The sequence below is a fragment of the Camelina sativa genome, chromosome 16 (genome assembly GCF_030686135.1).
Source record: "Camelina sativa cultivar CO46 ecotype springtype chromosome 16, ASM3068613v1".
Classification (NCBI taxonomy): Eukaryota; Viridiplantae; Streptophyta; class Magnoliopsida; order Brassicales; family Brassicaceae; genus Camelina; species Camelina sativa.
The window spans coordinates 23700597-23753768 of NC_141895.1; the positions used below are offsets into that span (position 1 = coordinate 23700597).

Here is a 53172-nt window from a genome sequence, read left to right on the forward strand (position 1 = left end):
AGATGCGTATCCATACATACCACTTAAGTTTGGGGGATTCATATTTAGTTCATAATCATTTTGTAATAAACTCGTTGAAGTTGTTAGCCAAACTTAAAATTAGAAAAATAAATCCAACTCTCGATTTATAACATCGAATATCGATTGCAAAATAGTATCTGAATGTAATTAACCTGGCCATATAACTTAGTGCGATTTGCTATTTTTTTCTTTTGTATTTAACAAAATTAATAAACCAAAAATCAAACAAACAATAAGTGCTGATGATGCTCCACATATTGTCTCCACCAAACCAAAAAGTAAACCCCAAAATCTCCATAAATAGAACTCAGCCTAGGCGTGTGTTCTCCACACTTACTCGATTCTCTACTCAACAAAACAAAACATAAACAAAAAAAAAAACACAAAGAGATATCGTCAAAACATGGATCAATTAGGTCATAACACGAACATGGACATAGAGAAGGAATCAACAACCTTCGACTACTCAAAACGTTCTCAATGGCTACGCGCCGCCGTGCTCGGAGCTAACGACGGTCTTGTCTCCACCGCGTCGTTGATGATGGGAGTCGGCGCCGTGAAGCATGACGTCAAGGCCATGATTCTATCCGGATTCGCCGGAATGGTCGCCGGAGCTTGTAGTATGGCTATCGGAGAGTTTGTCTCCGTTTACTCTCAGTACGACATAGAGTTGGCTCAGATGGAGAGAGACAATGGAGAGATAGAGAAAGAGAAGCTTCCTAGTCCGATACAAGCGGCGGCTGCGTCCGCACTTGCGTTTTCCGCGGGTGCGATTGTGCCGCTTTTGGCGGCTGCGTTTGTGAAGGAGTATAAAATGAGGATCGTTGCGGTTGTGGTGGCGGTTACGGTGGCGCTTATGGTTTTTGGGTGGTTAGGAGCAGCACTTGGGAAGGCACCAGCGGTTAGGTCATCGGCTAGGGTTTTGTTTGGAGGTTGGTTAGCTATGGCGGTTACGTTCGGGTTGACTAAGCTTATTGGGTTGCATGGACTCTAAATTGTTGTTTTGTGATAAAATCTTTGATATAAGATTTTAAAGGTAAGGATTGTTAATCCTGTAACGGATTTTAGTTCGAAACTCGTGAAACTTACTTGTATGTTTTAAACAAATCTAAACTCTTCTACTTTAAAATGATCTTCATAGGTAATCAGATTATGAAAATTAAGTGGTCATATGTTTCAATTTTATTAAAGATGTAATTTTGAAGATTTGGTGACAATATTGAGAAGCTTGTTTGTTTGACGGTGGATATCGTAAATATGTGTACGAATTACGATGACGGTTTGCTTATTTCACAGATCTATGATATATAGGATGTTTCTGTAATTTTTTTTTTCTAAGACGTTTTACAACAAATGCAATTATAATTAGCAAGATTTAAAGGAATTTCAATTTGAATAACTATAATCAAAATTTGTGTTATCGTGAAGCAACCATTGCTCCATGCTCGATCATATCTTATGTCTCCCATATTTTTATCGAAGACAAACGTCCGAGTTTGCTTGTCAATAATTTGAATTTGTCTCTGCTCTGATCTAACATCAAATCATTATCATTAATGTAAATTTATAAGCAAAATGCCTTATAAAAGAAACCAACTTAAATTGGACGTTTTGTGTCTTTGTGGATATATACAAAAATGCGCTATAAAAGAAACCAATTTAGACCCCTAATCATCATGGTGCATCTCCCACATGTGTATCCAAAAATCGTTATATGCGAGAGAGGGTGTTTCAACTCATTTGTGTTGGTTAGTTTGTCTCTACTACCTATGTGTAAGGTTTGTAACAGCCCCTATGGAGAATGTTGTTAATCTCACGATGGACTAAACGTCTAAACCTATAGATTGTAGAGAAATATATTGCCGACCAAAAAATTGTCTTTTGAAAAACGGGAAAATGATGTTTTGAAAGAGTAAAAGGATCATATTACGTACACAGTAAAGCAATGGACCAGAGTTTCAATACATCACTGATAACATTGAACATAACATATCAATTATCTCTACAACGTAACATCCATAAAGTGAAAAAGAGAGAGCTACTTTAAAACTGTTGTCGTCTACTAATAATCGTATGTACTAGTATTATTTCTCCGTTCATGCTTTCACATCTCCATAAAAGGAGGAGCAGCTTGCTTTTAGTTACACGAATCCCATATCATTATTACGAATATAAAGAAATTTCTCAACAAAAAAAAAAACTTCTGTTATGATGAGAAAAAAATAATGTTATATAAGTGTAATGTATATTTTGATAACCAAAGCTGAGTTTTTAAAGCCTTTGACTAGAAACCTCCATTCAGTATTTGATATAAGATGTGATTTTTCATTTTTGTAACCATTTTTCTAAAACCAAAACTCAAGCTTCAACACCACATAGAGAACATAATTAGACACACAAAAAAAAAATTTATCGGAGTACTTTTCCTTAGTCAACAAAAATAGAAATAAGTCAAAAAGGCATATAAGGATGATGATGATATGTGTATATCTCAAAGACTCAAAAGGCTCTTCTTTCCCTGCAATTTTGCTAGCAGGAAGGTTCATGAACCAATTATTCAGCACTTTTTCAGGGAGAAGGAAACCAAAAAAAAAAAGAAGCAAACACAAAACACGCTTTTGTCTCTCTTTATTCTCTCAAATCTTCTGTGAATGCTTCGGTTAGAAGCAGGAAGATGAATTTGTTTGTTCTGCATCGACGCAGACAGGGCATAACATGGCTCAGAATTAAGTCCTTGCTCCTTGAATTGGGTAATAATCTGGAATACCAATGAAAGAATATAATTTGAACAATATGTCCACCAACTTATAGCTCAACTCAAAACATACATAGGAACTCTAAACTATAACATCATGTTAAATTTTTTTTATAACATCTTCGGTTTGCTGTCTAATTTCCCTCACGATAGGAGCAATTTTGCATGTTTTCCATCCATATAGCATATCCACCTGGAAGTTTAAGATTTTATTTTTCATACGCAGATAACGAAAATCCCATCCTAGCAGAATGACCAATCAGTCTCACCCTATTCAATGCAATAATGAACTCTGTATTCCTCATCCTCAAAAGATCTAGAGACTCTATTGTCTGTGGCTCTAACCCATGCGTTATGTCAACCACCAAAATGGCAAGGTCACACAAACTTGAACCTATTGACCGCAGATTCGTAAGGGACTCCTGGCCAGGTGAAGCAATAACCAATAGACCTGGCACTTTGAGTTTTGCATCAGCTTTCAGTTCCCTGGTCCTCTCTCGGATGTTTTCCGCAGGGAGATATGTTGAGTCCGGTGTTAGCTAGCTACATGAATGAATATACATACTTGGTCTAGTTTGGGATCCATTGTAGTCTGTTTGCTTATTGAGTTTATTCGTTTTTGACATATTGATTTTGAAAAGCTAGTAATTCAGAATATAATGTTCGTTTTACAGGTGTGGTCCTTGCCAGTTCATGGTTCCAATACTCGATGAAGTGAGCTCAACCCTGAAAGACAAGATCCAGGTGGTGAAGATCGATACCGAAAAGTACCCGAGTATTGCCAATAAGTACAAGATTGAAGCCCTTCCTACATTTATCTTGTTCAAAGATGGAGAGCCTTGTGATCGCTTTGTATGATGAGTTCTATCGTATTTTTAGATCTCTGTGGTTTACTTTGGTGTTTATACTCTTAAAAGTTGTTGATCTTACTCACAAACGTTTTCTTTCCTTGTGACTTCTAGTAGGGTGCTTTGACGGCCAAACAACTCATCCAACGGATTGAGGATTTTCTGCAAGTGAAGGCTTAGTTATGGATCAGTTGTACTCTTCTGATTGTTGGTATGTTTTTCCACTGTTCCTGACCTAATCAGGGCTTAAGGATAGGGATGTTTTTCGGTTGATAACAAAGAGAATTTGAGGAGAAAGAATATTATGTATGCCAGATTTGTAAAACCTTGTTGTGTGTAATGATCTTTTATTCTCAAAGTGTTAACAGAGTAGCTATTTTTTCAACATTCCTCTCCAATTACATAAATACTAAATTTCCCTTAGCAAAAGAAAACATAGCAGGCGTGTAACCTGATTAAATACTATGATTCAAGGGTTAGAAAAGGATGTAACAACCGTAGGCTTGTAGTTCACGGACAGAGGCAGTGGTGAGGAGGCAAGAGCATGGTCTTCACCATTGTTGTCCGAGTCATGGCTAGTGCCGGCCTAATATTCATGAGGGCCCTACACAAAAATAAAAAAATGTATCTTTTTCACCTATGAAAAAAGTTATAGGTTTTTTATATAAGGCCACAACTTGATATTTTTAGGCCTTTTACATATCCTACAAAAGAAAAAAATTCTTTTACATATAAATAAAAAAATCATTATACATATCCTTAAAAAAAAAGCTTTTTATTTAACAGATTTTTAAGTGAAAAAGGCTTTTAAAATTTTAGGCTCGAATTTTTGACTTTACTTACTTACCCTGTGGGCCGGACCTGGGATGGCCATCACAGTAACCTTGGAGCATGTCACCTTCTTAATAACCAAATATTAAGAAAACTCTGAATAATAATACTTAACATTAAAATTACAGAATCATTATATAATCTTAACCAAAATATAAAGCTTTGTTTCCTTTCTTTCATTTACTACTACATCTGTAAATTGTAATTTTTAAGTTTGCTTAATCAATATAAAACTATATACTTGATGTTATTAAAATTCTAAATTCTCACATAACAAAGCATACAACCTTTAAATTTTAAACCTCCCTTACAACAATTTTTACAAAGAATTAAAGTGAAAACTGAAAAAGTTAAAACTATATAAATTGATTTTGTAATAAACGATTAGATGTGGACGATGAAAAATAAAACCTTTCGACTCACGCTTAGGCCCTTAACATTAAATCTCTCTGCTAAATTAGTTATCAAACCATGAGTAAGTTTTATCGTGTAAAGGACCCAATTTTTCTTCTTGCAATTCTGTTACAAAGTGGTAATGTGAAAACATTCGACCAAAGAAGTTAAATCCATATTTTGACGAAATGTCACCTACTAATTACATCGTTGGTAATAAACTCTGAGATATGTTTATGTAAATTCCACGTCTTTGTTATAGTCTCAGAATGCACATTGTTCTAATAATGTATCATTTATCAAATATATAGCTAGGTACTTACAGTCCAAAATGAATATTTTTTTTTGAAAACAAATTGTTGTGAATTGTAAATATATATAAGTTAGGTTTTACTCTTACTTTTAATATGACAATATGACCTCATCAAGATTTTTACTTTTTAGTCAACTTGACATTGATTTTTTTCAAAAGTTAACAAACAGAAAAAAAGAACCTAATGTCTTGATGAGTCAATATTTTATCTCCTCTATATTCAAAGAGAAGCATTTTTAAAAAAAACTGATGTGTCGTCGCTAGAAAGCTCTTTACCCAATTTATTATTTACCTTTAATATTTCATAATATTCCATAAAACTGTCACTCCTATTTTTTTTTCAACTGCCACTGCTATTCAATTTATTTATATAGACAATATTTTGCTTCTATAAATTCTAAAATGGGTAAATATTATTCAAAAAATTAATAAATATTATCTCTACATATTTTCAAAATTAAATTAATTTCACTATGTATTGTAATATAATAATATAACTATACTAGGAGATGTAAAATATATATATATATATAATCATATCTTCAGAGATATAAATAATGTTATCTTTCTAAGAATTTTATAAAGCTCTAATGGTGAAAGAATCGAAGATCAATTGAAACTGGCTCCACGTTTATTCTTTTGCTAAAAATAATACCTATAGTTGCTCAAAAACGTATGATCACAAATTGAAATGACATTAATATATATTTTAATTTGGATAACTATGTAGTTAAACATTATATATAAATATGTAGTTATAGTATTGTTACAGAACTCTTAAAATTTAGAAAATCCAGTCCAATAAAAATGAAAAAATAATAATATTATATCAGTAGCTGAGACACATTTAGTTATTTAACCTCATTTTGATTTATTATTTACAGCTATATACCATTGTGTTTTTAACAAAAAAAAACAAATGTGTTATTCTTAAAAACTTTATCACATCACTTTATTAATAGAAATTAAGTTTAAGCTTTAAATATATTTTATATATTAGAGAAAATAAAATTTCAAAATGCATGTGGGTTAGCCGCGGATCTCACAAATTCAAGCGGAACAGATGCAAAGACATTTTGTGGCTCAAAATATTTAAATCCGTTGTGGGATGGTTTAGCGGACAGGTTTGACCGGGTTAACAATTTTATTTAATCATTTGGTTCATGAAATTTAGTTTTTTTTTGTGGTTTTTATCTGATTTGATAATTCAAAATTTTGATAAAAATCTAACCGATCACTAATTTGGTTCACATTCGATCCAGATCCGCCAACATATCAATCTAAATTTTATGGTGAAACAATTAATATTTTAAACTTTCATAAACTTGATGAATTCAAACCAATATAAGTTTGTATTATAAATGTTATAATAAATAAATATATTTACAAATGTAATGTTATTACCTAGTTTAACTACATTAAAATACCACTTCTAATTACCCTTAATATTCTACATATTCAGATTTCATTTTCAATAATCTATTAGTAGAAAATTCCATAATAAGTATTTTGACGTGACAAAAACTTATTAGAGCAAGTAAATCAGGATTTGCTCAATCGTCACGCCAGCTGCTGCTATACATTAAAAAGCTTAACGCCATTTCTCTATCTAGTACCGATTAATTCCTCTCCGAGGTAAGCTAAAAAAGCTTCTTCGATTTCTCCTGTGGTTTCGTTTACTAAAAAGTCTAAAGGATTGCGCCGATCTATCTAGGGAAGAAAAAAAACCTAAAAATTGTGTTTGCGTTCGATTGTTGCAGCTAGGAAAATCTTGACCTGGATTTGATTATTCCGAAGCCAACCCTAAAGACCGAAGCTCTTAAGAGGGAGGCTTTTAGGAACCAGCTTCTGGCTGCTGCTGGAGGAGGCCTTCCTGTTGTAGACAATGAATCGATGATGATGAGGCTACTTCGTCAAAGCGTGTTAACGAATAGATTCTTTAAGATTCCCTGAACATTCCAAATGTCTACACTGGAGGCTGGAGCTTCACAGGCCTCTTGTTATGTCGTGTCTGCTGCAGAACAAAGCTATTCGTCTTCCTTATATATATTTTGTTAATTGTGTTAGGCTGAAATTTGTATCCCTCATAATTAATTTAACTAATATTAAGAAATCTCTGAATAATAGTTAATACTGATTATATAATCTTATTGAAAATTCTAAAGTCTCACATAAAGCATAAAATCTTCAATGAAATTACCAAGAAATAATATAAAAGAGTACTAGTGATGAAAATTTTGAATATTGATGTCTAAGAAGATCTAACGTGACTCATGTGGCTACGAAGAACTAAAACACATAGGAGGACATAAAAACGCGTCATTTCCATGCTTTACATCCATATGCTAATTGGCCAACATTTTTAGTAAGCTTAACTCACTTTCCCAGAAGGCCACAACTTAATTAGCTGCACCGTTAAGCCAGCTAGTATATGTGCATATTTAGTAGTAAGTTTTTAACGTCTGGAACCATGAAATTTCTCCTTTTGGTTTCAGATGTAATTAACCTGAAATTACATTAATACAACAATGCGTTATAAGACAACAAGTTAATCGCATGTCACCTTATTAATTGATATCACAACGTTGGTAACGAACTCTGAGATTTTTCTAAATACATTTTATGGTTACTCCATCGGACCACGTAAAGATTCCAATGCAATGAGTAGCTAGATGATTATAAAAAAAAAAAAAAAAAAAAAAAAAAAAAAAAAAAAAAAAAACTTATAATTAATTATAACCATGCCCTAACTAATTTGACCAAGAAATATTAAGAAAAATCACATTTGGCACCAATATATAAGAGTCCACTTGGCACGGATGAGGATATTAAAGCTGTCCACAATCAGCTTTGACGTGTGATTTCAATCCTCTTCTCTGTACAAAGAGAGGCAAAACTAAAACCTTCTACAAATATCAACATTTTCACGTGGGATCGACTGCATTCGAAGAACTGAAAATATATAGAGGAACTAAATTAAAATCTGTCAATTTTAAACGTGGGAAACCATTTCTTCTTCTTGCAACTGTGTGTACAAAGAGGTTAAGTGGAAATAAACTTAATCTGTCAATTTAACATATATATTAAATGATTGGCGTCTAATCTCTGCACCAGCGAATTTCTTCTTTTGGTTTTAGGTGTAAATATGTAATTAGCATGAAATTTAAATTAAAAGATGGAGTCGTTTAAACTTTAAAGGCTCTCTAATTAAGATTTTCTATAAATTCCTCAACTCTCTCACTCAACTCTCTCACAACATACATACAGTATACGAAAAGATCATAATTGAAGAAAAAAAAAATGGAGGGAATAACTTTCGAAAGTCTTCCTCAAGACATCAAAAGGAAGATTCTGATACGGATGTCTCCCAACTCCCTGGTGAAATGCATCAGCGTCTCGAAGAGATTGGCAACTACGATCCGTACGAAAAGCTTCAAAGAACTCTACTTGAGGCGATCCATGGCAAGGCCCCGAATGTTGTTCGTCACCATCGACGCCAAGGACGCGACAACACCTAGCGCATATCAAGTGTTGTTTCGTTCTTTGCATCAAGACCAGAAATCTGGTGGACAACGTCACATCATCAGCATCTCACTACAAGGAGACTTTATGTTTTCTCCACCGGTCCGAGGTTTGATATGTCTTCAAGAACGAGGTAAAAATAGGGTTGTGATTTGCAATCCGGGCACGATGAAGTTCCGGAATTTACCAATGGTCGAAGCGGATAAAACAACAAAGATAATAACTCAGTTCGGATACGATGAAGGAGAGGATGAATTTAAGGTGTTATGTACAAAGACAAAGCCCAAAACTCCTTGGGAGAATGAATTTCAGGTTTTGACGGTGGGAGTGGGACCGGGTGATCAAGAACCTCGGAGAAGAATCGTATGCAATGTTCCTCATACTCCCGTTCGTGATGGAGTATATGACAGAGGAGTTTTGTATTATCGTGCTACTAAATCTGATAAGTCGAATATCATAATGAGCTTCGACGTCAGTAATGAAACCTTTCGTCTCATTCCATCACCTCAAGATGTCGATCTGAATAAAGGTTTCTGGAACTTTGTCAATTACGACGGGAAACCTGCACTAGTGGATGAAACAAATGATTTCGTTTACGAACCCAGCGGCGGCGATGCTTATCTTGAAATGTGGGAATTCCATGGCTATTCAAGATGGTCCAAAAACCGCATACTGATTCGTAACTGGAGAGGCTACGCTGAGGATGAAATAAAGCATGTATATCGTTTCCGGGGTACCACAAGAACAAAGCAACATGTTTTCGCAACAATAATGGTTAACGAAGAGGGACCACTCGTTGTGATCTATTACGATACACCTACAGAAACATTCACAAGATCTACGGTTCAACTTTTGGGTGGAGGTGATGATGAGTTCCGTTTTGTGGAAACCTTCGTGCATCATGTCGATAGTCCTATGCTTATATGAAGATCAAGAGTTGGTCAGTACTCATCATTATCAGAAACTGGTTGGTTGCTTAAATATATTTAATTCTCTAAGTATTACTATTATAGTACTAAGTTTATTTTTATTATTGGGATCAGTGTTCGTTTTCATTTCTATTATCGTTGATATGCTATATGATAATTTTTCTTTTTCCCAGCTGGTATTATATATTGGGATTAATGTTCGTTTTCAACTCTATTGTCGTTCATCTTCTTTCTTTATAATTAAATAATAAATGTTTATGATTGCATTTATGTTTATTCAGTTCTTTTCACCTAACACGAAATCACATTTAACTCGTACAACAAACATTACCGATGTGGTTTAATATATCGGAATATATATACATGGTGACTGTAAGGGAGAAAAGAAAAAATAATAACCGGAAAAAACGAAAGAAATAAGAGAAATAAAGGAAAGCCTTTGCCTCCCATTTATGTTTAACTATAAGGGTGATGCAGTGTGTGATTCGGAAGTGAAGAGACTCCATAAAAGGAGGAGCAGCTTGCTTTTAGTTACTACACGAGTCCCATATAAATTATTACGAATACCGTATAAAGATTAAAGAAATTTCTCAACAAAAATAATATCTTCTGTTACGATGAGTATTAACTTTTACGCCTTGGCTAAAAACCCTCATTCTGTATTGATATCGGATGTGATTTTTCATTTTTGCAACCATTTTTCTAAAACCAAAACTCAAGTTTTAACACCACATAGACAACACAATTAGACACAAATTTTTTTATTGGATTACTTTTCCTTTAGTCAACAAAAATGGAAAGAAGTCAAAAAGGCATATAAGGATGATGATATTTGTATATCACGAAGACTCAAAAGGCTCTTCTTTCCCTGCAATTTTGCCAGCATGAAGGTTGATGAACCAATTATTCAGCACTTTTCAGGGAGAAGACAAAAAAAAAAAAAAAAAAAAAAAGCAAAAACAAAACACGCTTTTGTCTCTCTTTAATCTCATATCTTCTGTGAATGCTTCGGTTAGAAGCAGGAAGATGAATTTGTTTGTTCTGCATCGACGCAGACACGGCATAACAAGGCGTGTGAGTGTTTGAAGCTCAAGAGTATACATTTGAATGTTCAGGGAATCTACTGTATCTTGAAGATGTTCTTTAGTTTCACAACTAGCTTCCACTCATCCAACTCTAATTCATCCTGCAATTAATTTGGGTTTGATTTTCAGATCAAATTTTGTTGTTAAAATGATGATGATATGCTGGAAAACACAGGGAGGGGAAACAACTTCTTCTCCACTTACCCGGAAATCCTTTTTGAGTATGTCAATAGATCTCCTCGAAATGTGACTCACAAGTTCATCTTCCATGTCAAAGTGCCTTCCAAACATCTTCTGCTCTTCAGCATTCGAACCAACAATCTGTATACCAAAGAAAGCATCGATAGAAGGTGAATGCATGATGAAGCTGAACCAGCAGCAAACGATACCTCTTTTCTCTCTGTAAACAAAAGATTTGCAAGCTTGTTGAAAAGAATGATCCCATTACCTTTATCGCCACCTTGTCGCCCTTCTTTGCATAGTCAACAGGCTTGTGGTTGTTCTCAATAGATGCAATGCGGCCAATATCTATGAACTCTCTGCCTGGGACACAAATGGGGGTCCCAATCTAAAAACAAACAAGACAGATAAGAAAGTGTGAACCCTAGGACTTGCGTCAACATGTGCGAGAGTTACAGAGAATGTTGGAAATAAAAAATATGATACCTTAAGTATACCCTCGACGACATCAACTCCAAGGACTATTGGGTCTTTCTTATTGAACACACAGTTAGGTAAAATCTTAAGGACACAAGGGAAGACTGCTTCCTCGGCTGATTCCTTCTTTTTCTCCTCTTTGATATTTTCAATGTAACCCTTAAATAGATCGAAAAGATGATAGATGATATCAGCGCAGAAAATTTTAACTCCCATATCCTCAGCAAGCTCACTAGCCTCTGTAGTCACTTTAACGTCAAAAGCCAAAATCGTAGCATATTCCTTTTTCCTCTCCAGCATAACTCCCGCCTTCATTATATCCTTCTTATGCACAGGCCCTATGCCAATACCACTGACTGGTATCTTTACAGCTGGGGACTTCAGGTACTCAAGCAATGCTTCTAATGACCCTAATGTAGACGCTTGGACATAGACTCCTTCACCACCTTTGTCAATCCTACTCAAAACTGACTCCATATCTTCCATAGCCGACTCCTTAATTGTCTCGATGTCATCATCAGGTCCAACCACATGCAGGGCAGTACCAGCAATTGCGTGTTCAAGGCCCTTTAAAACACAACCCAACATTAGGAAACAATATCCAGGATGTCATCTAACATCCGTATATATGAAACCAGAGGCTAGCAACTAAGATTATTCTAGTGTCAGTCCAATCACCTGGGCAGTAATCTTGATACCCTGTGCAGCCTTTATTTCTTTGTAATGCAGATAAGTACCCTGAAACATCAGACCATGAATTCTCATAGTGTATAAAAGCGGAACATAGGAAGCTATTTGCATGAACCATATTTCTGGACGAATATTCAGTAACAAACAAGCCACATGAAGTGGAAACCGAAAGTACCTTCACCCGTAACTCCTTCATTGGATGAGGAGTCAGTAATGCTCTAATCGTTGTGACAATAGGTCCCTACAATATGAGGAAGAAAATAATATTACTTTCCAAGTTCTATATATATGTATACCCAATAGGTGCCATCGCTTGTTTGAGTTTGGATCGTAAGTTTTTACTTGCCTGTAGCCCACAAACGACGATTTTATCACCTTCATGGAGCTCACCGTTTACCAACACAACATCAATCGTTGTTCCATGGCCTTCAATAACTTTGACCTCCAGGACAGTACACTGTTCGACAATTTCAAGAAAGGATCAGAATTCTCAATGCTGAAGCATTGCAGAAACAAGTGTTACCTAAAAGACAGAGGAGAGAGACCTGCACTTCGTCGACATATGTAAGTTTCTCAACCATTGTTTTCTGAGCCCATTGAACCAACAACAGCAAGAGATCTGGGACCCCTTCCCCACTAAAATATCAAGAACCAAAGTTACCCAACTATTTAGGATGAATAACTTGTCTGCTATGCTGTGATTTACAAACAGTAAACAAAGATTCATACCTAACAGCACTAGTAGGAACAATACTGAAAGTTTCTCCCATTTCTTTATTCTTGTAATAAAGCTCAGTGTTGAGTCCTTGCTCCTGGAACTGGTTTTTAACCTGGAATACCAATGGAACAACATAATTTGAACAACATGTACACAAAGTGATATACATAAGATACTCATGTTAAATTCATTTGTAACATGTACGTATAACTTACCTTTTTCAGTTCCACGTTAAATTCACTTATAACATCTTTAGGTTGTTGCTTCAGTGATTTCACGATGGGAGCATTCTTGCATGTTTGCCATCCATACAGCCTATCCACCTGTATAAGTTGAAAATTTTATTTTCTATAGAAGTATTTACAGCAGAGAACAAAAATCCCATCCTAGCAGAATGAAAAGCAGTCTCACCTTATTCAATGCAATAATGAACTCTGTATTCCTCATTCTCAAAAGATTTAGCGATTCTATGGTCTGTGGCTGTAACCCAGCCTTTATATCAACCACCAAAATTGCAAGGTCACACAAACTTGAACCTCTTGACCGCAGATTCGTGAAGGACTCGTGGCCAGGTGTATCAATAACCAATAGACCTGGCACTTTGAGTCTTGCATCAGCTTTCAGTTCCCTGGTCCTCTCTCGGATGTTTTCCGCAGGGAAATATGTTGCACCAATCTGCTGAGTAATACCTCCAGCCTCGCCTTCCTGTACATTTGTTCCTCTGATGCAATCCAACAGCTTTGTTTTACCACTATCGACATGACCCATGATGCAGCAAATGGGAGACCGCAGATTTTCCTCACCCTCTATAGATTCACTCGGAGCTACACCTTTACCCTTCTTAGAGGCCTCTTTTGCTCGGGGAGCTCGTTTTTTCTGTGTATCATCTTCCACTTCATGCACAGCTTTTACAGCAGCTGTTGTTGGCTTGCCCATACCTGCTGGTTTAGCTGTTGGTTTTTCAGCTTCAGGGTCTGTGTAGAAATTCAAAAGATTAGATTAAAGAAGACATTGGATGCAACAAAGGAAGACCAACAAATAACTACATTTCATACTAACCTGAATCATGTGCCTTTGATACAGCATCTTGTAATTCTTTCTTAACCACAGGCTGAGCTTCTTCATCTTCATCATCAAAATCACCTTTAAGGTTAAGATCAACAGTATCCCAGCTTTTTGCATCCCACTCATCTTCTTCATCATCTTCCTCAACCCCATTCTCATTCTCCTGAGCTACATCAGCAGGTTGTGATTTCTCATCTGTGTTTGCTGACTCTATTAAATCAACCTTTTCAGTGTCTGCTGAACCCACTTCACCTAAAGGAACTGGTTCACCTGCATGATTCTCTTTTGGCTCTACCTCATCTTCCACCTGAATAGAAGTGTCATTGCCTTTCTGGCGAGATGATTTTTTCTTGTTGGCATAAATGGGACGCTTTGAAGAAGTAGCCTCACCATCATTATCTGCAACAGGAAGACCTCCACCAGCAGCCAGGATCTGATTCTTAAAAGCCTCCCTCTTCTGAGCTTCAGTCTTTTGTTTTGCAGTTAGAAGCTTGCCCTCTTGCTTCTTCCTCAACACTTTCTCCTTTTCCTTTTCCTTTCTCTTACGCTTAGCCTCCTCAGCTTTCGCCTCAAGCTCTTCCTGCCTGCGGCGCTCCTCTTCCTCCTTTCTCAATTTTTCTTCTTCTTCCTTCTTTTTTCGCTCTTCGGCTTCTTGCCGCCGTGCAAGAGCCTCTTGCATCTCTCTAACATGTTTGGGAATTTTCTTCTCTGCTGCTTTACCCTTTGCATCCTTCTTCTTCGGCTGTTGTTCCTCAGTTACTGATTCTTCTGGTCTTTCCTCCTTAGCCTCTACAGAAGAGGTTGCAGCGGCAGCAGCTGCTGCTTTTTTTTCCTTCTCTTTCTCCTTCTTCTTTTTCTTCTTCTTTGCTGCAGCACTCTCAACAGTCTCTTCTTCTCCTTCCTTCTCAGCAGCATTATCTACCGGTGCAACTGGCTCAGGCTGAGCTTGAACTTTCTCTTCTTTGGATGAAGCAGCAGCAGGGGCTTCTCCAAGTTCTGCAAGAAGTTTGTCCAAATCATCCTCTTCCTGTACTGTCCTTCTACTCTTATTATTCTTCTTCTTTTTCTTACTCTCTCCAGTTTCAACAACCTCCACACTCTTAGTATCAGAAGTTTTAGCTTGGCTAGTTTCGTCAGCAATTGAGTCATCACCTAGTGAGGGCAAAACACTGCTACCCTTCTTTTTAGAAGATTTCTTCTTACCTGAAAACGTGATTTCAGGGCTCTCTTCGTCTTCCACTGTCTCATCTTCTTCTTCGTTGTCATCAAGCAAAGCGGCGCTAAATGAATTAGTGGTCGTCTTAGAAGATTTGGAGGATTTCTTTTTCTTACCAGTAAAACTTATAACTGGCTCATCATCTTTGTCACCATCAGAATCATTATCCTCCTTATCATCTTCATCATCAAGCAAAGCAAAGCTAACAGCGCCGCCACCACCACCACCCTTCTTACCTTTGGACTTCTTCTTCCCTACAAAAGCAATCTCAGGAACATCGTCTTCCTCGGCAACAGTAAACTCATCATCGTCGTCCTGCTGCTTCTTATTACCTTTCTTACCCTTCTTCTTCCCTACAAAAGAAATCTCAGGAACATCGTCTACCTCGGCAACAGGAAACTCATCGTCGTCGTCCTGCTGCTTCTTATTACCTTTCTTACCCTTCTTCTTACCAGTGATAACAACAACCTTATCTTCTTCCTCAACTCTTGGCTCCTCAGTACCTATGGAGTACTCATCGTCATCGATTTTAACAGCCTTCTTCTTAGATTTAGTAGCACCAACGAGAGATGACGCAGCAGCGGGTGGCTGCTCATCTTCTCCACCACGAGTACTCGGCTTCTTCCGACCCATTGACAAATTACAGGGTCGGTTTCAAAAATCCTTCCGAATAAATCAAATCCAGGTCAAGATATTTTCTACAAATCGAACGGAAAACAAAATTAGGTTTTCAGATCGGCATAACGCAACAATCCTATTTAGTAAACGAAACCACAGGAGGGAGAGACTGTGGCTAAGAAGAAAGATGAGAGAATCGAAGAAGCTTTACCTTATCTCGGAGAGGAATCAATCGAGAGTTCTAGAGAAAGCGCGCGGCGTCGTAGAGAAGGAGAGAGTGAGAACACAACAAGGGAGAGCGTGTTATAACAAAAGACCGGCGTGAGAGCTTTCCTTAGGGTTTGATTAGAATCAGAGCTTCCTTTTAGGGTTTGATTACCGATTCTAAATAAGTCTGTATATGTATTTTTTTTGTAACGATTGTAAAATGTTTTTTCCGTTTTTTTTTTCTCTCGACAATATCAGTCTCTAATTTGTTTTTTCTTTCCTTTTTTCCTTTGTATAGACTATAGAGATTTCTCATCTTTTTGAGTTAAAACAAAAAAAAGAGATCTCTCATCTTTTTGTTTCTTTTGTCCTTTTTTTTTTTTTTTTAGTTGTTCAAAAAAAAAGTTTTTTTTTTGTCAAAGATTTCATTGAATCATTGATTGAATTTGGAAGAACAAAGACATCTCTCATCTTTTTGTTAGTCAATTGAAAAAATAAACTTTTATATAATTAAAATTTAATTAGGTACATCTCTTATTATATAAAGTTGGGTTTTCAAAATTAGTCATTATGTCAAATACACTGATGAAATGTTGACACATGTCAAAAATTATTATTTTCCAAAATAGCTAATTAAAAAAATAACATAAAATTTACATGTTTATATCTTAACAAATTTCTAAATCAAAAAGGAAAATTAACAAAATTAATTTTTTAATTAGATTTGGACATGTATAAACAAAAAAGTAATTCATTTAAGATTCATAACTTATTTTCTTCAACAATTTTTAAACTCGCACATAGTGCGGGCCTTATCTAGTAATTTATAAACTGGAATGATATTAGGTAAATTATCTTAACTATTTATATTATTAAAATTAATTTATCGATGTAATGACAAAAAAAAATATTCTCGAACATGAAAATTTGTAATAACTTTTGTACCGAGAAAAAATAATAACCTCTATAAAATGATAATTTGTCAAAAAAAAACTATAAAATGATAAATAAAATTCTCTTTAGTCAAAGGTTTTGTTTTTTTTGATAATATACAAATATAAGTTGGTAGGTGTAAATATTCTCTTTTAGCGCAAAATTGCAAATGATATAAACGTTCAAGAGATTGTGCTTTTAGTTTTTTTAGAAGTACATGCAAAGATAAGACGGACCAAAAAAAACTTAAAGCACATGCATACTCACGAGTCACGACTAAACAAATTATACCACGATGCGCCAAACTTTTAGGCTGGTCCAAACATCAGAACAATTTACTTGTACTTATAAACATCATATCCACCAAACCACTCAGTCAAGTAAAGACCAATGACCCAAAAACCAAAACATGTAAAAATCCCTTGAAGTAATTCCATTTCACATTAAAGATCTTTAATTTCACTTCCCATAAATGAAATGATCATCTTGTTCTTATGTGTGAATCCTCGAAATTGGCTGGAGTTTTGCGGCTAAAACATCCTGTTTATCTGACTAACCCATAAAACAAAATGTAATATCTTTTGGAAACTCTTATATTTGATGGCTCGAGTATCATGTTCCTATGAATATTTATAACCAGCTCATAAAAGAACATTACAGACTATTTATCGTTCCTCATATACCTTACACCAATTTATAATCTATAGTATAATTTTGATTTTCGGGCCAACTGTATAATCTTATTCAGTTTTGAACGTTACAACTTTCTTTTTGTATATTACATACGGTTTACAATCACTAGAATTTCAATCAGTTCCAAGCTCTTGATTGTTGTCAACTACCACCAAAACATGTCGAGCGATAGCAACGATCATCTGATAAAGTGGTTGTGTACCACATACAAATTTTTACATGTCAAAATCAGATAAAGTGGTCTCTATGAGTTTCGACTTTCGTCGTAGCATCCGTTCCATATGTAAGCTAGAACTAGGTTGACTCCCGAATGGTTGGGTACCACATCTATACTATTAATTGGGGAGTACAAAACAAGATTTTGGAAAAAAAAAACATATCATATATTCATGTTGCCAAACATGTCCAATTGTCAATATAATTAAAAATAAATAAAATAAACAACATATGGTAAACAAAAACTGTTAGTCGAAAATCTAATATTTATGGAAACAATATTTATGAAATTAATTATAAAATAAAAATTACCCGATATTTAAAGATATTTATTTTGGTTCTAGATTTTGAGATATTTCTAGAAATCAAATTAAATATTTGAATATTATCTTTTATTTTAGATTTTTAAAGTTTTGTAAGAAAAATATGATAATTAATTCGGCTTAATACATATGGAAAAAAATAAAAGTTTATTGTTTGTTAACTAATATGAAAACCTTAATATTCCAGTTCTTTAAATTGAGATTACTTTAAAGTTAAGCATATTCCAGTTCTTTAAATTGAGATTTTTACTTATTTTATTTTTGTAATAATTCTTTAATTACTGTTTGGTTTTAAATTTTGATTGAAAATATATCAATGTTGCAAGAAAATCGTATTCTGAATTTAAAATAAAATTACCTAACCTATATTTTAGGGAATATTTTTAATTTATTATCTTAATAATGAAGCATATAAACTTCAAATCAGAATCAAATTTAGTTTGTTACCTTAATAATAGTTTTAAATTTTACTTTAATAAAGAAATCAGATTCCAATATAGGATCCTAATTATTTGGACTTGCCATAACTACTCAAAGTAAAAAATTAAAAAAAATGAATTTTAAATTCATATCTCATAAGTTAAGCAATTCCAAAACTATATTTTACTGTGATTGGTCGAAAATATAATTTAATAACAATACGCCTTTTTTTTTGAACTCGGGGAGTACACTTAGAAAAAAGGCAAATCGGAAATTAACATATACTAAACGTGCGGATCTGTTTGTTAGCCAATATGTCTGAGCTAGGATCATGTGTTGCTATTCGGATCTGGAATGGTATACGCTGATCGAAACAGATTCCAAATCTGCAAAACAAGTTAAACCAAAAAAATTATTAATATAAACGTTTAAGTATGTCAAAACCATATTAGTATCTCTAACTATTATTGGATGGGAGCATTAATCGCAAATCATTCATACCAAATAATGCATTTGAAAAAAAACTAACCATATATAAATTTGATTTACACCAAAAAAACTATTAATATAAAACATTTAAGGAAACCAAAAATAAATCATTATCCCTAACTATCTAGGAGCAGTAATCGGAAATCAAATAATTACTTTGGATGGTATTTAAATTATTGAATATATTAAACAACTAGGCGTATTAAGAAATTCCAAAAAATATTCTGAAATCGACTAAGCTATCATATAAATATAGTCATCATGTGAATTGAAATTAGGATCTGTATCATTCAGAATTTACCAAAAACTATCGAACTCCAATATCTCCAGAACCAAAACGTATTGTCAATAGAGATTTCTTTTTAAAATAAAAAATGAAGCATGTTTTTGTGGTTTGTTGTTCCTCAAAATTTTTTTTCGGTGGTTTGGTTTTCTTTATAAACCAAGAGATATCACAAGAAAAACACTCAAACTAATGGTGTTGTGTCAGATTCTCTTTTGGGAATATTTTCCAATTTGAATTTGGACCCGTGGCTGAATAAATATCAGTCTTTTGACTGATATTGGGAAACATAACTCTTTGGTTGGATTTGTTTTAGTACCCGGCTAACAATTTGGTTGGATGTTAAAGTCTTTTAGACAAAGAAGCATAACACTTTGGTTGGATTGGTTTTGGTATTGGAAAAAAACATAGAAACAAGTATGTTTTGGTACCTTTAATATTGGCTATTTTAGAATCATATGGTGAACATATTGCCAAATTCTTCTTTAACATGCTCTTGAGATTAACCCAAATACAAAGTATTTTTTTTCTTTGAATTTATTTTTAAATAATTTAAGTCTCACAACCTTTTACTTTCATCTGAAGATTAAACAAACATAGAGCAACCTCAGATCTACAAATTAAATTAAATTGTATACATGATATAATAGCATGTGCAAATAACGATACATGAGTTTGTGATCACATAAATATAATTCAAAAAATAGCAACCACATATCTACAAAACCTTAAAATCGAAACCCAAAACTGAGACTGGAATACGTTTGAGTGAAAGTTCACTGAGCTCTTCTTGCAAAATAGAAAAATAATTGATGGATTAATGCCAAATTATGTAAACTAAAACCTTAAATATGTGCAAATCAAAAAACTCAAATACAATGTCACCTTATATGTCAAATTTGACCACTACTATTTGATTTACAAAGATGAAGATGACGATAATTAAGAAGAGGAAACAAGATTGAGAGTGGGAGAACGAGCCAGTCAGACAGAGAACAAAGAACTACACAAAGATTGAGAAGGAACAATAATGGAGATTGATAATGGATCGAGACTAAGATTGATAGATCGAGACAGAGACTGAAGATTTAGAGCGAGGGAACGAAATTACAATGATGGAAATGTGAAAGTTAAGAGGGAACAAGACAGGGATCGAGCGGGTGGGTGAAAGAAAGAAGAGAGGAGAGATAGCCAAAAGTAATTTATTTTCTATTTTTTTAATTGTCACTAAATTTTTAAAAATATATATCACTAAATTTTAATTGTATAAAATAAAATATATTTTTAAAAATATTATAAAATAACTTTCTATTTTACAATGGGTAGTTATTATCATTATTAGTATATATTACTAATCCAAATTAAATTGAGTAAAATAAAATATATTTAATATATTAGCCAAACCAAATATATTACTGTATTTCATAAAATACATTATTTTGTTAACAAAAGTATATATTATTTTATTTTAAATCAAATTGTTATGTGATTGTGTGATAATTCACAAACTTGAGTTTAAGGGAATAAGATGAGAATATGAATTTGATGAACATGGACGAGATGGAAGTACAAGGGATGGGATGAAAGGAGACAGAACGGAATGGAAACATAAATTTGTAAAAAGAACATATATAAAACATGTTACAACTAAAATAAATTTGCGATTGAAGTCTTATAAGTAACATATTTTTTCTTCCAATTTATCGAACGTAAAGCGATAAAAATTATAAAAATAAAATACATTAAATGATTTTTTAATAGTTTAAAAAACTAAAAGAAATGTAATATTATATAAATAAATCAAATATAAAGTAATAAGAAGAAAGAAGTCATTAGTTTTGTGATATTTTTACTATGACATATGGTTATAAATATACTATATAGTATACTATATATTATATTGTTTTTGTCCGAAACAGGATTTCATGAATTTTTGTTTTCGTTCCATCCCATTTTTAAGGAATACAAAATGTTTCCCATACCAGGAATATCCCATATTAGAAATGCATTGTTTCATGCGAAATGCATATGAGAATGCGTATAGGACAAAATGAGAAATAACGAAAGGAAACATGAATTGTTTTCACCCTTAAAATATTTGTGTTTGTCTTTAATGGGGTTTAATCGTTTTAATGGTTTTATATCCATTATGATAGGACGGAATACGTTTTTTTGTCCTGAAATAAACTTACCATATTTCTCTTACTATATCTTAGTGTAGTTATCTTTACTGATAACAAAAATTAATCTGATCATTCTTTTTATCTAAGTCGAATTAAAACAAATTAATATAATTCCTAAGAAAAGTATGTTCACAAACTGATTATCAAAATTAGGTTTTTTTATATTAACTCCGGACGTATTTGCAGGTCGATCCCTAGTACAAATTAAAAGAAGCTCAAAATGTATACCTCAGAGAAATGTTGTAACAAAAGTTATTTGTATTTTTTTGTAAATTTTTTTGTTGAAACTAAATTAATTAATTAACGCTATCGTAAGAATTAATGAATCTGAGAGTCTGTTAATTGAAAATTTTAATCGAGTTACCCACATGTGTCTGTCCCTCGTACCTAATTATTCCGTCAAAGCCAAAGCCCACCCCACCGGAAAAGTTTTTTCCGCGTAACCTTTTTATCTTAAAATCAAATATTTATGGAAACAAAATATATATAAAATAAAGAAAGAAGAAAAAAAAAATGGTCACACAAATCACAAACTGAAATTTCCAAATCGAGAGCTTCTCCTCAGATCTCTATAACGATAGCTCAAGGCGGAGGCGACTTAAAAACGATCATCTGAAATCCACCGAAACATGTCGAGCGATAGCAACGATCTAGACGAAGATGAGCTTCTTCAAATGGCGTTGAAAGAGCAGGCTCAGAGAGATCTCACCTATCAGAAACCTCCTTCTTCATCTGCTCGCAAGCCTGTCGCCAATTTAGTGCAGCAGCCTCGACAACAGAAGCCTGCGGCTGCGCCGAAGAAGTCTGCGGCGGCTGTTAGGAAACCTTCTATGGATGAGGATGATGAGTCGGAGGTGGAATTGCTTAGTATTTCTAGCGGGGATGATGATTTGGAGAGGGAAAGGGAAAGAGGTGGTTCCGGTGGTGGTGCCGGGAGAGGAAGAGGTAGCGATGTTCGCGAGAAGGGAAGAGCGAGGAAGGAGGATGATGGTGCTTGGGATGGAAAGGAGCCTGATTGTTGGAAACGGGTTAATGAAGCTGAGGTACGTATTTGTTGCGGCAAGATTTATGTGTGAATCCTCGAAATTGGCTGGAGTTTTGTGCTTCTTCTATCACTGTAATCTGACATAGGCTAAGTGATTGAATTTGCTTGTTCGATAAAGTTCTCTGAGTTTGAATACGATTATCTTGATCAATTTGTTGAATTGTACTACACTGAAGAACACATTTAGTGAACTACCGTGAATGCTATCTCAGTTTCTAGTGTGGCCGAACTCAAGGTCAAGGCTATCCTTAGTTTGAACCATAGTATCATGTGGATTTAATTGGCAAGATGTCCACTTCACTTTAATTTCGATGATATTTTTGGCAGCTTGCCCGTAGGGTTCGTGATATGCGGGAATCAAGAACAGCACCCGTGGTTCAGAAAGTAGAGAGTAAAGTAGCTGCACCTGGCAAAAAAGTGGTTCTAACAAGTTTGCAGTCATTGCCTCGCGGTATGGAATGTATTGATCCACTAAAATTAGGGTAAGTTCTCCTCTCATTCGTTTTGCTTACATTGAAAGTCAGTCAGATACTTTATGCTTGGATATGGTAGAATTTATCTAAACCTGAATTTGTATACTTCGTAGGATAATAGACAATAAGACACTGAGATTAATCACTGAGTCGTCAGGCAGCCCATCAAAAGCGGAGAAAGTGGATAATACTCTTCGGGGTATGTCTTTCTTCACCATATCTACAACTCGAGTTGAATAGTAGCTCTTACAAGAAAATATAATTTTTTGGGGGCCTAGCTTATTCCATGTTCAATCTCCAGTTGTCTAATTGTTATGTATCCTCTTCTGACTATCTGCAGAAAAATTGATTTACTTCTCTGATCATTTCGATCCGAAGCTGTTTCTTTCTCGCATTCACCAAGACACGAGTGCAGCAGATTTGGAGGCTGGTGCCCTTGGCCTAAAAAGTGACTTAAAGGGTCGGAATCTGCAGAGGAAACAATTGGTAAAGGACAATTTTGACTGCTTCGTCTCATGTAAAACGACAATTGATGGTATGTATTATTGCTCTCAACAGAATAATTTATCTTTTTCTTCTCCCATTTTCACGTAAATTACTGATTTTCTAGATATTGAGTCAAAACTGAAGCGGATTGAAGAAGACCCTGAAGGGTCAGGAACTACTCATTTGTTCAATTGTATGAAAAGTGTGACATCAAGGGCCAATCTTGCATTTGAGCCTCTTTTTGAGAGACAGGTTGGTGTGGTTCTAAATTGGTTTTTTTGCTTGTCTCTCTCTTTTTACTGAAGCCTTTCTCAAAACATTTGTAGGCTCAAGCTGAGAAAATCAGGTCTGTACAAGGAATGCTTCAGAGATTCCGGACATTGTTCAATTTGCCCAGTATCATTCGTAGCAGTATTAGCAAGGGTGAATATGATTTGGCAGTTCGAGAATACAAGAAGGCGAAATCTATAGCTCTCCCTTCTCATGTATGCCTGAATTTCATTTAGACTCTCTTGAGACAAATGTTACCCACTTCCCTATAAGCACTGAATCTTCTTTTTGTTTACGATTTTGTTTACATAACAAGGCTCTTGACAACATAAAAAAAACAAGCTGCTTTCAGGTAAATATACTCAAGCGTGTACTCGAGGAGGTTGAGAAAGTTATGCTGGAATTTAAAGGCACACTATACAAGTCTATGGAAGATCCAAAAATAGACTTTACAAGTGTATGTCAGTTATAATTCTTTTTATTTTAATGCCAACTAGTGATTGAACTGAACAATCTGTCGTTCATATATTCACCAAATGCACTTATATCATAGTACTGCTATCATGTTAATATTGCAGTCATCAATTTTAACTTCCATTAAGGATATCCCCTCTTTACATTTTCCCTGTTGTAAGTAAATTCATGTCCTTGGTTATATCATAGTGCTGCATTGTGATTTCTTCATTTTTCTCATGTGTACAACTAGTTGAAAATCTTTCATACTTTCTCTTGGAAACTTTGAGAAACCAGACTTAACGCTTTCTAGTCTATTTACTGTCTTGATATCTGAAGTCTATTTTTATTGTAATTTATAGCTGGAAAACACTGTGAGGCTTTTGCTAGAGCTGGAACCCGAATCTGATCCTGTGTGGCATTACCTAAATGTTCAGGTCAGTATATTTGAAGATTTCACTCTTTGACTACCCTCTTGCTTTCCTATGCGTGGTATCTGGATTCATAATGTATTGGCTTTGGGTATCAGAGTGACTTTTAGCTTATGAAATCGTTCATTTGTTTCCTTTGATTGCTGTCTTCACTTTCAACTTAGCACCTTCACATAATGGGAAAAACGCACCCTTATGTGTGTGTGTGTTTGTGGGTCCCACACTTTTTGTTGCAATCATCGTGTATTTTCGTAACTTTATCTTGCTTGGCTCTATAATTACCAGAATCATAGAATCCACGGATTGCTTGAGAAATGTACATATGATCATGAAGCAAGGGTGGAAAGTTTGCGTCATGAGACTCATGAGAAAGCCATCTCGGATGCGAAGTGGCAACAGATTCAACAAAATGGTGTTCCATATGTGAGTCCAACATTGAGAATGATATACAAGATCAGTTCTATAGATGATAACATGCGTTTTTTTCAAACTTTTAGTCAGATACTGCCTCTTCTGTTGAATATAATGAAGTCCAAGTTGACCTACAATCAGTGGAATTCCCCGGCGAAGAGATTGATACTTTGAAGGGAAGATACATCAAAAGATTGACTGCTGTGCTTGTGCATCATATCCCTGTGTTTTGGAAAACAGCTATATCTATTTTCAGTGGAAAATTTGCCAAGGTATCAGCTATTCTTTCTGCTTAAGGTTCTTATGTCGCCCCAAGAGTAGATACATTCTGTAGTTATTATTACTTTGCTAAGGGTGGTACCTACTTATTTCTTTCTTGGTATTGAGAAAGTTCTTCATTTGATTTTGAATTTGAATTTTTATCGCCCAGTCCTCCCAAGTTACTGATACTTCAGCCAATAAAGCCGAGGAAAAGGTCACAGAGGCAAGGTATTCAACTCATTCTTTGGAAGAAGTTGCTGGGATGATACGCAAGACTATTTCTGTGTATGAAGCAAAGGTGGTGTCTTTGTTTCTTTTTTCTAATTAAGTGACCTCTTCAGTAGAGCTTCTCTCCTCATTGGAAGGAAAACCCTGTGGTATCTGTGTCTAAAGATTTTCATTTCCTGATGACTGTCATTGTAGGTGAACAGCACATTTTGTGATTTTGATGAATCATGCATTCTCCGCCCATTTATGAGTGATGCCATCAACGAAGTATCAACAGCATGCAAAGCTTTTGAAGCCAAAGAGTCAGCGCCTCACAGTGCTGGTATTTGAACTTCTTCTGAAGCTTGAGCTTTTTGTATAATTTTATGTATACTATGATGCTGTATAACCTTTTTGGTTATGGCAGTCGTTGCACTAAGAAAAGTCCAGGCGGAAATCACTAAAATTTATATCCAAAGGCTTTGCTCTTGGATGAGGGCATCCACAGAAGGAATATCAAAAGAGGAGACGTGGATCCCGGTTTCTATTCTTGAAAGGAATAGATCTCCATATGCCATTTCTTACTTGCCTCTTACATTCCGTTCAGTTATTGTCTCTGGCATGGAACAAATCAATCTGTAAGTTCAAGCCACTTTGGTAACATATTAGAAACATTTGCGTATTGTAGTTTACTGCACATAGAGAGGCAGTATTGCTCTTTATTTATTTTTGAGGAAGTGAGAAACCCATTTTTTTGTGTTCGTAGTTCCAGACGTCAGTGTTTCTAGTACATACATCAGTGTCTAGTCTTCTCTGTATACATCAGAAAAAAAAAACACAAAATGCGAAGTCTCTAATTGTGGTTTCTAGTTTGTCATACCATGATTGTGACATGTGAAATGAAATGACTTGTGTACCATGTTGTTTTAGAGGAAACAAGTCTTGTATGCTTTTCGTTGCTGTTCAGGAAACTGCATATACAAATGTGTACTTTCAGTTTTCTTGTTGTTACTGCAGTGTTTACTCCGTTTAGCTGTTGATTTCTGTGTATACCTTTTTCAGGATGATCCTCTCTGTCAAAGGTGAAGCTGCTAAGTCAGAAGATATGTTTGCCCAAATTGAGGAAATCCTGATATCTGTTAGACTGGCTTTTTTGAACTGCTTTCTGGATTTTGCTGGTACGACTTTTTACCGAAAACTTATCATAAAATCCACATGCAGATGCCCACATATGCACGTGGACCGGCTCATGGATGCAAGCAAATGTACAAACTATACAGTTATTATATTGATATGTTAATTTGTTTTCACCATGTATCAGCGCACTTGGAGCAAATTGGTGCTGATCTTTCTCAAAGCACCTCAAGACAAGAAAATTGGAAAAATGGATATTCTGACGATCATCAGGAAGAGCCATCAGCCAACGCCTACGGAAGTGTTGTTGATCCTCACAGGCGATTATTGATGGTCTTAAGTAATATAGGTTATTGCAAAGATGAACTTGCTTCCGAGCTTTACAACAAGTTCAAATATATCTGGTTGCAGTCTAGGTTGGTCTCTGCTTAATTAACGTCATTAGTGCTCTTCTGAACATCAGTAGTTCACAACTGAATACTGCTCTCATGGGTGAATTTGTATATGGTTTTATAATTCACTAGACTAAGATTTGCTTTGTGTTTTCACTTATTCAGGGGCAAAGATGAAGACAGTAGCGATCTTCAAGATCTAGTTATGTCTTTTTCTGGTCTTGGAGAGAAGGTCCTCGAGCATTACACTTTCGCTAAGGTATTGATTTCTTATTCAGCCGTGTTAGTCTAAAAATGCTTTTCTACTTGTTAGAAATAGAAATTTACACAACCAAGAATTTCACCTGTAATCAGGCAAATTTGATCAGAACAGCTGCCACAAATTATTTGCTGGACTCTGGTATTCAGTGGGGATCAGCACCTCAAGTGAAAGTAAGAAATCTATGCGTAATGATAACTATATTAACCTCTTGATTTTTATGAAGGAAAGAATTACTTAAATATTTGCTCTCTTCCAGGGCATACGAGATGCGGCTGTTGAGCTCTTGCACACTCTTGTAGCTGTCCATGCAGAGGTAATACTATTGCTCCTTATATTCTGAAATTTTCGTGATGATTTTTACTTCCTTAGTAGTATTGAATTCTGATAACTGAATATGAAAATTGCAGGTCTTTGCGGGTGCCAAACCCCTCCTGGACAAGATTCTTGGCGTTCTGATCGAAGGTCTGATTGACACTTTTCTCAGTCTTGTGGAAGAAAACAGATCAACTGACCTAAGATCAATTGATGCAAATGGTTTCTGCCAACTGATGTTTGAGGTAACATCTTGTTTTAAAACCATAAGAGATACTGAGTAATTAAAACTGGAACTCACTCAAATTTATAATGATAAGCAATAAAAAGTAGTCTAGATTTGTGAGTTGCTAATTCTGGTTTTCACAATAACGGTTGCAGCTTGAATATTTTGAGACAGTACTGAATCCATATTTTACAAGTGATGCAACCGCATCTCTCAAATCTCTACAAGGAACCGTGTTGGAGATAGCTATAGAGAGCATCAGTGAAGCAGTTGAAACCCCGGGGCATAATCGCAGACCAACTCGTGGCAGCGAAGACACAGTTTCAGATGACAAGCAATCTGTTTCAGCAGACGACCTCCTCGTAAGTTATTCCCTTCTCTTTCCAACAAATTCAATCAAATTTCAGAACCTCAATCTTGATCAGTTTTTTTTTTTGTTTTGGTGAACAGGCTCTAACGAAACAGTGTTCAAACGAATTGCTACAACCAGAGTTGGAGAGAACTCGTCTGAACACAGCATGCTTTGCAGAGTCAACCCCATTAGAGCCAACGCCTGCGTTACCCAAAGCTTCCTACTCTTCCTTCAGAGGATCAATGGATTCTCCAAGCAGAAACTACAGAGGCTCGCAATCATCTGGTTCCCCGATTCATTCCCGACCCAGACGAAGATAATAAATAAGTTACAACTTGTTTATTTTATTTTTGCTTAATTACATCATCTGTCTCCGTTTTTTGTACGTAAACTGATCAGACTTCTCTTTTTGATATTGCTTCTGGTGTATTTATTGTTTGCAGCATTTCTTCAGAACCTATTCTTTAAATTTGTGAGCTCAGATCATTGAAGTTGTAATTAAGAGATATCACACGAAGTGTCAAAGATGAAGAGACATAACCGAATAGCAATGAGAATTAAGCAACTTAGCTTCTTCAAGCTTTTTTGAGTTTTAGACAAGAAGTGACCAAACACACCAATAGTAACAAAGGACATCCATAGAGAAGAAGGCACAAAAAGATTTTTTTTTTTTATTAACCTAAGGCTGTCCTCAGTGGTGGAGCCACCAATATTACTCCATCTCCTCTCACAAACAGATAATCAATCGTCCGCTTTGTTGTCTGCAATCACATACAGTAGATCAGAATCTAGCGCAACTAGAGGAGGAGTGTCAACAACTAATGGTGTATGTATACTAATAGCTTAACATTCAGATTTCAGAGGACTAAGATCCTTGTAGGATATTATGATCAGAAGTCATTTTTGTTACACGTTTCAATTTTGGTAACTATGTAAATATGACAGAGGTATAAAACAGAGTCATCGAGCTGTATCTAGGCCATACGAATGCGAAAGCCATAAAGATTTCTCAACTGTCCATAAATCCTTATCGAGCGAGTCTAGAAAAAAAAGCACGTACCCGGACAATCTCTTCGTATGTTTCGTCATCGATTTCAACTGTTGTGATAGTTTCTTCAACATCACCCAGAATCATGTTCAAATGCTGATCAAACGCCTGCTCAGAGAACAAACACAAAAATCAAACCTTTTCAACTTACAAAAGAGTGTAGAAATCGAATTTACACCAACCCACAAATTCCCAATTTCTTGAAACTTTAAAAGCAAAACCCTAGACTTTCCCCTAAAAAAACAAGACCAAATTCGATACGAAACAGTGAAATCAGCAACACTAAATTCAAACGAATTATAAGCGGAGCGAGTTCTAAGTAAGTTACGAATTCAAAGAGACCCACAGAGGAAGAAGGCAAAGAAGACGTACGTGGAGCTTGCCGCGAAGTTCGCGGTCTGAACGGAGCTTGACATAGATTCTCTCGTCAAGACTCAGTCGAATCAGATCTAGTGGCTCCCTCACGGTGGCGTCTTCCTCGCCGGACATTGCGAAGACAGAGATACCTTCCCACTAGAAACACTTCTCGGAGGAGGGTTTTGGTTCCGACGAATCGTATAACCGGACACAAACTCTGACCTCTCGCGGACGGATACGAACTTGACAAATATTTCGTTCTTCGAATAAGATTTTTACTTTACATATCATTATATGGGTAACGGCCCAACCAGTAGAAAATTAGGCCCATATACGAACCAGGCGAATTTATAAAGATTAGTGCTTCAGATTTTTGTTTTAGCTAAGTGAACTAGTGAAGTGATAATCAATTTTTTTTTCCATAGACTATAGTGAAGTGATAATAATAAATTATTATTAATAATAATACATTTATGCCAAAAAAAAAAAAGAAGATCATTATGGTTGAGGGGTCTTGTATTGTATAAGTTGTATACTCGTATGTATAGAGATTTTTTTTTTATTATATCAAATAACGTGAAAATTTTACTTTCCAATTACGATAATAAATTTTACCTTTTTCTTTATCAATATATTGTAACTTTTCATTTTCATAATTTTGTAACGCTTACAACACGTGTAAGAACATATTATTAGATTTAGTGCGAAATCCCGCAATATTTTATGAAACGTTTTTAACAAAACAATTTTTTAACAAAAAAGCTATATATGAATAATGACAGTTTTAAATTATTAAAATTTCAATATAAATTATATATAAGGTAAGATAAAACAAAATGTATTTATAAACGCCTTTTAACTTTCTCTTTATTTGAGTTTACTAACACGTAACGGTTCTACAAAACAAGCACACATGTATGAGTATAATAAGCTATTGTGGTTGGCATAATTTGGTCATAAATTTATGCAATGTTGTATTAATGATTTAGTAAAAAGGTAAAAAAAAAAAAAAAAAAAAAAAAAAGCAAAAGTGGGATAATTAATACTTAAAATTCTCTGGACAATCCTTTTAATTTATAATCTAAAAGTTTACGATAAAATCTACAGAGATATCAGATACGAGTAATATTTTCCAATGTAATATTCTTGATTACATAAAGCGGTTCTCTTCTCTATGCTTGATTGTGTCATGTAAGTATCAATGACAATGACAACAACATATAGTGTAACTATTCAAAACTCCAACCTCTCATTTGGCTCTCTTCCATTAGCTTTTAGGTATAAAAACTGAAGAATCTTTTGAATGTGCCTTTATTTTAAAAAAACAAAAATGGCGAATGTAAATTTTCAATATATTTAACTCTACAAATAGATAATGGAAAACGTTTAAAATACAACTAGAAAATTACAAGGTTGGGCCAAAAATGTTGTTTGGACTAGTAAGAAAACACATTAGGCCATGACATTGTTATACCCACATAGTAATAAAATTAAAGGAAATTTCATGACTTTTTTTTTTCTTTAAATATGTATCAAAGCCTTTTCGTATTGCTATCGTTTGTACAACATCGGGAAGAAAAGAAAAGTGAAAATATGAAGTGCGTGATCGAAATTTCGGGGGGGGGGGGGGGGGGGGGGGGGGAATAAAAAAGAAAAGCAAAAGAAGAATGTGAAATTGGCTTTGTTTTTCCATATTTCACCTCTTTTTGCCCTTTCCTTGTTCACAAGAGACTCTCTTTTTTTATCCTTCAACATTTTTTTTTTTTTGGCTTTTCATCTTTTTTTCACATTTCTATTTTTCCCATATTATCATCACACACACAAAGAAAAAAAAAAGTCTTCTTAATGTTAAAACGACGCAATAAAAATGTCATTTCATACTAAAATCTGACTCATTTTTAACAGTGTCAGTTTGCTTAACTTGTACATATAAAAACAAACAAGCTTTTACTTGACGCTAACCCCTTACAACAAAAATTACATGTTGTTACACATCACCTGATTAAAAATCTTTTATAATAACGATTATAAGCTTTAGGTATCTCAATATATATATATTTTTTTTTTGGTATCTCAATATTTACTCAAAATAAAAATTGGAAAAATTAGTTAAGAGTGGAGATGAGGGTGAGCTGGAGACAGATATAAACACTGAGAGGTAAAACCACATGGGAAAGATGAAAGTGGCGTAGATAACTCATAATCCCCCACATGCCCCCAATCTCTCTCCCCCTTTCCCATGTGAATTTTTCTATTTCCTTTTTCTACCCCTTACTTTCTTCTTCTTTCCAATTCTCACCCCACTTTGTTTTACACCCAAATCTTTTCTATTTACCAAATCACACACTATGTTGTGTTGTGATTAAAACCAAACTCTCTAATAATATTCACAACATTCATCGTGAATTTGACCTTCGCTTAATTTCGTCCGTCCTTGTGTTAAACGAATGGTTGAAATTTGTAACATTGTTTATTTATGGATCTACCAACTTTTTTAAAAAAAAATAAAAATTAACCTTTTCAAGTTCTTAATCAATCCTATATATGGACCCACTTGTATCATCATTTGATTGTTTTAATAATTAGGCAAACCCTATAAGTTGAACTGCTAGGTTTTTTTACTCGTATAATTTCAATCTTGTGGCAGCAGAATCATCTGTTTGTTTATTTTATTCCTTTAAATTATACATATATATTTTTATTCTCCGGGTGATTTGTGAATCGTCAAGTAGACAAGTACTAATGCCTTCCATTTTAAATTTTATTTCTCAGTCTGTTATGTACATATATTATATGTATTTCTCCATGATATTTAGGTAGATCTTATATAATATATATACTGATGTAGACATGTTAATGATCCTCATCAGTTTTCAAACAATCCCTTCACTTTCACATTGTGTCTAAAGTTTTTAGTGGTAATTATTTATTATTAAGCAAGTTAAACCACATAAATGTCGGTTCTGTTTCAACTTGTAATTTTGTCGGTTGTATAAATCGAAAAGAACCGCACCTCCTTAAACCGTACATCATTCATAATCATAATTATAATTGATGGAAGCGCCTTTAAAAAAAGGGATTAGTATATATTAAAAAAGAAGGGAAATGCAAATTACGACAGCGAAGCACCTTCACACATGAATCCAAAATCCGCCGTTATATATATCTCATGTTATGTGGAAAAATATATATATATATATATATGTTACTAGGTGGATTTTATTTTAACCTATAGGTAAATAGTATATCACTAAGATAAGATTAATGTTAAACTGATTGGAGTCTGCATAATTTTGAAACTGAAAATTTAACTAACTAGTGGTATAGTTTAATACGATAGTTTGGATGATGAAAACTAAAATACATCACCACTCGTATTTCTGATTGACACAGACATTTGGCAATTCACATAACAGAAGAACTATTCTAAACAAGAGATTTTGTAACCTTTTGGTTTTGCAGTAAAGTTTATAGAAAATGGGAAGTTGTGGGGAAAAAATGATGATGAAAAATATATAACAATGTAAAACACTAGAGAGTAGTGTAATGCCACGAAGGATATTAAGTTAGATGATTAATTCGTTCGGAGCACAGCAATTACAGTCCTACACAGTCCCTTCACAGTCACACTGACACACACATATGTATATTTTATATATAATTGTGTGGGTGTGTGATTTTCCGTGCACACACATACTATTTGTGTGTGTGTGTGTCTATGTGTATGATTTTCCGTGCAGAAGCAGTCGTGCGAGTAATGAATGATGGTAACTAAAGCTGATCTTAGAATTGTCTGCTAAGTTATAAAAAAAAACAATAGTAGTTGAGAGTACTACTACTAGTTTTATTTTTCTCAATAATCTTAGAGAGTAAAAAGTTAAAAATTATCCAAGTAGAAGAATAGAATTACAAACAGGGATCAAACTACAAACAATTTTTTTTTACCTCTATTAGTGTTTTGTTGGAGTAAAAATTGGTGCAGTAATTTCATCTTTTCAGATGGGTCCATAGCTCTTTGTTGCCTCCCTCAAACCACTTGCATTTTTTTTCCACCTTAAAATTACACTGGCCCATCAATAATTGAATTACTTAAATTTTTATTGTAATCTCTGTTCCTTTTTCTAAATGTGTTTTCTACCTAATTCATAAACTGTAATTTGTTAATTTCTTAGCAGGGTTGTAAACATAGCAATCATAGTAAATCAATATTTTAGGGTTTATGTGAATGAACGTTGTGTATTAATAATAAATCTAGAGGTGGTATTCACCTTCACGTCGTGTATTGGTATTTTTTTACACGTTGCTTGGATTTTATGACATTTTTACTTTATCTAAAGATAACAAAAGACACCACTTTCCTTTGACGAATATCTTTCACAAAAACATAGTGTATAACACATATTGAAGTAAAAGATGCAAATGATAATATGGGTACGCAATACTATTTTTTGAGACCCGTTATTATAATGGTCGTTTTCAACTCCGAAGTGCACCTACGAAAAAGACCCACGACAGATAAAATATACTTTATTAGTATAATAATGTAATAAGATAAAAATTTGTAACGTTAAGAGTCGAGCCATGCGAAATCGAGTGGCTATTATATAAGTTCGTTGAAAAATAATCATAATCAATGCTTTTAGGAGCTACCAAAAGGATGGTCCCTGATATCACCTTTCAATACATTTTCGTGTAATTCATTGAAAAATCAATCTAACGCTATTAAAAAAAAAAACATTTACTGCCTAATCATGCCGTGAATATTTCGATGAACATTCGTCGGATCGTTTACCCGAACGCTATATACCTGAGTAGGTTGATACTTAGCCTTCATTATGTACAAATTTGCTGCGTTTGACAATTTACATATTATTACAGTATTACTAACCCAAACTTCAAACTACTATCGTGTTAGTAAATTCATATAAATACATTCTAAAAAAACGTAAAACAAGTTTCAAGTGGTTTGAGAGAAATTATGTAGCTCATTCGAAATATTTACACACAAAAAGATAGTACTAATTATTAACTTATCTTTGCATCAAACAAAGATCGAGATAATGTGATTATGGTAACTGCAAAATCTGCAAGCTAAAGGCCGTGAAAAACTTAGTCATGATCGATCACTAGCTACTATCATAATTATGCTCGTATGTCTCGTTTTATTGCTTGTTTTAGATCTCATGTCAGCTCGTTAAATAATAATTTGTATCTACCCCTTATATATACCAAAAATGATTCGTTAAATTCCGATTTTCAAATATATTTTTGCAATACGTGTTTTTTTGTGCAATCTATATTAACCTTAGTATTTTGAGTTTTCAAATACATATAACGGTTGAGTAGTTGACCCATAAATAGGTTTTTTTATAGTGAAGAATAGAAAACGGCACGGTGAAGAACATCCTCCTTTGGAAGGTAACAACAAATTTACCACCAAACTAAGTACTAGTAGAAGTAAAGGTAAAACTATTCCTAACTAATACTAGTATAAACAGAAAAAAAGAACAAAATATTATTCCTAACTTTATGCATGTAAGAATTTTGTAGGTTAAAACGGGACGTTGGAGAAATTAACATTCTTAACCATTGACATTGATTGTTTAGGTTGTCATCGTTTTCAAGTGTTTAAATAATTGATTAATTAGTTAAATAACGGCCGTCAAATTGGGTTTGAGATGTTGCAAAGAAAAAAAAAAGGAAAAAAAAAAGTCAATAACAAAATAAAAATTAACGGAGGCTATATAATGTATATGTATGGCCTCAACGGGAAAGAGTCACCATTTACTTCAATCCCGAAAGTGACTTACATCTAACCACTTCCCTTCCATTCTTCCAACATCCTTTCATCCTTTTATATTTATTATTATTCAGGTAATACAAATAATTCACTACAAAAAAATTTATCAAAATGACCTCTTTATTGATTTGAAATCATCAATGCCCGTGTAAAGTTTATTATAGAGATAGAGTGTGGTAGATGATGATCAGTGGTACTGTGAAAACTAAAATAAATTTGCATTTCTGTGAATGCGATGGGAAGATTGGGGGAGACAAACCAGATCAGTGATCAGGATGGTTTTGTTTATTATATTAATGATGAATTTTAAAAAATGTTAAGCTAAGAAAACTATAACTAGATTAATAGCTTAAAAGGAAAAAAAACCTCAATGATTAAAGGTCAATGGGATCCACGTTAGGGTGAAAATAGTAATTTCCGAATAATACGCAAGTCTCCCGCCTGCCACTGAATACGTTCCAAACTTGATCCTCTCATCTCCACCTACTTCTTTTTACGTACGTTTTACCCTTATATTGCTCTAGTAATCTTTAACATGTTTCTTATTTAATCTTATAACTTTCACTATGATTAGCACGTAAAGGTGATAATATGATTATGAAACTCGTTAAGTAAACAAAATTACTTTGAGATTAAAAGCCGGCATTTTAAGACAATTTAGCTGGACGGACAGAAACCTAACTAATAGACTAGTAGTAATAACCACCGTCTTTATGCGCAGCTGTCGATAACTCTCTCTGCAATACTTTATTTTGTTGTAGTAATAAAATAGTAAATAACTATTGGTTAGAAATTGAATCCTTCAGTTCCCGTCATATATATCTTTTTGTGCCCACTTTTTTTTCATCATTTCACATACAGCCCAATGATGACAAAACTCTTGTTTTAGCAACATCACACCATTCAGTCTCTCTTTGCTTTTCTCTTATCATAAAGAAATTTCCACTATGATGAGACATTCATTATGAACTAAAATTAAGCAGTGATTAGTTTCATATGCTTTGCAAAGAGTGGTATATACAAAAAGTATAGTATATACATATATAACTCACACACAAATCTATACTACTGGTTTTAAATTTCTATTATGATACAATAACACTTGTACAAATCACTATATTCTAAGTTTTGGTCGTGTTATTTTATACCTAAGTGTAACAGTTCCAAATTGATAGCCAATAAACATTAAGATATCAGTTATCTTATTATATTTTATACAATGTTTAAAAAGTGTCAGAAAACATATACATAAAAATTGGGAAGCTTAATTGGTGAAATGGCTTTATAAGATACGGAAACACTAAAAAGTGTATTTAGAACTTATAGAACCAAAAAAATAGTCAGTTACACTTTCACTTTCACAAAATGTCTTAAATTGTCTAAAATAATTTACTTTGTTATTGTCTAAGCTCAAATAAATAATATGTGTTCACCTAATGTAACGCTCATAGTTATTAAAAATAATTACAAATACTTTTTTTGCACCAATCCACAGTAACAATCAAAACTGGGCGCTCATGTTCGAAACGTGTCATCGATAAAACTTTTTAGAAATCAACCAAAAATTACTAAATATCTATATTTAATTATTATTTATTCCGTTACGTTGGTCCAATATATATGTTATTAAATTTTTAACTTAGAATCCAAAGTATTAAAACATCTTAATTTATCAACTTAATGATATTTGTTTTTTCTTTTACTTTGAGAAAACATAACTATTATAAATATTTACAGCTAAAATCTCACATTTTCTACACCAGTCCAATGTAACAACAATTAAAACTAGACACTCATGCTCGATACGTGTACATCGACAAATTTTAAAAAGCAACCAAAAATTATTAGTTTAATTATTAAATGTTTATATTATGTTATTATTTTCAGTTACATTAGTTCAATATGTATGTATGTATATATATATAAGATTAAAAATTTAACATTAATGTGTAGTCAAAATTAATTTAATTTATAAACTTAATAATATGTGTTATTTTATATTTACTTTGAAACTAATAGGGTCATTTTTTATTCTACAAATCTAAGTCCCCCATTAAAAATGTTGATAAAGGAATTTTAAAAAGGAAAAATACTTAGATTCACCCCTAGGGGTGAACCTTTGTATTCATACCCTCTTCTCTCAACCAATCATAATGTTTTATCTAATATTTTATTTTAAAAATAAATCAAAATTGAATTAAAAAACAAAACAAATCAAGGAAACAAATTCTATATACTTTTATTTAAAGAAAGTTAAATATTGATTTGATTTAGATTTTACAATTAAACAAGGTTATATATCGGTTTGGGTTTATAAATGAAAATTAGGTTTTAGATTTTATAATCAAAACGAAATTATATGTCGGTTTTGGTTTACAAATGAGATGGTTAGGGTTTAGATTTTACAATTAGAACGAAATTATACAATAGAACCTCTATAAATTAATACTCGGTAAATTAATAACCTCTATAAATTAATAAATTTCTCCGGTCCCAAGTTGGGACTAGTGTAATTTTAGACATTATTCGATAAAATAATAAATTAATAATTTTTTTTTGAAAATCGCATGTAAAAATATGGTCTCATCAATATCATAAATTAATAATCAAATAAACTAGTATATATATATATATCTAAGAAATATATATATATATCTAAGAAAATCTAGTGAAATATAAATCTATTGTTGTTTGTTTGTTCTTGAATTTGCATTCTTGTTGGAGAGCATCTCTAATCTTTCTGACTGCATCAAAAACTTATGTCGTTGTCTTTTCAAATCTTATCCAAAAATTGTAGAGAGTTTTTGACGCGATAATTGCTTCTTTACGTGTATCTGGTTCTAAAGGTACCATCATATCTTCTTCAACTACATCATCACCTTGAAAAATAGTAGTAGCAATTTCTTCGACTCTGAATTTTTGATAAAAAATTCACTTCATAAATTAATATTTTATTAATTTATCGATAAATTAAAACCTCTATAAATTAATAAAATTTCATGATCCCGACTTTATTAATTTATAGAGGTTCTATGTATATCGATTTGGGTTTATAAAATAGTGGTTTAAGTTTTTCTTTATTTTATTATATCGGTTTGTATAAATTATTATGTATACAAATTTTTTTTCTTGTTTTATAATGGTGTGAATAAAGAAGTTCACCCAAAACTCAGGTTAAACCAGGTATTGTGCTAAAAAAAGTGTAAAAATAATTTACCCAAAACTTTCAGAATACCGAAGAGAGAGAAATGGTGAAGATTCCATTTTGGCTCAAACAAAGGAAAAAGTATCAATAAAAGGTGATAAATTAAAAATAAAATAGGTAAGAAAAAGAAAAAAAATAAATACATCAAATATATATACAATAAGAATGGCTCCTTGAGATTGACACGCAGATCTCATCACCAGAAAATTATAATAATTGAAAAAAAATAAAAAAAAATTTGAAGAAATAAAAAAGATTTTAACTTAGGTATATATTTACAAAAAAAACTCTCTTACACCATAAAACCCTGCGCCTGCAGATTTCACTCTTCTTCCTCTCTCATGTAAACTCTCTCTCTCTCTCTTTTTATCTCTCCCCTTTTTTTTTTCCTTTTCCCAATTTTTTTTTTTTTTCATTTTTCATTTTTCATTTCTGTAACTTTCTTCTCCGTCAAAGACAGAGAGAGAGGTAGAAGGGGGGGGGGGGGAAACACAACAGCAGAGATTAAAAATCAAAACAAAACGAAGATGCAACTGGGTGGTGGTACTCCGTCGACGACCACCACTACAGCAGCCGCTTCAACCGCTACTCCACCACCACCGCCGCCGCCGCCACAGCCACAGCCACAATCGAACGATTCAGCCGCAACAGAAGCAGCTGCGGCAGCAGCGGTTGGTGCGTTTGAGGTATCGGAAGAGATGAACGACAGAGGATTCGGAGGAAATCGTTGGCCGCGGCAGGAAACGCTAGCGTTGCTGAAAATACGATCTGATATGGGAATAGCGTTTCGAGACGCTAGCGTTAAAGGTCCCTTATGGGAAGAGGTTTCTAGGTTCGCGTTTTCCTCTTTACCCTTTTTTTTTTTTTTTTGGGTTTAATTCTTCTTATTATTCCAAACTCTTTCTTCTTACCACTGCAAGATTTAATCTAATTGGATTTGATTATGAAAGCTTTTGTCTTTTTTTTTTTCTTTCTTCAATTGACCAGTGAGTGTCTAAAGATCTGGATGCGTTTAAAGTTTAGATTTTTGGGTTGCTTGAATTTCGCCGAATTTGTCAAAAAAAATGTCTTTTTTTTTCTTTTTCTTTCTGGTCATTGAGATTCAGATTCAGACAGTTCTTGAAGTGGGTTTGATTTAAAAAGCTGTTTTTAATAATATAATTAAACAGTTAATTTAGATAAAATAAGTTGAGTCATGTTTTATTCATGAGTCATGCTGATTTTACCTAAATCAAAATCCGTTTTTTTTTTATCACAATAAAAAGTTTTGATTTTTATCTTTTTTTTTTTTACTGAGGAATTGGTTTATGAATTTTGTGTATTGGTCAGGAAAATGGGAGAGCTTGGTTACATAAGAAACGCAAAGAAATGCAAAGAGAAGTTCGAAAACGTTTACAAATACCACAAACGAACCAAAGAAGGCCGTACCGGTAAATCCGATGGCAAGACTTACCGCTTCTTTGATCAATTGGAAGCTCTCGAGACTCATCATCATCATCATCATCAGCCTCTACGACCACACCAACACCAACACCAAAACAACAACTCCATATTTTCAACTCCTCCTCCTATAACCACAGTTATGCCACCGTCCGTACCATCTACCTCGATTCCTCCGTATACTCAGCAATTGAATGTACCTTCTTCGTTTCCAACCGACTTCCTCTCGGACAATTCGACATCTTCTTCTTCGTCTTCCTACTCGACTTCTTCTGATATGGACATCGGCGGCGGAGGGACGACGACAACGACGACGAATAGGAAGAAGAGGAAAAGGAAATGGAAGGAGTTTTTCGAGAGGTTGATGAAACAAGTTGTTGATAAACAAGAGGATCTTCAACGCAAGTTCTTGGAGGCTGTTGAGAAGCGAGAGCACGAGAGGTTGGTCAGAGAAGATTCTTGGAGGGTTCAAGAGATTGCTAGAATCAACCGTGACCAAGAGATCTTAGCTCAAGAACGCTCTATGTCCGCTGCTAAAGACGCTGCTGTTATGGCCTTTCTTCAAAAACTATCAGAGAAGCAACCCAACCAGCCTCCTACTACTACGGTACAGCCACAGCAACAAGTTCGGCCACCACAAATGCAGCTGCTTAATAACAATAACAATCAGCAGCAAACGCCTCAACCGTCTCCACCTGCTCCTCCTCCGCTTCTGCAGCCAATTCAAGCTGTTTTACCATCTTCATCAGAGACTAGGAAAACGGACAATGGAGACCAGAGTATGATGACTCCGGCTTCGGCGTCAGCGTCAGGGTCAGCGAGCTCGTCGAGGTGGCCGAAGGTGGAGATAGAAGCATTGATAAAGCTGAGGACGAATCTTGATTCGAAGTATCAAGAGAACGGGCCAAAAGGACCACTGTGGGAAGAGATATCAGCGGGGATGAGAAGGTTAGGATTCAACAGGAACTCAAAGAGATGCAAAGAGAAGTGGGAAAACATAAACAAATACTTCAAGAAAGTCAAAGAGAGCAACAAGAAACGTCCCGAAGATTCCAAGACTTGTCCTTACTTCCACCAGCTCGATGCTTTATACAGAGAACGTAACAAGTTCCATAACAACAACAACAACAACAACAGCATCGCATCTTCTTCTTCAGCTTCCGGTCTTGTTAAACCGGATAATTCTGTTCCTTTGATGGTTCAACCGGAGCAGCAATGGCCTCCTGCGCCTGTAACGACGACAGCAACTACTACGGCAGTGGCTGTGGTTCAGCAGCAGCATCCTCAGCCGTCGGATCAGAACTATGACGATGAAGAAGGTACAGACGAAGAAGATTACGACGATGAGGAGGATGAGGAGGACGAGGAGAATGAAGAAGAAGAGGAAAGAGGTGAGTTTGAGCTGGTGCCTAGCAATAACAACAAGACGACGAATAATCTTTAATGATGATGATGATGCGAGTTCGATTCCGAGTGGTGGTGGTGGTGAAAGATTAGTAATTTTTTTTTTTTTTTTTTTTATTAAGTTTTGATACAGAGAAGATGAGAGTTTAAATATTGGAGGGGGGGGGGTTTGTTTTTTTTTTTCTTTTTTCTTTTTCTTCATCTTTGATTTTTATTAAGTGATACCGAAGAGAGATTTAATATGTTAAAAACAAAAAATAAAATAAATGTGATTTAATTAATTTTTGCCCGGGGGATATATAAATAAAAAAATGTTAATTAAGAGAGGGGACAATGTGGGGTTATATGATGAGTGAATAATAAAAACTGTAACTTGTAATAATGTTCTTTTTTGTAATATGTAGTATAAAAGAAAATTGAATGGTTCTTGTTGTTTGGTGACGATTGTGTTATTTTTGTATTTTTACATATTATTGCTATTGTTTTTGTCTAAATTACGAGGTGGGACTGGGAGACGAGAGTTACTTATCCTTTTCGGTATACAGTTCCTTGGTAAGATCAATAAATAAAAAACTTTATGTTAAATTTTTCTTTAAGATAAATGAAAAAAAAAAGAGAAGATGCCAAGTTCACATGCACACAATGAGAGAGAGAGAGAGAGCGTGGGGTTTGGGGGTCCACGTGGCTAAAAGGAATCTTACTCTTTTCTTTTTCATCTCTGTGTCTTCTTCGTTGCCCTAAAACGCAAGACTCTCTTCTTCTTCTTCTTCTTCTTTTTTTTTTTTTTTTAATTGTAAGGGTGGTTTCGTAATTTCAAAATGTGGAACGCACGTGACAGATCCAACCATATATGAAAAACAACTCTTATTTGAGACGACGACGATGATGATGATGATTCGCTGTGTCACAATTAAATTCATAAGTACTATCAACACATGTTTGGTCGCGTTTCCAGATCTGTTTTTACCGAACAAAATATTGATGTATATGTATCTACCGATGATCGTGACTCCTCTTTTACGCTTTTTTTTTTGGTCTTAGAAATATATATATATATATATATATATATATATATATATTGCTCTCGTGGAATCCTCAAGGATTAACACATGCATCATATACGAATTTTTGTGATTTACATTAGATGTTTTAAAGATTATTATTCATATCATACTCATATGTGGTTTGGTTTGCACATTATTATTTAGAGTATATATATATATATTGCACATGTTACCAAGAAGAGCATGATCATATATGTATATCCAAGTTTGGGTTGTACGTTGAGTAATATTTTGTATATTTATTTGTACCCTATAAAATTAAGATGCGGTTAATCATGATGTGTACGTACTACGTCGTCCAGTTCTGATCATCATATATATATATATATAATGTATGATATCTAGCTGTAAAATACATGCATAATTTATTCTATATGTTTTGCAAACTATATATATACTTCGCCAAATTAAATACATTTACGATTTTTTGCATAATCGATCGACATTTAACATTTACATGCTGCGCTTTTACTTCTTTATTTCTTCTCATTTTTTTATTTTTTTTCCTTGTAAATCTGATTTTATATTATAGGCAAAACATTATAGACAAAACGCAAACACATGTTTTATAAAAACAAGGAACCAACCTGATGGAGAAGTACTCCGAAATCAAATTGCCTAAACTAAACCACCTCAATAGAATTAAGGGGGCTATACAAAAGAATGAGTTCATGTGATCCGGAACTAAACAAGCTAAGGAAGACATACATCTTTAAATCGAGGACATGCTCTATTAAGCCACAAAGGATGACCGTTTAATTTGCAACATAAAATTGCATCTTGTATTCATGCGTAACGTTTTGAGCAATGAAATTAGCTTCGTTGTTAGAGCATTAGCATCCATAATATATATTTAGAATCGTTTCTCACCATTACAATCAAAGAAAAAAAAATTCAAACGAGTGAGCTAGTAAGAAACAATTCTCGTTTGAAAAACGCTTATGCTCTTAGATTTTACAATTTTCACTTTCAATTTCCACTCCATGTATATTTATATCAAAAAAAGATCTAAGTATATAATTATTCTTATTAGTTGTCTATGAATCCTTAGAACCTAAACACGAATCTACTATATCTTACCCAACCTTGGAAGAAAGGAACATAGGAAACTCATGTGAGCCCGCTTTAATTTGTTTGGTGTGTGTTATCGTTCATTTGGATCAGATAACGATCACTTAATATTCTGTTTACGTTTTATATATATATTTTCTTAGCATAAGCAAGTCTTAGTTTGTACCGTTGAATTACAGAATATCACAATATTTCGTTAAACTAATTTCAAAGTGCCAATTTTAAATGATTAAACAAGGCAAATAAGTAGACTTTAAAAGTAAACGAAAAGGACTTGTAGAAAATATATATCCTTATTTATTATTGTTAGTATTGAAAATTGAACTTGCTGGTCCACCGTCCGATCCACGGATGTAGAGCAGCAGTTGATATACGAATTTATTTGTACGTCCACAAAATTTTCGATGTGTTTATTGGATGTTATTTTGAAATAACTCAAAAGATATTTTTGGATCGTAATAATTTCTCACCAAGCGACCTACTTACTGTCAGTTATGTATGATGTCTACATATAGAGTTGTAATAGATCAGGTCTGATGTTATTTTGACTTAGTCCATATTATTTTTTATTTTATTGATGAATGTCTTTACATATCAATATTTACGACGAACAACTCTCTCCATAAGACACAAACGGTTTAACATATACCATATTTATGATTAATTAACAACTTTATCAGTAAGACACAAGATTACAATAGACAATTTATTATTTGCAACATGATGGAGTTTTGGTTAGTTCGTATTTTTTTTTTTTTTTTTTTTTTGTCAAACAATTGCATTTCATTACTCAAAGGAGTGAAAAATCATACAAGCAAAGGTTACAATAAAAGATAAAAGGGCATTTCCCAATGTCAAAACAATAAAAAAAACAACTAAGGATAGGAATAGTCCACAATAAGTTCTTGAGAGCTTTAAGCCAAGTTCATGGAGATACTTGGTATATGTGAGATCAAGGTTGTCGACAAGCTCTTCCATGATCAAATCAGTGGAAAAGGTGATAGCCACTCTCATGAGACGAGATGGCATTAATGAAGGGGTCAGAGCTGAGCTTCTTACCGGTTTGAGTTCACAGAGAAGTAGCTTGACAAGATCTCGAGCATGGGTGAAAGTGCTCTGAAGCTTGAAGATATTTGCTAGAGCTGTCGTCAAAGAGCAACTGGCCTTGGACTGTCCAAAGCCGTAGTCAAAGAGACAACTTGGAATCGGGATCAAAGAGCCAAAAAGCTTCAAGCAAGGGGGTTCAGATAACAAGGCCAAACTGGAAACTAGTGCCATGATTCTCAAGGAATTTAAGCAGAGCCATAGCAAAGATGACGAATCACTTCTCAAATGGAAAACATAGAGTAAATGATCTTGATCACACCATCAGCTATAATATGGCTTTGACACATGGAGCAAAAGATCATAATTGGACTTACATGGATATAGCGTTGGATCAACAATTGGATGGGAGTTGTCCCCGAAATTGATAGGTTGGGAAAGATTAGGGTCGTTAATCACGGGGCATGAGAGCAGGGAAATGTGGAAGTGTCGGTAACCCTCGTCCCGTGGATCCAGGGTCATAGTGCCGTTCTTCCGTATTCCCTTGGTGTGGCTAGAAAAGAGGAGTGTGAGTCTCGATTGACTTGAGCTTTGATAACCAGATTTTGTCGAGTAATTGCTTCGAACCCGAGATCGCAATTGGTAATAGTTGTCCCGAACCAAGAGTATCGATAGAAATTGCAGAAGTTGTCGAAAACTCTTACAAACACCATATCGAACAATACTTAGAAACGAGTTTAGCAGAAGTTCAGAAATAATGGACCTGGGAGTTGAAGTTGTGGGCTTTGCTTTTTGTAAGCTTAATGGACATGTAGATAGAACACGGTCCACCAAGAGCAAACCTAGTTTTCCAATCAAAGACCAAGGAGGACCTTGGGTGTGGCGGCTGACCGGAAAAAGTAGAGAGCTTTGCGGAGCATAGAGCTTCTCCTGTACGTGGTAAATCAGTGGGATTGGCTGGTGTTTGTGTCTTGATTCGAGCTTGGAGCCTAGGTCCACAGAGGAAAATCCTAGAGTCACAACCGCTTGCCAAAATAAGGGCTGAGTTAGAAGTCTGTCCGGACTTGGCGGAGAGATCTGCGGTGCAAATAGCATCTCCGGTGCTTGTAGAATTAGCGGAAGCAGACATTGGCCATAAAATGAATCAACTTTTGAAACTATGTCCATTGGGAAAAACCCTAGTTTCGCCATCAAACGCCTAAAAGACGGATGGGTGTAGTGGCTGCCCAAATGTTGCAGAGATTTTTGTCGATTATAGAGCATCTTCAATGGAGAGAAGGTCAGCAGGAGCAGGCAGAGGTCGGCGTTTGGTATGGAATTATTAGACAAGAGAGATTGAGAAAGGTTAAGAAAAGAAAAAAATTGGGGAAAATTTTTGCAATAAAGAGCACTAAAATAAGCATATCAGAGACGAGATTGAGATGCGTCAAAGAGATCCCGACGCCGGCGAGCAACAGCCCCGCCGGCGTCGGAAAGCTTGGTTAAACGAGGTTTCTCGGAAATCGTATATGGGAGAATCGCGTTTATGATTCAGTTTTTATGTATTGTTCAGAGAATCGGTTAGTTTGTATTCATGATCGCAAAAAATTACATTTGCTGAAAATCAAAATTAAATAATATGACCTAGAATGATAGAAACATTAGAAATTTGATTCAGCTTTCCACACTCACTCTGTTTAACTAAGATCAGATTTTCTCATAAAGAAGGTTGTATCATCGGTCATTCCTTTATTTTTTATATACCCTACAAATAAATAAGATGATTTGTTCTGATGAGGTATTAAAATTGCACAATTATTGCAAGAATATACCAGGAAAATTTGTGATGCGTATAACATGATTTCAGACCATATAGATCTGTAATGAATTCGAACAATTTGTGGCACTGAGTAAATTACTTCCATGTAAAGCAATCAGCAAGTGGACATTTTATTGCTGTATCTCAAAATAATGTTCTCCAATCAATTTTTCCACCCAAATTTTAATTCCTGTCACCATTAGTTCTAAAACCCATAAACTGTACTTATTGTTTAGTTTTTGTATAACCAAAAAGAAATGTTGTATTAAAAAATAAAAACCATGATACGATAATAGATAATTTAGATAGCTTGAATGATGTAGAAGTCAAACGTTTACGATAACCACAGATTTAAAAGTTTGGATTATGTTGCTTGTATGATTACGAGAGTTTGGTCTAGTGATTTTGAATATTAATTGTCAAAAACTATATACCGACAATATGGTAATATTATATATATATATATATATATATATATATATATTGAAAATCCAAAGCGCAGAGAAGTGGGCATGGAAAAGAGAAAATGAGATGTGAGAAAGAATGGTGGCTACTTATTAGGAACGGAATCTTCTTCTTTTTCCTTCCCGTTAATGTTTTATAATTTCTATTTGCATATTCTTTTTCTAGGGGATAAAACAATGATGACGACTCAGATACTGTATATCTATAATCATGCATAAGAGCGCAATTTTTAACTATATACATATATACTTCAACAATAATCATTTGTAGAAAAACAGTAATGTTAATTACGTACTTTGAATCCTTTTGGAATTGATGAATTCTTAAGCATTACGGGAATACAACTTATCTTGTAACCCCATTTATATATTAGTTCAAGACATTATTGAAAAGTTTTCCCCTAATTGACCAAAAAGAAGCGATATATCCAAAAAGAAAGTGATTCTTTTTGCTATAAATGGTTTTTTGAAAAAAAAAAGTTTGGGCAAAGCATAATATCAAAGTTAGCTTTTACTTTTGTTTTGACACGACAAAGATCAACATTTCGTGGGGGGACATAAAGAAGTTTTAGGCAAATGATTTCTCATGGCGTTGAGGAGCAAAAGTCTATTTTCTATGACTCTAAATTATGCCACGGAACATCTTTGATTTTGTTTTTCGCAGTTACAAATTTCACACATCTATCGCTTATTTTCAATAATACATATTTTAGACCATTCTAGTTTTACTGAATATCCTAATCGTTTAGCTTCCAATTAATGGTTACTTGTTTGTTTACGGATTTTTTTTTTTTTTTTTTAAGCATGAACTCCATTCATCAAAATACTACACAATTCAGAATTGAATGTTCTGCCATAAGAGCAAGAGAATGTTCTGCCGTTCTCATTGATAAGTTCTGTCGTTCTGAGATGTCATATACAATCTTTGATACCACCCTAGAATAATAGTAGCAGATTATCATAATAATACGTACATTGTGATATGAAAAGAAGTTGAATGGCATTTACATAGGAGTTCCTAATATATAACAACATCAAAGACGCTTAAAAAATATAAATAGATTTAAAAAAACTCAACAAAAATAAGTGAGGAAAGAAATTTAAATATCACCAAGTTGACACCCAAAAAAAAAAGTTAAGAGAGAAAGCCATAAAGGAATAAGGTTACAGAGTAAACACTATTGACCTAATTAACGTACGGTATACATATGATATGCTCTGATTACAATTTTAATGAATTTAATTTATTGTTTTGTAATTTAATTTCTTCATAAATATTAGTAACACTTAAAGTAATTGTTATCTATTTTTTTCTGCAATAGATATACCTTTCATTTCTATATTTTATTTACTTACAGTTTCTTTTTAATTTTTTTTTATTTATGATTTGTCATTTATTTATTACAGTCTTAATTAATGAATACACATGTCTTGAAAAAATAGTGTAGTCGTTTCACTAAAGAAAATCTTGCATTATTAGTAGTATTTTCACTATTTTGTCAACAATTCAATACTACATTAGTTCGAATATAATGTGTGTTAGTTGGGTCCACCTCGTGGCATGTAGGCACAAATTACAGAAAGAAACGCACCAACGCCATCTACCACACGGACGATACTTTTGATTACATGATTTAAGGTAAATTTATATATTAAGAATTTAGAGTGCGATAAGAAATAAGAAGTTAAAGTTGAGATCATATTAAAAAGAAAGGAAAAAAATATATATGATGAAAACGACGACCCAATTTGAATTTGTAGGTCCAAAAGTTTATTACTTGTGTCGGGTACCCATGGATGGATATAGATGGATGCTTGATTACCCTTGGCTTCTCCCAACCAATTGGGCCAATTTTGATTCAATTCTCAGTTGATACTAATGAACTTTTTTGGTTATATAATTACTATTAGAACACATCTCACTTACTTCTATAAAATAATTTATTTTTATAATATATCACGAAACGGGATACTAATAACTAAAAAAATCAAGCCATTTTACTTACATTTGTTGTATACGTTTGTTTTTTTCTTCAACCCCATTGTGTAGTTTAGCACAGAATTGTATACAAAAGAATATATATAAAACCACTTAATTAGGTGAAAAGATTATTGTTGATATCCATAGGTGAAGATGTTTTGTTCAAGACAGTCTCGAATTCACTTGTCTCATTGTCTCCTTCGCCCTCTTCTTCGTCATCGTATTCATCTTCTTCACTCTCTCCTTCTTCGTCATCTTCTTTATCACCAACTTTGTCCCTCTGATCAGTCTCAAACTCAGTCTGGTTTTCTTGTGAGAGAAGCAACTGTCTCTGTGGAGTTACCATTAGAGGCGATGGCAATGGCAGTGGCATTGCCCCACTTTTGTTCCTCTCGTTGTATAAAGCTTCGAGCTGGTGAAAATAAGGGCAAGTCTTGGAATCAAGTGGTCGTTTCTTGTTGCTCTCTTTGACTTTCTTGAAGTATTTGTTTATGTTTTCCCACTTCTCTTTGCATCGCTTTGCGCTTCTATTGTACCCCAATCTTCTCATTCCTGCAGATATCTCTTCCCATAATGGCCCCTTGGTACCATTTTCTTGATAGTTAGCTTCAAGATTCTTCCTTATCCTTATCAAGGCCTCGACCTCGGTTTTAGGCCATCTTGAAGAACTAGGAGATATCGACTGGTTGGTATCGTAATTCCCCATCTTCATTGTTGTATCCAATAGAACCGGCCTTGGTTCTTTACTCTCGAACGTTATTGAATGATCGCTTTGATATTGTTTCCTTTGTGCTGGCTTATGATTCTGTTGTTGCGGTTGTTGCTGTTGTCCTCCGGATATTTTGTGCAAGAATGATATGATTGCAGCGTCTTTAGCTGCAGCATTGGACCTCTCATGGATTAGTGTTTCGTGTTCTCTGTTGATTCTCGCTATCTCTTGGACCCTCCAAGCTTCTTCTCTTGAGATTCTCTCTTTCTCGCGATTCTCCAATGTTTCCAAGAACCTTTTTTGCATCTTCTCTTGTTTATCCATCAACTCTTTTGTCAGCTTTGTAAAGAAACCTTTCCAGTACTTCCTCCTCTTTCTCGATCGCTTTCCCTGATGATGATCTTCTTCCTCGTCAGATGCAGTAGATGAAGAAGTTGAGCTCGAGAAAAGATGCAGCGATGAAACATTGTTCATCAAGTCATTCGAAATTGACGGCGGCTGACTAACAGTAGTAGTATTGTTGTTGCTATAGAAAGGGAAAGGCATCGTAGCAGATGGTTGCTTGGCGTGGAAGGTAGGGTTTGTGGTGATGGGTTGTACACTAACCTGATGTTGATGTTTCAACGGTAAAGAACTTTTTTCGGTTGATGGATTGTTAGAGCTAATACATGGTATCAAAGAAGTGGTTATGGCTGCGGTCGCAACAGCTGCAGAAGATTTCGCAAGTTGCGACTCAGGTTCATGTTGATAGGAATTGAGAGTCTCGAAAGCTTCTAACTCTTCGAAAAACCGGTACGTTTTGCCTTCGGATTTCCCGGTACGACCTTCTTTGGTACGTTTATGGTACTTGTAAACGTTCTCAAACTTCTCCTTGCATTTCTTTGCACTTCTCTTGTAACCAAGCTCCATCATTTTCCTAATTATGTATCAATCAATTTAAAACTCATAATTAAGAAACAAAACATACCTAAACTTTTTCTTTAGCTAGTTCACTAGTTGTATTAGACTGATCTTTATATATATACATATCTCTATAATTAAACATATTAATAGCTCTTATCAGAATATTCAAAATGAATTATCGAATATTATGACTACACATATATACATCCCATAAATGTGTTAAGACGAAAATATATGATCATAACATTTCTGTTTTATATATGTATTTTTAAAATTATATATATAAATATGCATGTAACAAAAAATAACATACCTGGAGATTTCTTCCCATAAGGGAGCTTTAAGAGTAGAGTCACGAAAAGCTTTATCCATCTCCGAACGTAATCTCAACAGAGCTAAAGTCTCCGGTCTTGGCCACCGGCTTCCTCCACCGCCGGCTCCTTCGCCGGTTTCTTCCATCTTCATATCCTTTTCCTCTTCACCGGAACCGCCCACGCCGCCACCCGAACTCTCTAACGGTCCTGAAGAGTTTCCTGACATACTATAAAACTCGAATTTGGATCTTTCTTCAAAGAGAGATATGATAGAGGGAGAGAGTTTTGAAGAGAAGACGAAGGTTGTGGTTGAATTTCCTTTTTTCTTTTTTTTTCTTTCTCTTTTGTCTATTGTGATTTTATCTTACGGGTATTTAATTGGGTGGGATGGACCATTTATCTAGATCTTATAAAAATAATTTGGTTCATGCAATTTATTTTTGTATATAAATAATTTTTATATTACAGAAAAAAGAAGAGTAGGACTTAAAAGGTGAACTTTTTTCGCTTTCCTTCTGTCTTTTAAATTTGGGAATCTTCTCATTGCTTATAAGAAAATTTTGGTATACCAAAAAGGTAATTTCATTTAAAATAAACTTAACTTAGGTGTCAATGGTTCACCGTATAACATCTGATTAATGATTGGTTTAATCAGTATTTTCGGCAAATAAAAATTTCAGAAACTCACACCATAGACCTAATTTAGTTTAAAACGAAACTGTTAAAATTGAATTATGCAAAGGGACTTGAAGTTTATGATCAGATACGAAAGAAATAAAATTGTTGACTAGAAAATAATTATTTAATTAACGTGGGTATATATATAATTGGACGGTGTTTAACTGTCCCACTTTACCACTTGTGAAATGTGACCTGCGAGTTACTTTGAATAATTTCTCTCTTACACGTCTTTTAATTATTGGAGTCATGACTTTTTAAATATTTTGGTTACTAATAGAGTATATTCATAGTAAACAAAACCAATAATAAAATTTTAAAAAACCACAATGATTATACGAATGAAAAATTTATATTAGTATAAGCTTATGTGAGCTGTGTGGAGAAGCCTAAAGAATATTATTTACACTAATCTTTTAAATGATTGAGATCATAATGGATGCTTTATTTTTTCGTATACCTTATTATTATAGTATAAGGCAATAAAATAAACTAAAGGTAATGAGAAAGAACAGCTGCAGATAGAGACGATAGGGATAATATTCGGCTACTGTGGGCCTTTACGTGGGTCCTTTAATAAGCTTCTCACCGCCGCTGGATCAAATCGCAAATTGCTCACGACACCGACTGTTTATTTACCTTTTTACCCCCCTCAATTCTTTGACCTCTTTTTAATCATGCAACTAGTTTTTTTTTATTATAAACCAATAATAATAATAAAATACCCTAAAATAGCACTAAAAACTAAAACAGACAATTATAGCACACATTATATAAATTTTCAAAAATAACACTATTTAACACATTAAAATAATTAAAATTAATTTTTAGAATTTTATTTTTAGGTTTGAGTTTTCAATTTCATATTTAAAGTATAATTTTGAGGGGTAAAATTTAGTATTTTAAATTTAGGATTTAATTTTAAAAGATTTATTAGTGCTGATAATCTCTCTGATAATAATAACAACGAACACGTCATTGTTCACTTCACCATATATTTTGTTTTGTGATACTATAATTTTTTTTCTTTTTTTTTCTTTAAATGTAATCTATAAATGGTGAAACATTACGTTTGATAAACTATACTTTTGACAATATGATGTATGTATAGAGCGGTGTGGGCGTAATAAATACTGTATATACGTGATGTAACATCAAATTACGGTATTAAATTAGACGAGGAGTTAGATAAATGTCGAGGTTACATATGGTTATTAGGCGGATGTCAAAGCATTTATGAGAAAAAGCAAGTAGAGACATGCTTTAGTTAGCTTATGACCTACCTTATTTATTGTTTTTTGAAATATTCCGGTGCTTAATAACTAAAATATGTAACGATTTTTAATTTTAACGTAAAATATTTCATGCATTATTTTGTTGTTTCTTCGACAACCACTGGTTTTTAATTTCGTTCTTCTTAAAGACCGTACCGGTATTTTTTTCTTCTGAACATATCGTGTCAGTAAAGACTAAACGTGTTTTCCGTTTGTAGACACATTTGTATCAGAGAAATCTTAATAAGTTAGGTAAAACTATCATCTCAATTGGTAACATAAATGTAAAAACTATCGATCGACCATTGTATCACATTAAAACTGAATTGCTTCTATTTTATCAAACAACGATGAACATATTAAAATTCTAAACTACCGAGGGTTCAATGATATTTTTATTATTTCATTTATAGTTCCATCTATTTTATAATTAACATATATATTTCATAAAGATCAGACTTGATTTAGAATAAAGTTATACAATGCTATATCATC

The 53172-nt window shown here is 34.0% G+C and overlaps 6 protein-coding genes, 1 long non-coding RNA gene and 2 pseudogenes across 9 annotated transcripts; 6 read left to right on the forward strand and 3 right to left on the reverse strand.

Moving 5' to 3' along the window:
• The first annotated feature begins 336 nt into the window (after nucleotides 1-336).
• LOC104751575 (vacuolar iron transporter homolog 2) lies at nucleotides 337-1263 on the forward strand. Its single transcript, XM_010473537.3, has one exon. The coding sequence runs from the start codon at nucleotides 425-427 to the stop codon at nucleotides 1013-1015; it is 591 nt and encodes a 196-aa protein (XP_010471839.1). The 5' UTR covers nucleotides 337-424; the 3' UTR covers nucleotides 1016-1263.
• Nucleotides 1264-3061: 1798 nt separating this feature from the next.
• On the forward strand, nucleotides 3062-3804 carry LOC147925895 (thioredoxin Y1, chloroplastic pseudogene; annotated as a pseudogene).
• A 2898-nt stretch (nucleotides 3805-6702) lies between these two features.
• On the forward strand, nucleotides 6703-7325 carry LOC147925896 (uncharacterized). Its single transcript, XR_015583678.1, has 2 exons — nucleotides 6703-6796; nucleotides 6922-7325. It is a non-coding gene; the product is annotated as an uncharacterized LOC147925896 (long non-coding RNA).
• A 1091-nt stretch (nucleotides 7326-8416) lies between these two features.
• LOC104751576 (putative F-box protein At1g76830 pseudogene) lies at nucleotides 8417-9878 on the forward strand (annotated as a pseudogene). The gene has a single exon (XR_015585251.1). The product of XR_015585251.1 is annotated as a putative F-box protein At1g76830 pseudogene (transcript).
• Nucleotides 9879-10357: 479 nt separating this feature from the next.
• Nucleotides 10358-16272, reverse strand: LOC104751577 (uncharacterized). The gene is given in 15 exon segments (XM_087493209.1): nucleotides 10358-10798; nucleotides 10902-11018; nucleotides 11146-11265; nucleotides 11364-11639; nucleotides 11641-11679; nucleotides 11682-11921; nucleotides 12033-12092; nucleotides 12220-12285; nucleotides 12391-12501; nucleotides 12590-12680; nucleotides 12774-12874; nucleotides 12978-13085; nucleotides 13174-13736; nucleotides 13822-15741; nucleotides 15873-16272. Coding segments are annotated over 14 exon segments (3813 nt in total). The 5' UTR covers nucleotides 15677-15741; nucleotides 15873-16272; the 3' UTR covers nucleotides 10358-10732.
• A 5447-nt stretch (nucleotides 16273-21719) lies between these two features.
• Nucleotides 21720-28592, forward strand: LOC104751580 (exocyst complex component SEC5A). 2 transcript variants are annotated; one of them, XM_087493210.1, is made up of 21 exons: nucleotides 21720-22451; nucleotides 22781-22935; nucleotides 23040-23125; nucleotides 23267-23461; nucleotides 23537-23664; nucleotides 23739-23897; nucleotides 24035-24139; nucleotides 24498-24572; nucleotides 24852-24989; nucleotides 25064-25249; nucleotides 25408-25536; nucleotides 25662-25788; nucleotides 25873-26083; nucleotides 26508-26623; nucleotides 26767-26995; nucleotides 27137-27230; nucleotides 27326-27403; nucleotides 27490-27546; nucleotides 27641-27790; nucleotides 27927-28133; nucleotides 28222-28592. In XM_087493210.1, the coding sequence occupies exons 1-21, from the start codon at nucleotides 22038-22040 to the stop codon at nucleotides 28441-28443; spliced, it is 3261 nt and encodes a 1086-aa protein (XP_087349336.1). In that variant the 5' UTR covers nucleotides 21720-22037; the 3' UTR covers nucleotides 28444-28592. The 2 variants fall into 2 exon arrangements, with proteins under 2 accessions (XP_087349336.1, XP_010471849.2); XM_010473547.2 differs by having other exon boundaries at nucleotides 21779-22451; nucleotides 23999-24139.
• A 68-nt stretch (nucleotides 28593-28660) lies between these two features.
• On the reverse strand, nucleotides 28661-29843 carry LOC104751579 (sm-like protein LSM3B). Its single transcript, XM_010473543.3, has 3 exons — nucleotides 29544-29843; nucleotides 29184-29279; nucleotides 28661-28884 (listed from the first exon to the last, which is right to left on the reverse strand). Exons 1-3 carry the CDS (start codon nucleotides 29658-29660, stop codon nucleotides 28798-28800), a joined length of 300 nt encoding a protein of 99 aa, XP_010471845.1. The 5' UTR covers nucleotides 29661-29843; the 3' UTR covers nucleotides 28661-28797.
• An 8871-nt stretch (nucleotides 29844-38714) lies between these two features.
• Nucleotides 38715-41658, forward strand: LOC104753885 (trihelix transcription factor DF1). The gene is made up of 2 exons (XM_019238416.2): nucleotides 38715-39365; nucleotides 39863-41658. Exons 1-2 carry the CDS (start codon nucleotides 39061-39063, stop codon nucleotides 41415-41417), a joined length of 1860 nt encoding a protein of 619 aa, XP_019093961.2. The 5' UTR covers nucleotides 38715-39060; the 3' UTR covers nucleotides 41418-41658.
• A 7100-nt stretch (nucleotides 41659-48758) lies between these two features.
• Nucleotides 48759-51246, reverse strand: LOC104751581 (trihelix transcription factor GT-2). Its single transcript, XM_010473548.3, has 2 exons — nucleotides 50725-51246; nucleotides 48759-50424 (listed from the first exon to the last, which is right to left on the reverse strand). The coding sequence occupies exons 1-2, from the start codon at nucleotides 50949-50951 to the stop codon at nucleotides 48915-48917; spliced, it is 1737 nt and encodes a 578-aa protein (XP_010471850.2). The 5' UTR covers nucleotides 50952-51246; the 3' UTR covers nucleotides 48759-48914.
• Between the last annotated feature and the right edge of the window lie 1926 nt (nucleotides 51247-53172).

What these genes read in the sequence shown, in the direction of transcription:
- LOC104751575 (XM_010473537.3), top strand. Translation starts at nt 425, where the DNA reads ATGGATCAATTAGGTCATAACACGAACATGGACATAGAGAAGGAATCA.
- LOC104751580 (XM_010473547.2), top strand. Translation starts at nt 22,038, where the DNA reads ATGTCGAGCGATAGCAACGATCTAGACGAAGATGAGCTTCTTCAAATG. An exon ending in TCTGCCAACTGATGTTTGAG is followed by an intron (nt 27,791 to 27,926) that starts GTAACATCTTGT and finishes TAACGGTTGCAG; the next exon opens with CTTGAATATTTTGAGACAGT. An exon ending in TTTCAGCAGACGACCTCCTC is followed by an intron (nt 28,134 to 28,221) that starts GTAAGTTATTCC and finishes TTTGGTGAACAG; the next exon opens with GCTCTAACGAAACAGTGTTC.
- LOC104751579 (XM_010473543.3), bottom strand. Translation starts at nt 29,660, where the DNA reads ATGTCCGGCGAGGAAGACGCCACCGTGAGGGAGCCACTAGATCTGATT. An exon ending in AACTTCGCGGCAAGCTCCAC is followed by an intron (nt 29,280 to 29,543) that starts GTACGTCTTCTT and finishes TTCTCTGAGCAG; the next exon opens with GCGTTTGATCAGCATTTGAA. An exon ending in CATACGAAGAGATTGTCCGG is followed by an intron (nt 28,885 to 29,183) that starts GTACGTGCTTTT and finishes ATGTGATTGCAG; the next exon opens with ACAACAAAGCGGACGATTGA.
- LOC104753885 (XM_019238416.2), top strand. Translation starts at nt 39,061, where the DNA reads ATGCAACTGGGTGGTGGTACTCCGTCGACGACCACCACTACAGCAGCC. An exon ending in TTATGGGAAGAGGTTTCTAG is followed by an intron (nt 39,366 to 39,862) that starts GTTCGCGTTTTC and finishes TGTATTGGTCAG; the next exon opens with GAAAATGGGAGAGCTTGGTT.
- LOC104751581 (XM_010473548.3), bottom strand. Translation starts at nt 50,951, where the DNA reads ATGTCAGGAAACTCTTCAGGACCGTTAGAGAGTTCGGGTGGCGGCGTG. An exon ending in TTATGGGAAGAAATCTCCAG is followed by an intron (nt 50,425 to 50,724) that starts GTATGTTATTTT and finishes ATACATAATTAG; the next exon opens with GAAAATGATGGAGCTTGGTT.